Consider the following 72,089-nt stretch of genomic DNA (forward strand, 5'->3'; position numbering starts at 1 on the left):
CAACCACACCAACACCGTCACCACAACACCCATCCTCCGATGATCATTAGATAACAACAATTATGAAACATATGCAATCTCAATCAATTAACAGTACTGAGTAGGAGAAACCCTACCTTAGTAACAACAGCAATACGGAAACCTGACAATTAGAAAGGCTCCTCTACGAAGTCTTCTCCTATACAATAACCATATAGCACAATTACACATTGTACAATCCCCCTTTTCCCCAATTCCATATATACAGTAAACCCTAAAAATAACATAAATGACATGGGGAATAAGGACTTACCAACAGTAGAATGAACGATTGCACGCAAGGACTACGACGATTTCATACACAGTAGAAGATTAGGGAGTGATTAGGGAGTGATTAGAGTAACGTAAAATGATTAGGGTTGTAAATGACATTTAGAAACTGATTTTCAATATTAAATAACCCTAAACACTCCCGCATCAAACCGCTGAAATATTACTCGCCAGACCGGATACTCATTCGAGTAAAGTGTATACTCGGCCGAGTATCCTCTACTCGGTCAAGTATTCACCATACTCGGCCGAGTATTCCTCGGCAGAACCAAAACAGAACACACATTTAGCACTACTCGGCCGAGTAGGCTCTACTCGGTCGAGTACTTAGCTTATGAAAATCCATAGTATTACAGTCTTCCCCCCTTAAAAAGAACTTCGTCCCGAAGTTCACACTCCACCCTAAACAAGACACCACAAAACACAAAAAGACTTCCCAAACAAATATTTATCAACATCAAAGAACTACAGAAGACACCACAAGACTCACTATCCCGACTCAAAACTAAGATAAAACACACACGCGACCATCTCCTACCCCCCTAAAAAGACAATGGTTACGTCCCCGTAACCAAACATATCTGATCAAAAAGGTTAGGAAAACGTTTTCGCATAGCTTCCTCGGGTTTCCATGTGGCCTCTTCCACATTGTGATTAGACCAAAGTACCTTGAGTAAGACAGTCTCACCATTCCTTGTCTTACGAACTTTGCGGTCAAGAATCTCTTTCGGAGCCTCGGCATAGGATAAGGACTCATCAAGCTCGATATTCTCCACCTCAAGAATATGCGACGGGTCGCTCACATACTTCCGAAGCTGGGAAACATAAAAAACATTGTGGACTCTATCCAAAGCTGGTGGCAAAGATAATCTGTAGGCTACCTCGCCTATACGGTCCAAAATCTCATAAGGACCTATAAACTTCTGACTTATCTTACCTTTCTTTCCAAACCTCATTACCCCTCACATAGGTGACACTTTCAGAAGAACCTTGTCACCTACTGCGAACTCTATGTCTCCGCGGTGTAAATCGGCATAACTCTTCTGACGATCTTGAGCTGCTCTCATCTTTTGCCGAATTATCTGGACTTGCTCAACCATATCTTGTACCAGTTGTGGTCCTAAAACCACAACCTCAGAACTATCATCCCAAAAAACTGGACTTCGGCACTTCCGACCATACAAAACCTCAAAAGGTGTCATCCCGATACTCGTATGATAACTATTGTTGTATGAAAACTCAATCAGATCAAGTCTGTCCTCACAGCTGCCCCCAAACTCCATGACACATGCCCTCAATATGTCCTCTAAGGTCTTGATGGTTCGTTCTATCTGACCATCGATTGCCAGATGAAAAGTTGTACTCATCTTCAAGGTAGTACCCATTAACTCTTGCAGTTCTTGCCAAAACATGGATATGAACCTCGCATCACGATCAGAAACGATATCCTTGGGTATACCATGTAACTGTACCACATGTCTCCTGTAACCCAATGCTAGCTGCATCTTAGACCAGGTATCTTTCATAGGAATAAAGTGTGCTGACTTTGTTAACCGATCAACAATCACCCAGATCATGTTATTACCTTGTTGTGACCTAGGTAATCCCACAATGAAGTCCATTGAAATTGACTCCCACTTCCACTCAGGTACCTCCAAAGACTGAATCTTACCCTGCGGTCTCCTTTGTTCACCCGTGACCCTCTGACGGGTCAAACATCTAGCCACGAACTTAGCTACATCCCTCTTCATGTTTGGCCACCAGAAAGTCTTCTTAAGGTCTTTGTAAATCTTGTCACCACCCGGGTGAACCGAATAAGAAGTTCAATGAGCCTCCGATAAGATAACTCTCCTTAACTCTGCATCCTCAGGGACACATTATCTCCCATCAAAACGGACACTCCCATCTGCATGGATAGAAAACCTGGAAACTGTCCCACTCTCCACTCTTGACTTCCATTCCTGAATCTTAGGATTAAGCTCTTACTTACTCTTGATGTTCTCATATAAGTCTGGCTCGATCGTCAAATCCCCGATGGTATCCCCCTTCCTTATCATAAAGATCCTCATCCGAGGCATCTCATCCCTCAGCTTCAGCAAGGACATGGCCGTACATAGCGAATGAACGCTCTTCCTACTCAAAGCGTCTGCAACAACATTAGCCTTACCCACGTGATATATGATCTCCATATCATAATCTCCGATCAGCTCCATCCACCGTCTCTGTCGCATGTTAAGCTCCTTCTGAGTGTAGATATACTTTAGGCTCTTATGATCAGAAAACACCTTAAAGATTGCTCTGTAAAGGTAGTGCCTCCAAATCTTAAGAGCAAAAACAACTGCACCCAGCTCCAGATCATGAGTAGGGTAATTCTCCTCATATGGCTTTAGCTGCCTCGAAGCATAAGTTATGACCTTCCCTGCCTGCATCAAAACACAACCCAGACCATTCTTTGAAGCATCGGTAAATACCTCAAAGTTCTCACATCCCTCTAGCAAAGCTAGAATAGGAGTTGTGGTCAAACGTTCCTTTAAGGTTTGAAACGCCGTCTCACAACTCTCATCCCAAACAAATCTGGTCTCTTTCCTCATCAAGGCTGTCATAGGCTGCGCTATGGTTGAGAAGTCTTTCACAAACCTCCTGTAATAGCCAGCAAGGCCTAAAAAACTCTGAATCTCAGCAACATTCTTCGGTGATTCCCACTTGGTAACGGCCTCAATCTTGCTAGGATCCACAGACACCCCCTTCTTAGATATCATATGACCCAGAAAAGCCACCTCCTCCATCCAAAACTCGCACTTAGATAGCTTGGCATAGAGTTGATTCTCTCTTAGAGTCTGCAAAACCATCCTCAAGTGCTCCTCATGTTCTTCCTTAGTCTTGGAATAGACTAAGATGTTGTCGATGAAAACAACCACAAACCTGTCCAAGAACGGTGTAAAGATCCGGTTCATCAAATCCATGAAAGCTGCTGGTGCATTGGTCAACCCAAAAGGCATCACCACATACTCATAATGACCATATCGAGATCGGAACGCTGTCTTTCGAATATCCTCATCTGCTATCCTCAGTTGGTGATAGCCTGACCTCAGGTCAATATTGGAAAACACACCCGCTCCACATAACTGATCAAACAAGTCATCAATCCTAGGCAAAGGATACTTGTTCTTCACTGTGACACAGTTTAACTCTCGGTAATCGATGCATAGCCTCATACTTCCATATTTCTTCTTCACAAACAGAACTGGGGATCCCCACGGTGACACACTTGGCCGGACATAACCCTTGCTTAACAACTCATGTACCTGCTTCTTCAACTCAGCTAACTCTTTAGGTGCCATATGGTAAGGTGCTTTGGATATAGGACATGTTCCTGGTTTAAGCTCCACACTGAAATCAACATCCCTCTTTGGCAGCAAACTCGGTATCTCTTCAGGAAATACATCATCAAACTCTCCCACCACAGGTATCTCAGCAGCTGTCTGCGGCTCTACTCGTCGATCTCTCACGTGACAGAGAATCAAGGGGCACTTCTTCCTCAAACATGACTTTAAAGTCATCACAGCTATGAACTTACACTTAGGTTTCACCACAAACCCTCTATAGGACACCCTAACACCCTTATGACCCTTTAAGGACACTCTCTTTTATCGACAATCTATCTTGGCATCATACTTACCCAGCCAATCTATCCCGACAATCTTCTCAAACCCATCCATAGGAAACTCTAACAGGTCGATCTACCGGTAAATCTATCCCTCCAACTACTATAGACACTCCCTTATACAACTTGAGACACGACACCGACTCCCCAGAAGGTATAAACACGTCATCCTTTACAATCTCGTACTTCCCCAAACCCATAGACAAGGCATGACTCCTAGACACAAAAGAATGTGTTACCCCTGAATCAAACAAAACAAAGGACATTACATTATGAACAAGAAAGGTACCGGTGACTACATATGCATCATTCTGTGCTTCCTGCTTGTCCATCATGAAGAGCTTTCCACTGCTTTTCTGCCCTCCTCCCTGGACCGAAGCATTGGAGGTGCTCGGCTTGGCCGCCGAATCCTGGGTGGCGCTATTGTTCTGACGCTGATAAGATCCACCACCACTGCGGTTATAACTGCCCTGGTTACTCTGTCCACCTCTGTTGCCCCATGATCCATTTGGTCGATTACTAGCAAAGCTCTGAGTCGGCTCCTGAGAGAAATTCCCCTGATGAGCTTCTGAACCGATGTCGGGCCTGAAACTCGTGCATTCCCGCCTTTTGTGGCCTACACCACCATAGTTGAAGCATGTAAAGTTGGAGCTGTCACTCAAACTCCGACCACTAGCCTTTCCCCGACCACGAGATCCCCCAGAGAAACCAGCTCCACCAGAAAAAACCTTTGCATGGTTGAAATTGCCCTTCTTGTTGCCCGACTGATTGTTGCTTCCACTGTCAGCCTTTCTCTTTTCAGCAGCAGTCCTTTCATTGATCTCTCTTAAGAGATCTACCATTCTCTCAGCTTGGCCCGCTCTCAGGTACACTTCCTTAAGATCAGTAGCAACCCCAGCTGGCAGACGGCTCACGATCTTGGCAGATAAATCCCTCTCAAAACAGAGAGCCAAACCCTTTTGTCCCAACTGCATGTCCTCAACAAAGCGAGATAGCTCTAGGAACCGGTGATAGTACTCAGTGACTGTCATCTCCTCTGTCATGGTGAAGGAATCGAACTCAGACCTCATCTTCTGTCGGATATGCTCCGGCACAAACTGCTCTCTCATAGCGCTCTTCAACCCTGACCAAGGGATAACTCCCAGACCCTCGGCCTGGTAATAAGCTATAGCATCTTCCTTGACATTTTGCCACCACACAGCGGCTTCACCTCTCAGGTAGTATACTACCTGCTCAACGATCATATCATCGGGACACTTGACCACTTCCATGAGACTTTCCATCTCACGATGCCATTTCTCGAGCAGCTTTGGTTCCCCAACACCCTCATATGTGGGTGGGTTGAAGCGGGAAATGATGATGCTAAGCTGAGTAGCATCCACCGGCTTCTCATTCCCCTTTCCCACATTCTTAAGAGCCTCAAGGAGAGCCTCTTGTTGCTCAATCATATGAGCAACCTCGTCAAGGGACATCTCAGATGCTTGAATTTGTGCGGCAGTTCTTTTGGGCGGCATTTTGAGCTGATAAGAAACAAGGAAATGTGAGCACAAAAGCCTACGGCTCAAAATGTAACGATCGTCCGCCAAAGAAACACTCGGACGAGTACCAGACAATACTCGGTCGAGTAAGGACTACTCAGTCGAGTATCACTGATACTCGGTCGAGTAGTCGACTCCAGTAGCCGATCCTAAATTCACAAAAAGCGTACTCGGTCGAGTATAAACAACACTCGGCCGAGTAGACACTACTCGGTGGAGTACACCTATTTGTACTCGGTCGAGTAGTCACTCCAGTGACGATTGCCACTTGCCAACAATCAACACTCGGTCGAGTGCTTGGTTACTCGACCGAGTATCCCATACTAGGTCGAGTACCAGCCCTGCTCGGCCGAGTCATGCCAAAGACGGGTTAAAACAGTACAATGTCCCCTATCATGCTTTCTATCCAACAACCAAACATATAACGACAGGAATTCTAATGCCACTTAATAAACACATAATCATGTCAATCATACACATGCTAAAACCGATTCACCAAATTTCACATATTCATCCCTTCTACTACTTTTCCATTCTCCATATACTTTTACGAATTTCACATACATATTTTTGACCATCACTTATTCCAACCATTAACCTTCACATACATACACATATGTGACACAACTCTCAGCACACTTCCCCATGTGACCGGCTTGAGTTAGTGAGGGCCTAATTACGACTTCGGGACGTCTCCCAAGTCTTTGCGGTAGCTTCAAACAACTCTCCTCGGGTTTATTTTATTTAGACTCCCTACGTTCATTAGGTTCATTTGTTTAGGTGACGGAATCTTCAGCTCTGATACCACTTTGTAACACCCCCTTATACCAAGGTGCCTTACCAGGACCACCCTACCATGAAAGTGTGTTACCATCTCGGTTGCCCGAGGTTAGTATATATCAAAAGCGTCTGAACTGAGCACATTTATTAAAAGTATCGTAAAGTATAAACGTTTACATCAAACCAAATCCAAAACCAAACCAATAAAGTAAATCCAAAGTCTAACAACTACAAAATCATAACTAAGACTCGAGACTATGATGCTACTACTGGTGAAGACGACTCCCCCATGACCGCCCAAGCTCACCAAACGCAATACCTGTCAAGCCTGCTCACCATCCCTGAATGGATCACATCAGATACCACAAACAACAACAATAGGATCAGTACCATTCAATCAATACAAGACAAACAAACAATGCAACCGGCTAATTATCCTCCACAATAACCGACTACACACTGAAGTGTAGCCCTACCAGATTACCCATCGCAACAGGTAATCCACTCCGCCAGTGGGTGACCGCAGCCCATCCCCATCAAGTCCAGCTCATCAACGAGCGACTAATAATCCCTGTCCCTTAATGTGCACATCCCCTCCCGTGACGGGTTCCACGGAGGACGAACTAGGGTGTGAAGCCACTCCCGCAAGTGACTCTACCACAATCACACACACAGCATCACAGCTATCATAACACCACAACCGTCACAACACAACCACGCCAACACCGTCACCACAACACCCATCCTCCGATGATCATTAGATAACAACAATTATGAAACATATGCAATCTCAATCAATTAACAGTACTGAGTAGGAGAAACCCTACCTTAGTAACAACAGCAATACGGAAACCGGACAATTAGAAAGGCTCCTCTACGAAGTCTTCTCCTATACAGTAACCACATAGCACAATTACACATTGCACAATCCCTCTTTTCCCCAATTCCATATATTTGGTAAACCCTAAAAATAACATAAATGACATGGGGAATAAGGACTTACCAACAGTAGAATGAACGATTGAACGCAAGGACTACGACGATTGCACACACAGTGGAAGATTACGGAGTGATTGGAGTAACGAAAAATAATTAGGGTTATAAATGACGTTTAGAAATTGATTTTCAATATTTAATAACCCTAAACACTCCCGCATCAAACCGCTGAAATATTACTCGCCAGACCGGATACTCGGTCGAGTAAAGTGTATACTCGGCTGAGTATCCTCTACTCGGTCGAGTATTCACCATACTCGGCAGAGTATTCCTCGGCAGAACCAAAACAGAAAACACATTTAGCACTACTCGACCGAGTAAGCTCTACTCGGTCAAGTACTTAGCTTATGAAAATCCATAGTATTACAGGAAGACTGTAATACTACAGATTTCTTAGGCTAGTACTCGACCGAGTAGAGCCTACTCGGTCGAGTAGTGTAGATTGTATAGTCTGTTTGGCTACTGCCGAGGAATACTCGGCCGAGTATGATGAATACTCGACCGAGTAGAGGATACTCGGCCGAGTATGCTCTTTACTCGACCGAGTATCCGGTCTGGCGAGTAATATTTCAGCGGTTTGATTCGGGATTAATTAGGGATTATATATTCGTTAATCAGTTTCTAAAACGTCATTTGCAAACCTAATCAAACCTACGACACTCTAATCACTCCCAAATATCTCCTCTGTGTGTGTGTGGACATCGTACCTATGGTATTCAATCTTTCATTATTTCGCCGGTAATTCTTTATCCCTATGTTGTTGATGATTAATTCTAAGGTTTGTCTTTATTCATGATTGGGGGGAAATGGGTTTGTGCAATGTGTAATTGTGTTATATGATTATTGTTTAGGCGAGGACTTCGTAGAGGAGCCGTTCTAGTGCTTGATTTCCATCATTGCTGGTTATTGCTAAGGTAGGGTTTCCCTACTCAGTCTCTGTTAATTGAATTGAGATGTTATCGTATTGTGATTATTGTTATCTTTTGATCATCGGAGTGATGGTGTTGTGGTGGTGGTTGTGATGTTCTGGTGTTGTGATGGTGGAGTCACTTCCGGGAGTGGCTTCACACCCTAGTTCGCCCTCCGTGGAACCCGTCACGAGAGGGGATGTGCACATTAAGGGACATGGTTGTCGCTCATTAATGAGTGGGATTTAGGTGGGGATTGGCTGCGGTCCCCCACTGGCGGCGAGGATTACCTATTGCGATGGGTAATCTGGCAGGGCTATACACTTCGGTGTCTAGTCGGTTACTATGTGAGATCGGGAGACTGGGATTGGAGGATGATCAACTGGTTACCTTATGTATCTGTCTTATTTTGATTGAACAGTACTGACCCCGTTGTTGTTTTATGATATCTGTTGTGATCCATTCGGGGATAGTGAGCAGGTTGTGGCAGGTATTGCATTTGGTGAGCTTGGGCGGTCATGGGAGAGTCGTCACACCAGTCGTAGTATCACCGTCGCGAGTCTTAGCATATGATTTTGTAGTCGTTAACATTTGGATTAACTTTTATTGGATTTTGGATTATTGTAACCTTTTTCATTTACGATATTTTTAATAAATATGTTTGGGACAGTTGCTTTTGATATATACTAACATCGGGCAACCGAGATGGTAACAGCCTTTCATACTAAGGTAGTCCTGGTAAGGTACCTTGGTATGAGGGGGTGTTACATTAATGGACATGGGTTATTCGCTCGTTGTGATGAGCGGGGCTTAAGTGGGCAAGGCTGCGGTCCTCCACTAGCGGTGTGGGTTTCCCGTTGCGATGGGAACCCGGCAGGGTGATAGGCTCGTATTTCTACTACCTTAATTAGAGGTTTTAAGTACAATAAGGCGATATTTGGAGGCGGTTTTGTATGATTTATGTCACTACTACCCATTTCTAGTGTCAGGGTGTTAATGAAGCTTTGAGTGATGTTTTGAAGTAAAGGCATGTCTTGAAATCTAACATGATACAAAAAATCTACAAGAAAGAAGGAAGACTAGCCAAGACGTGAAGAAGTGAAAGGATTAAGCAATTGAAGATTTGAAGCTTCGTTTGCATAAGGATCGACTTCAAATGAGTATATCTTGAGTTCAAGATCTCATATCGATGCAAGGTCAAGTGAAGGTGAAATTTTATGTTCTTAGCTTTCCAACGACAGGTCACACGCCTCATTTGGCCAAGTAACGAAATAGATATAGCCTTTTGAAAAGGTGCAGTCCAGGGACAAAACCGCATGGTGTGGTTTTCTCAACCTCAAAATCCGCACCGTGCGGACTTTATGGAAATTGTGCATTTTGATTACGGGCTTGCACCTATCTTAAGGCCCATTAATTCCTCTTATGTTAAGACTATATATAGATGGATATTAAGTTTTCATCATCTTATGTTTTATTTTGTTAATCAAGTTGTAATTTGGAGATTATCAACTTTTAATTGGGTTTCTAGATCTACTATGGAGAACTAATCTCCCTTCTTAATCCAATCCAAAAGGTGTAGACTTTGGTTGTAAGACACTCTAATCTTTTCCTAATTATTATTATTACTAGATTTAATGCCCGTGCGATGCACGGGCCTATTTTTAGTATTCTTTCATGTTTAATGTAATAATTATAAGATGTTAAAATTTGTTATCTACAATTGTTGTTAAAAAACTATTTGGTATAGCTTTTTTAACTAAATAAACATGTTGCAATTCCTGCTTTTCTTTTATTTCATTAAAATATTACTCGTATATATTCAACAAATGTTGCAATTCCAGTTAACGGGAGGGAGTTGGTTATACACAAAAATATCACAAATTAAACAAAGATTATCGTCGATATGCAATCACTATTCCAATCCTTGAAATAAAGTAGTTCACAAATATTACTCTTTCATAGTACTCCGTATTTCGTAAAAACTTAGAAACTCTAATATCGCTTAAAAGTCCTTCATAAAATTTATCGTTTATCTTAGATTAGAATTTGTATAAGTGAATTAACTAATTGATGGATATATTCGGTTAATAAATCTTTAACCACTAAAAAAATATTTATATTATGAAGTACTCAAAATATTATATCCCGTGCTCCTTGTAAGAATTTGTGAAAATTGGGATGGAGCTTTGATCAAGTCTAAACTCCATAATTTAAAACATATGGAGTATAAAATAATTCTCAAGTTTTTACACTAAATATTTCTTATACTTTTAGGGCTTTCACGTCCAACTCTTAGCAGTCGTCTGTCTTATTAACTTATTACATAATGCCACAGTAATTGGATTATACATCTAATATAGTACATCAGATGATATACTTTTTGAGCATTAAGATAAAGTTTTTGAGTTTTAATTTAAAATTTTTTAGCTTTATTATAAAATTTTCGAGTTCATTTACTCAAACATTAATCTCAAAAAATTACATTATAACTCAAAAAAATTACATATAAGCTGAGAAAAAATGATTTTTGACGTCATAAAATTAAAATATAATTTATAAACTCTATAAAACTCAAAAAAAAAAAATAGACAAAAACTCATTGAGTGTAAGGTACTACATCTGGTGTACAATCCTTTTTCTCCATAATGTTATAATGAAATAGGTAAACATATGACCGAGAAGGAGGGCGCAATAGGTTGAAGTTAAGTACAACTCTCAATATTTATTATTGTTTAAGAATATCAAAACACCCCTATAACTTACTCCCTCCATACCACACCAATGGTAACATTGAGAATCTTGGCACTGTTCATGATCGTAGAGAATCTTTGATATTATTCTTAATCTATAAAACAAAATATAGTCATGTGAGATCTTGTTTGATTTATCGTCATGAATGCTATAAGAATATCAATTTTTTTATAATTTTTAATATTGTGTAACTAAAGATATTCACGTTGCAAAACGTGTCTCGACAAGTGTGAAAAAGTCAATGTTACCATTGGTGTGGTATGGAGGGAGTACATTATAATAGGTCATTGGATCAGATCATTATTTTATAACCCTTGCATCTTATTGATTCATCTAACTTAAAAGTGGTTGCTGACTATAAAATCGTAAGAATGTGTTATATAACATCATTATTTTTTTTAGATTTATATCCTCAAATTATATCATAGACCTCTTGAGAAATGAATGTTAACTTATACTCACTCCGTTCCAGTGATATGTTAGGGAGAAATAAAGGAAGTGTAAACATATCCCTGGATGAAGGGAGTACATATCAAGTACCCGTACCCAAGAACATATGATTCTATATATATTCCATTGTGCTTGTGTAGTTATAAGGTGGCTGGATTTTTTTAGACTTTCAAACGGTTTTTATATTCTCTAAATTTGTATAGTAGTAGGAGAAAGCTACTGCCGGTTGGTATGGAGTTATAGTACCACCACATACCAAGTAGTATGATAAGTGCTTGATAAACAAACTTGTGAATTATTGAGTATAATTTTATCTTAGTGATCAACGTGTTTGCTATTCATATTTTCTTGAGGGAAAATTTGCCCAAAATACTTGCAAGTGTGTCCGATTCGCCGTTTTCAATTCCGACTTTAAATCTTCTCAAAATAAGTTCAAGTAGTGTAAACTAAGAATTACGTGATGTAACCAACGTAATTATTTCACCATACAATGATACAATAATATGAAAGTGCTATTATACAGACGACATCGAAAACAACCTTGAGGTGGAATTCCTTTTGATATACGTACCTTTTAGTTCGAACCCTTTATTATTTCCTCCAGCGCAAAAAACGTTGCGTAAAATAAAATGCAAAAATAGGTGCGGTACATATCTTAAGCGTCAAATTCACTATTGGAGCAAAAAACTTACTTGACCTCGAATATAACTAAGTTTTTGTTTATTAAAGCGAAACCGATAATAAGTCTCTTATGCTTGAAAGTTCTATTTTCTTGAAATAGTTCAAGGCTAGAGTCATATAATTCTAATCTCACGTCTTGAACTCGTTCCATTAGATCATTGTCGTCAATAGTTGGATAGGTATTACTCTTATTAGTAAGATCTAATATATTTCGATCGATCTAAAATCAATGACCTATAATGTTCAAATGCAAGGAAAAATTTAAGAATAAAACTAAATTACGTTACACAAAATAATACTCATTAGTATGTAAACAAAATTAAGGCTAACAAAAGATTATAAAATACCATTGCTATCACTTACGTTAGTTTGTTGATACCCTGCACATGAAGGGATAAAATTTGGACTATAAAATAAAACAAATAGCAAAAACAAAAAAACGTTTTAAATTAATAAAACAGGATGAGTCTACTATCGTATACGGATCAAATACACAAAAGAATACCGCTAACTCGAAAAATAAATAACACAAACAAAAGAATAACTGAAAAAGGAAAACGATTGTGATTTAGCTATGACAATTAGACATGTCTTTATATAGGTTAAGGTTATTGAGTTGTTGTAGAATACAAAGTACTAACTAAGAATTGACAACGTTTAGAAGTAGTCTCCTAACTAAAATATGAAACTACTTTGGCATCATAACTCTTCACATATCCGTATAATTTTATCTTTAGCATTATCATCGTATTTATTTCATTATCATTATTAGTTAAAGAGTTTCATAAAGGTTCGATTCTTTGTAATCGCTCGAAAAAAACTTCATTTATTAATATAGATAGATAGATTGTTAATCCTTTGTGTTTATTGTTTCTATTATGAAAGTCTTGTTTAATTAAAGTAATTAAGTGTGATTTTCTTGTTGCTTAATTAGATCAAGTTCCTTAATTTACATGTTGTTGGGATTATTAAGTGTGATTTCCTTGTAATCTCATCTTTGCAACACCTTGTTATTATGCTAATGAATGTGATTTCTTCTTGGCTTAATCATCAAGTAAAGGATTAACTTATAATTAGGCATTAATTGTGCTCATTGTGTCTAATTACCCTTATTGAATCTCCCATGCTTTTATCTTCTTATTAATTTAGCCAATGTATGTGATTTCTACTTGGTAGGGTTGATAAGTTGGGTTAATTGATTAAGTGTGATTTCCTTGTCATTAACCACTATTAAGGAGATTTAGGAGAGTAATCATCACAATAAGGTGATAATATACAATTAAGGGATTGATTGTGTCTAGGATCGACCAAAGTGGTTCACTAATTGGATTGGGTTAAATCTCTTCCTATATTTGATAATTTAAATCAATTACTTGCTTGCTTGCCTTTTATTGTCTTTGATTTCATTTTGCTTGTCTTTTGAATCCAACCACCCCTCCTATTTACATATTGTTCTTGTTAATTGCACAATTACTTTAATTGCTCTTTCGATTACACGATTGCAAACCCCCTTCTCTTGGGTACTATCCCACTACTTACTTCTATACTTGTCTTAGTTAACTAGTGCTTAGTGTGGTTTACAAATTTTTAATTTGACCGCCTTTAATTGCGACGTTTTAGGCGTGTCACAGGGCTACACACTTCGGCGTGTAGTCGGTTATCGGTTGTTAATGGAGAGGGAGGTTGATGTTGAGATTGAATTGGTTGTATTGCTTGTATCATGAATTTCTTATCTTGGTTATACAGATGACTGACCTTATTTTATGTTTTTAAAACTGTGGTGATCCATTCGGGGATGGTGAGCAGTTGGTGTAGCACGTGTTGGTTGATATATTGCTTGCAGGACATGGATGGAATTGAGTCGTCATGTTGTCCAGCTAGTTGCCGCTGTCACTCACGCATAGTAGTTCCTTCGGTTGTTTAGAGTTGTAATCCTTGTTATGTTGGTATAATCCGTAAGAAACATTTAATGAACGTTCTGTTATTGTTTATTTGATATACTTACCTCGGGCAACCGAGATGATAACGCCCTTACTTACTGAGAAAAGGTCTTGTTAAAGCTCTTTGGCAAGTGGAGGTGTTACATAATATCTCAGTTCACCAAATAAACTTAATAGAGATCGTGGGGTAGATAATTAAATTGAAATGATGTTATATCATATCTCCAAAACCAAGCATCATGAAGTCTTTTGCATGTTTTTTTCATGGAACAACCCCAGCTAGCAAATTTCTAAAAAGAGTCTAACATATATCTAACTCGAACTTTTTAGTAACCAGTTGCAAACTAGGAAAGCTCAGACAACGGGCTACTGTATTTACCTTTTGAACCAGATGACACCTAAACGAGTTTGTGTTAGAATTACTCATTTTTTTAAGATAATTTCATGTCAACATGTGTCTGAGAAATGAAATCAATAAGATTTTATTTCCCATTTTTGTGTCCCATTTTATGTGTCACTTCACTTTTCTTTTGACACATCACTAACAACAGATATGCCAATGTGTCAAAATATGTATGAAGTGGAAATGTGGGATACAAAATGGGACACCAAATGGTATAGAGGATCCTCTCTGCAAATAAACACCCAGACACATAATTTTGTGTCTAGGTGAATTTACATATTATGTCCGATTCCCATATGTTTGTGTGGAAACAAGCACATTATCTTAAGGTACCCTGGAGGTCGTAACTATCCTCCTACACTTTGTGATGTACCCTTAATTGCAAGAGTTCAATCCACGGTTGTAGATGCATAACCTAATAAATAGCGCTAAATTACTTATATAATTTAGCACTCAAGGAATAATGATATAATTTTCTCAAACTTAAACACATGAATCTTCAAAGATACTTATATGTCAAGAAAAAACCGATAACACAACATCAACTAGAATCTTCATAAGTGTATTTGTAGATGCTAAATTACAAACTAAGGGATAAATGGCTGATTACCTCTATGATCGGATAGGCTCGCAGTGCTAAATCTAATGCTAATGCTAATCTAATCTAAGACTAAGAATCTAAGATCTAAAGATAGAGTAAATTGTAGTTGTTGTTGTTTGAGTTGTGTGTCTTTAATCGAGTAAATACCTTATTTATATAGGCATCTTCATCGGCTCCTTGTAAACTACTCCTTAGTGGGGAGTGGTTAAATAACCGCTTATGTTATCTGGAATCTGCATCCGAGCGCTTAAAGACTTCCCCTAATCAAGCGTTTTCTTTTTGGGCTTTCATTCTTCTTCTGGGTGGATTACTTTACATAGGCTCAAATACTTATTTCTTTAGTAATTAGCCCACACACCCTTAAAATAATAAATTTACTACCCTAACTAAATTGAGCACTAACACCATACCAATCTACCGAATTTGAATCAAAGATAGCTAGTACAAGTTTCTCCCTCGCATAATACAGACCATCTTGTTTATGACGGTCACAAGCTTGTGACCTCTCATAGTTTCCCTTCAACTTATCCTCCCACATGCTCTTCCACTAATTTCTTGTAAGAGGTCACAAATTTGTGACGGAATAGTGCCATCATAAATGAGAATTAGGTACGGCTTTTGAAGAACATTATATTCGTTGGATGTCACCGCCTCATGGATGGGTACTTTTAAATATGGACGGGGCATCGAAAGGCAACCCAGGCCTTGCGGGTTGTGGAGGGGTTTTTCAAGATGCAACAACTATGAAAGGTCACAAACTTGTGACGGAATAGTGCCATCATAAATGAGAATTAGGTACGGGTTTTGAAGAACATTATATTCGCTGGATGTCACCGCCCCACGGATGGGTACTTTTAAATATGGACAGGGCATCGAAAGGCAACCCAGGCCTTGCGGTTGTGGAGGGGTTTTTCAAGATGCAACGGGAAACTTTATGGATGCTTTCTTCTCTTCGTGTGGAAATTGTACCTCCATGAGAGCTGAAATGAGAGCTCTTGTGACGGGGCTTGAAAGGGCTAAGGAGCTGGGTCTGACTAAACTTTTAGTCCATATGGACAATATCATATGCGTGGACTTCATAAGAAAGGAGCAATTAATCAGCAATAATCTACGTCCGTTAATGTTGCGCTGCAAAGAGCTCATCAACTCGGAAGGATGGGTGGTCAAACTCGACCATGTCTTTTGAGAAGGAAATAGAGCAGCTAATTGGCTAGCTAATGTGGGGGTTAATTCAGCGACTTCCGTCACTTTCCTTGAGAATCCACCTGATGGACTCCGTTTCATCCTTATAGAAGATTTATTAGGGGTAGCATTTCCCCGTGTAGTTTCGAGTTAGTTTTTTTGTTTCGGGGCTTTGCGCCTCTTGCGCACCAAAAAAAATAAAAAAATAAAAAAAAATGAGAATTTGTGCGCATAATATAGCATGAGTAATTGACTATGACATTGCATTATCTTGCTGACAAGTAGGGCAAATGACTAGTACTAAAATCCCCACAACACGAATACATACATACACGAGTACACGACTACGGAGTGGTTGCTTTGTTTTAGGATATTTTGGTGGTTGGTCTTACATTGTCACCTTATTGTTTGTGCTATACTCGTATTAAATTTCATGGAACCACCCCTTCGCAACTGTTGTAGCTTTTCATTCTTGACCCGTCTCTTCCTCTTCCATTCTTCTAAGTCAACTATACCAAAGACCATCTTACATACCTTATCTTCCAACTTCTCCCAAGTCCCACCTAGTAATTCAACCCCATAAATTAATCAAGTCCGATGAATCAGCGTGATTTTTAAATATTACCATTATATTTAAATTATTCTCTTTTTAATTATATATGTACAGTATCACCTTTATCCTTCATACAACCCAATGAGTTGTATTTAAGAAACTAAAAAAGGAAATAAACACTTAATATATGCATTAATTGCTTTGATTCATGTGTAATTTATTCTCTAATTTCTAAATTAATACCAAATTTAGAAGGGTATTTGATGGGGCATATTCTGTGCCGCTGACCAAGTCAACATATTGAACGAGGTCAAGGATATCCACAGCAAGCCAATGACTTGGACATCCCAGCCGATGCAGCCTTTCGGCCTGCCGGCATAAAGATGGGTCTCGGCATGGCAACCTACCGGTAGGGGCACATACCCGCGTACTCATATCCAAGAACCCTCGGCATGGAGTCAACAGTGCTCACTAGGCCGCCATAGGTCCCTCACGAGGGTAGATCGACTCTTTCCACCTCTTTATGCCACTTGGCCCACTTGGCCACTACGTGACAAGAGGTGAAAGTCTATAAATACTCCTCAATCCTCATTGAGGAAGGGATCCAGAATCTAACCTAAGAACCACCTAAATTGGTATTATCTCTCTCATCTCTCTACAAATACACGTCATCAAGCTACATACTACTTAATCACAATAGGTTCACTGACTTGAGCGTCGGAGTGAGTACGCTTGGCACAAAGCCAAGCCCTCAGTTTGCTCATTGTCGCAGGAGAGGCCGAGGGGAGCAGTCAAGGCTAGAAGAGGCATTATTCGACAAAGCTAGCGTGGTAAACAAACCTGCTTCGGAATTCACACCCGGAACAATTGGCGCCGTCTGTGGGAATACAGATACTAGAAGCTAGTCATTCCCAAACAAAAAAAAAAAAAAAGAAACCCACCCAACAAGCTAAGAAGATGTCAAAAGAACAAGAGGTGTTCATAACCGAAGAGCCCCTCCACCCAGATGACACCGTCCACAATTCTGGAGTTGTGCAGCCCTCCACCAGCCGGATAATCCAACCGGAGTTCGGGATGCCAATAATGCCAGATACGTCGCTGCCTGCCGACCAAGTCACCGTCATGGGGCGTGTGGTTGATGCAAAGAAAGCCGGCGACTCCTGGACTCGATTGTCGGGCACGGCTCACACTGTCACACCGACAAGAGCGGCGGGACCCGTCCAGGAAGCTAGGGCCCAAAAGGTGACTCCGAGAAACCTGAACGAAGCACTAAGAGAGGCCGAAACTACCAAGACGCCGGGGGAGCCCAGAGTGTCAGTGGTAGAACTAAGCCCTTCCCGCACTCGCGGAAGGACGACGTCGCCGCGACGCCCACGAGGCATGCCCCAGAGGAGCGAGAGGAGTCCTACTCACCAGAGTCGGAGAAGGAGTCCGACTCACCAGAGTCGAAGAAGGAGTCCGACTCACCAGAGTCGGAGAAGAAGCCCTTCCCGCCACGGGGAGGGGGGCCGGACAAGGGATGCGAGGAGCCGATCGCCGCGTGTCATTAGACACGTGGTCAGACAGCCCCTCAGTGCCTACGTCCTAGAGACCCAGGTGCCGCCAAAGCTAAAGCTACCGTCTATATCATACAAAGGAGAGGGCGACCCAACCGATCATGCCGAGGCTTTCGAATCTCACATGTCGGTGTGGGAGCAACCCGACGAGGTCTGGTGCCGAGTTTTCCCAACGACCTTGGTTGGAATGGCGCAAAGCTGGTACAAGGGACTGCCCGATGGGTCGGTATACTCCTATTCCGACCTAAGAGACGCGTTTTTGGCCCGATACTCTACCAATAAAGGAGAGCCGTCGAGACATCGGATCTCCGACCATCAGCGAGAGGGAGGCGAGTCACTCGAAGCTATGTGAAGAGGTTCGATGCCGGGTTCGGCAGATTAGGGAGCCGAATAACGAACTAGCGGCCTTCGCGCGATGAAGGGCCTCCCCGCAGGGACTTGAAAAACGAGCTCATCAAGTGCGGTGGCACGAGCCTTGAGTCCGCCAGAAATTGGCCGACCAAGCCATTAAGGTCGAAGACTATCACAAAATATGGATAGGCCACGGCGAGGCCGGGCACTCAGAAAGAAAGAGTCACCGGGAGGATAAGCCGGATGAAGGGCGCCGTGACAATAATAGGTCGCGGACCGACAGCCCGCCGAGCGAGTAACCGGCGGACGCCGGGGAGTTCAGTCCGTACTACCATAAGAAGTACAAGGATCACACCCCCCTGGTTGTATCGGCCGCCGAGGTCTTCTCCCGAGCGAAACGAGGGGCGAAGTGGGAAAGGCCCCCAAACCTAGGGGCGGTGACGGTGACACGAGCCCGCATCGTGAGTACCACGGCCACACCGGTCACTTAACCAACGACTGCCGGCATTTGAAGAATGCCATTGAAGAGCTGATCCGAAAAGGGAGCCTCGGCAAGTATATTGCCGAAGGCCAAAAGACTAACACCGGTGGCTCAGATAAAAATCCGTCTTTCAACGGATAGGAACAATTCATGTTGTCATCGGGGGAAACGAGAACGGCGGATCCGCTCACGGGCACAAGCGGCACCTGAACGAGCTGTATCAGGCCGTCAATTTCGTGCCCACTACAGCGGCCCGCGCTTCCAGCATCTCGAACATAACTATTGGGAAGAAGGACTACGAAGGAGTCATCGCCCCACATAGCGACCCGCTCGTAGTCCACTTAGACATAGCTAACCACCTGGTCATGAGATGCCTGATTGACACGGGTGCTTACACGAACATCATGTTCGGGAGTGCTTCCGGGGCTCGGCACGAAAATTGCGGACCTTAGCCCATGCACCAACCCATTGTCGACTTCTCCGGCGGGCTTGGTCCCCCCCGGGGACTATCAAGTTACGGTGATGTTCGGCCGTCAGACGCGGCCAAGAATGTGATGTCCGAGTTCGTGGTCATCGACGGCTCATCCGCATACAACGTTCTCATCGGTCGTGTCACCCTGAGTGAGGTCGATCTTTGTAATGTCCATCCGGGCCCGACAACGATGTATGTCTCGGACCGCGGGGAGGTTCATAAACTCGTCTCAAAGAACGAAAAGACGAAGTGGTCAACGTCCAAATATCGGCCGGAGGATGCAACATGCAATCCTACAAAGTGGCAAAGAAAGAGGAAAAAGGGAAGAACCCGTCCTTAAGACAGGAGGACGAACCGATGAGCACCAACCACGTCGCCATGGTCGAAGGGGCGGAGACCGAACAGATAGAGATTGATCCGGGACGCACCGTGGATCGTCGGTGTCGGCCTGGAACCAAAATTCGGGCCGATCTCCTAGACTGCCGAGAAGGAACAAAGACGTCTTTGCGTACTCGGCCGCCGAGATGCCAGTGTAAGCCGAGAAGTAATCGTTCACAAGTGAACGTACTCCCGCCGCTCGCCCTGTGAAGCAGAGGGTGAGAAACTCCTCGGCCGAAAAGGAAGATGCCATCAAGGCCGAGGTTGACAAGTTGTTAGATGCAGGCTTTATCATCCCTTGTACATACCCCGAATGGCTAGCTAATGTTGTAATGGTTAAGAAGTCATCAGGGGGGTGGAGGATGTGTGTTGATTTTACGCAACTTAATAAAGCATGCCCGAAAGATTGCTACCCCTTGCCTCGGATAGATAGCCTAATAGACGCAACGGCAGGCTACACAATGCCGAGCCACGCTCGACGCCTTTTCGGGATACCATCGGTATTCATGGCGAGAGGAAGACATGCCTAAATGCGCATTCATCACCATACACGGCACCTACATGTACAAAATGATGCCGTTTGGTTTGAAAAATGCCGGCGCGACTTACACAAGACTTGTGGACAAAATATTCCAAAATCAAAAAGGGCGAAACATTGAGGCCTACGTCGACGATGCTATTGTCAAGAGCAAGTCCGACGGCGAGCACCTAGCCGATTTACACGAGACATTTTGTTCACTTAGGAAATACAAGATGAAGCTTAACCCAACAAAGTGCAACTTCGGTGTCCGGGCCGGCAAATTCCTCGGCGTGCTTGTTAGCGCCAGGGGAATTGATGCCAATCCAGAAAAAGTCCAAGCAATTCTCAAACTACCGGAGCCGAGGAACCGCAAAGAGGTTATGATACTGACCGGAAGGATGGCGGCCCTTGCCCGTTTTATCTCTCGGTCAGCCGACAAGAGCACCCCTTTCTTCAAAGTGTTGAAGGGGAATAAAGACTTCTGCTGGGGGGAGGAACAGAGCACGGCTTTCAAACAACTGAAGGCCCATCTGCAAGCTCTCCCGACCCTGTCCAGACCGACGCTGGGGGAAACGCTATATCTATATTTAGCAGTAACCTCGGCCACGGTCAGTGCCGTAATCGTCAGGGAAGAAAACAAACAGCAGCACCCAATATACTTTATCAGCCATACACTGTTGCCCGCCGAGAGAAACTACCCGCTGATTGAAAAAGCAGCCTTTGCCGTGGTTGTTGCCGCAAGGAAGTTGAAACCCTACTTCGACGCGCATCCCATGATGGTCTTAACCGACCAGCCGTTGGAAAAAGCATTGGAAAAATTCGAACGATCAGGGGGCTTATCAAATGGGCGGTGGAGCTATCCGGCTTCGGCATTCAATACAAACCGAGGCCTTCGATAAAGGGCGCGCCTGAGACTTCTTGGCCGAGTGCACGTATCAGGAGGAGTCGTGTCCCGGCATGTGGGAGGTATATACCGATGGATCCTCCACAACGAACGGCTCGGGAGCCGGCATCCTTATCATCAGCCCAAACGGGGACGAGTTCGAGTACGCTTTGAAGTTCACCTTCTCGACCTCAAACAACGAATCCGAATATGAGGCAGTGATAACCGGAGTTGAGTTAGCCGAGCGCACGAAAGGCGTAACACATCATTTTGAAAACAGACTCTCTCTTGGTGACTAACCAATACGAAGGAGAGTACGAAGCTCGGGACGATGGGATGGTAAGATACCTGGAAAAGGTAAAAGCCGAGACCTCAAAATTGAAGTCATTCAAAATGCGACACATCCCTGTGTCCGAGAACAACCGGCCGACGCTCTCAAAAGCCGCGTTCAACCATAAAGAATATCACCAACCGTCTTTGGTGGACATCAGAACGCTAAAAGCATTGACGAAACCATCGGCATGGTGCGCGACGTGGAAACCGAGACGACATGGATGACTCCGATAAAGAGGTATAAACCGACACATGAGCTGTCGAAGACCGCAATCTCTCACAAAAGATAAAGAGGATTGCAAAGAAGGTACTTGGTGTTTGAAGGAGAGTTATACAGAGGTCCGTGACAAGGCCACTCCTGAAGTGTGTCGGTCCTGCCGATGCAGAGCTAATCTTGTGAGTAAATACACGAAGGCATCGTGGTCATCACATGGGGGCAAGAACACTAGCCCACAAAGCTCTCCGAGCCGGCTACTTCGGGCCCACCATGCTTGAAGATTCCGAAACAAAACCGTAAAGAAAATGCAACAGTATCGGATGCACGCTCCGGTGATACACGCACCTTCCCGAGACCCGCAAACGGTGCTTAATCCCCTTCCCTTTGCACAGTGGGGAATGGATCTACTAGGGCCATTTCCAACGGCATCCGGAGGAAGAAAGTTCCTAATCGTCGCCGTCGACTACTTCACCAAATGGGTTGAGGCCGTGGCAGTGCCTGCGAAAACTGCGGCGGCCGTAAGAAAGGTGATCTGGGAAAATGTCATAACTCGCTTTGGGTTACCCCAAGTCATGGTGTTCGACCATGGCCGAGAATTTTGGAGTGACACAATAATGAGCTGGTTGGAAGAACTCGGCATCAAATTTGCATACTCCTCCGTCTGCCACCCCCAGAGCAACGGACAGGCGGAGGCAGCCAATAAAACGATCCTCAACGGCTTGAAGAAGACAGTTGAAGACCTCAAGGGAAGATGGGCCGATGAGCTACCCGGCGTACTATGGTCCCTCCGGACCACGGAGAAAGAAGCAACGGGGTACAGTCCTTTTCACCTAGTCTACGGGTCCGAAGCAGTCCTGCCGATTGAAGCAACGGTGCCAACATTCAGAACGGCCACTTTTAACCCAGATGAAAACGATGAAGGCCTAAGAACCTCCCTGGACCTGGTCGAAGAAAGCCGAGATACAGCACGCCTTAACTTAGCAGTATATCAGAGCCGAATGAAAAGGGCCTACAACCGAAGAGTCCACAAAAGGGACTTAAAAGTAGGAGATCTGGTCCTAAGGAAGTCAGCTGCCACCAACAAAGGAAACATCCATGGCAAGTTGACGGCCAACTGGGAGGGTCCCTACAAGGTAGTTGAAGAAATGAGGCCGGGCACATACCTACGACGGACATGGGAGATATACCTCTGATGAGCCATTGGAACACCGACAATCTCAGAAAATACTTTGTATAACAGCGGAGTTGCCCAAAACGAATTGTTGACACCCCAATGCATATTCATATCTAATGAGGAATCATCCAAGTTTTTCATCGAAGTGTTAATCCACCCCAATCAGAAGGCATACTAACATATGTACACAGCAGACAGAGCCAAAACCTCGATCATCCCGGCCTTTAACGGGAGTGACGGGGGGACGAGCCGTTATGCTAACATACGTTCAACAGCGGTCAAAACGTAAACTCCGTTGCCCGTAATCGGCCGGGAAGAGACGAGTGAAACGCGATCGCCCTCGGCAAATTAAGACCGAGCTTAAAGACGTTAAACACCGTTGAGATACGCATTCTAACCGCTCGGCCAAGCCGAAGGTAAAACGAAAAAGCGCTCAATTAATTAACGCAAGTGCTCTCGGCAAATTAAGACCGAGCTTAAAGACGTTAAACACAGTTGAGATACGCATTCTAACTGCCTCGGCCAAGCCGAAGGTAAAAACGAAAAAGCGCTCAATTAATTAACGCAAGTGCTCTCGGCAAATTAAGACCGAGTTTAAAGACGTTAAACACAGTTGAGATACGCATTCTAACTGCCTCGGCTAAAGCCAAAGGTAAAAACGAAAAGCGCTCAATTAATTAACGCAAGAAGACAAGTGAAGGAATAAATCAAATGCCTCGGCCCAGCCAGAGGCAAAGCAAGCAGAATTCTCATTAAGAAAAAGATAACAAGTTACAAGAAGGAAAAACACAGACGACGGCCGTCCCCTTTGGGATAAGCCAAGACTCTACCTACCAAGGTCTTACAAAATACAAAGAAAAGTAAAGCAAAAGGTTACGGACTGGTTCTTTGAAGCGCCAAAAGGATGGCAGGGAGAAAAGGCTTAATAGTTGGCCCCCGAATAGCTGAAGCTATCCGAGACGCCGGGTGAGCCTGGTGACGACCGCCCGTCTCCCTATGCCTGTTGCTGCTTGCCCTTACCGCCATCAGCAGCGTTACCCTCGGTGAGCAGCTTAGATGCAATCTGGGCAGCCTTAGCATCCTCAGCTTTCTTGGCAGCCTGGGCATCCTCAGCTGCCTTATCCGCCGCAGCTTTATTAGCAGCCTTCGCATCCTCGGCAGCCTTATCCGCCGCAGCGTTCTTAGCTGCCTTAGCATCCTCAGCTGCCTTCTCTGCAAGGGCCGCCTTTGCAGCGGTCGCCTCCTCCTCCTTCTTGGCCCTCGCATCCTCGGCGGCCTTATCCGCCGCAGCCTTCTCTTTAGCCTCGAGCCTATCGTCGAACAGCTCATCAAATTTTGTCCACAAAAAGGAGCCATCCGGATAGACCTCATCTATCACCTCCCTGAAAGCTTCTTCGGTCAGGTCCCTATACTGAGCACACATACGAGGAAGAATAGTGCTTTGAAGTGTCTCAATATCCTTCTCCCTTTGAGCAAGGATAGCACTAGTCTCCCTGTGCGACTCTGCTTGGAGCCGATACGCCCTTTTCGACTCCTCCCTTTGGGCGACAACAACGTCGTAGCCGCCCTTGTCAGACTGTCCCGTTCCTCCTTCAGCTTGGCGGCGGCAGAATCAGCAGCCTCTACTTTGGCCTTCTCGGCCGACAGCAGCTTCTCAACTACCTCGACCCGCGCTTGTGCAGCAAGGAGGTCAAGTTTAGCCTTCCCGGCCACCCCCTTTGCGGCAACAACGTCGAGCCTCAGCTGCTCTATCAACGGTCCCGTCTCGGCCAAAGCCTTTTCTTGCTCCCTAATACGAGCCGACTGTGTCGACCAAATCCCAACCTTCTTGCTCGCTTTGTACCCTCCGCTATGAGCGGTCGTTGGATATCGACGCGAGTACGGAGTCGACATTTTTCCCGCCGTCTCGCATAGGCCTCTTCTCAACTCGCCGCTCGGTGATTGGGGGAGATCGCGCCGGTTGATCTACAAAAAATTCAACCAAAGAGTCCACGTCAACGTTCATGGACATACCAGAGAGCCGGTCATCAGGTATATCTAATGAGCCGGCTAAATCTGAGCCGCAAGTTAGATCTGTACCGGAGGGCTTGCTCTTCTTGACCGGTTGACCCGTTTCCTCGGCGCTGGCATTAACATGAGCGACGGAGGCAGAAGCATCGGTGGCATGGGTAGATCTTTTCCTCTTAAGCCTAAGCGGAGATCCCTCAGCATCGGAATCCTCTCCATCGACAATGTTAACGACCTCCACCTCTGGTGGAGGCGGAACTGAGGTTGACACCGGCGCCGCCTTAGACTTGGCTTTTCGGACACGGCGAGGCAAGGCAGCAGCTACCTTGGCCTGGGCCGCCGTCTCATCCAAGCCCTTCAAGAGGTCAGTAGGCGACGGACGGCGGTCATTCACATCGACCTTCGGATTCTTCTCCGTAACGTTTCCGTCCTTGTCCAGCCCCATCTTCTCTAGGAGTTGCTCAGACAGAACGGGACCAAAGTGCTCTGTAAAAGAAACAAAGTAAAACTTAGACAAAGGGACATGTCAAGATACAAACAACGAAAAACATTAAAGCAGAAATGGGCCTCACACCGACCCCACTCACCCTGTGCTAGGGCCGGTATGAGGCCGACATAGCAAAGCGGCTCGTCCATCAAGATGATTTGCGTCGGGGGCAACCAAACCTTCGGCACCCCATCACCATCAACCTCGAAAAGCTTCAGTGCCTGCTTCTCGTCCTCATTAAGATAGACGCTCGCGGCTTCCATTTTATTCTTGCCCCTGGGGATCATCTTCTCACGCTCCCCTTTGCTCTCGCACCGCAAGTTGACGCGATGCTCAAAGGACCGAGGCAACAGATAATCATCTGGGACCTCGACATACACCCACCGTTCTTTCCAGCCCTTGCAGGAGGAGAGCTTAGGCACGGTGAGATAGCCGGCTCGGCGGACGCTATACCACCACCCGGCCGCCTTGAACATTCATTCGAAGGAAATGCATCCGGCGGAATAAATTTACCGTTGGGATCACCCCCTAAAGCGACACGCCCACACAAAGCCGACTATAGTCCTAACGGCAGCGGGTGAAGCCGCGCCACCGCAACGTTCATCGCTTTGTATTATGGTAGAGACGTAAATATTGAGTGGAAACCAGGAGACCATACTCCGGTGTCTCATATATACGCCGATGTGACCCGGGGGAGGGCAACAGACGGACTGATCCTCTCTAGGGATGACAATGTTGTACCCCTTACCAAAAAAGAAGTGCTCTTCGAAAAATTCAGAGCCAGAGCAGCGGGCGAGCCCATCGGTCCAAGCACGATTGGGGCCGATGGGCATGACATCGTAATGATGCAAGACTGCCGCCCTCTCCGCACTGAAGGATTCCTTTCCTCATCATCATCCACATCGTCATCATCCTCCCACCGCTCCGTAACTCGGGGTCAACTTCGGGGAAGGAGACCTAGGGCCCCTCGACCTTATCGGAATTGCGGCTACCGCCTCCTCCTCCTCAAAACGGGACGGGGAACCCCCGCGCACGGTCTTGGGACCGCGTCGGAGAAGACATGGTTCACAACAATTACTTAAACAAAACAAAAAGTTGAAAAGGTTTTTGGTTTACCTTGAAGAAAAGTGCTACGCCGACGTAAAAATTTCGAAGATCGGAAGAGAGGGAAAGACTTGGAATTTTGGAAAGAAGAAAATTTTTAGAATGAATGAAATTGTTAACCAATTTCACTTCAAAGATCTGGTATTTATAGGCAAAGGCCCATAAAGGAGGACCAATCAAAACGCAGCCCATGAAGCGTCAGCCAATCAACGAAGAGACACATGTCGTGCATGCGTACACGGAATGTCAATCAACGCAACGTTGAATGTCAATCAAAGCAACAAGAACAAGCGTCTTCAACACGCCCCTTCATATCCCTTTGCCTATTCACCTTCCTCAGCAAAACTCCTAAAGTATCTATTCTCCGCCGGCAACACGACTAACCAAGCTAGACAAAGACGTCGGGGCAATCAAAAATACACGCTAAGCACTCTCAACCTTGGGTCCGCCAACCAAGAACACCTTCTCTTCCACATTTTGATGTCCATTACACATCCATGTGGAGGGGGATACGGTACGGCTCGTACAGAGTAAGCCGAGGGAGAAAAAGGCCAGGCGTAAAATTTTCACTTGCACGAGAATATACACTCAAGATACATCGGAGCCCATACCACGGCAGATGACTACGCTGGGGCAAATTGATGGGGCATATTCTCAGTGCCGCCCGACCAAGTCAACATATTGAACGAGGTCAAGGATATCCACAGCAAGCCAATGACTTGGACATCCCAGCCGATGCAGCCTTTCGGCTGCCAAGCATGGGTCTCGGATGGCAACCTACCAGCCGGGGCACATACCCGCGTACTCATATCCAAGAACCCTCGGCATGGAGTCAACCAGGCTCGCCGGCCTGCCATAGGTCCCTCGGCCGAGGGTAGATCAGTCTTTCCACCTGCTATGCCACTTGGCCCACTTGGCCACTACGTGACAAGAGGTGAAAGTCTATAAATACTCCTCAATCCTCATTGAGGAAGGGATCCAGAATCTAACCTAAGAACCACCTAAATTGGTATTATCTCTCTCATCTCTCTACAAATACACGTCATCAAGCTACATACTACTTAATCACAATAGGTTCACTGACTTGAGCGTCGGAGTGAGTACGCTTGGCACAAAGCCAAGCCCTCAGTTTGCTCATTGTCGCAGGAGAGGCCGAGGAGAGCAGTCAAGGCTAGAAGAGGCATTATTCGACAAAGCTAGCGTGGTAAACAAACCTGCTTCGGAATTCACACCCGGAACAGTATTAAATGCTTAAATACAACCCACTGGGTGGTATATAGCATTTCCCTTTTAATTATATATGTATAGTATCACCTTTATCCTTCATACCGAGACTACATAAATAATTAAAAACATTGTATATACCAAATCAAGACTCAATTTCTAGAAAGGTAAACGGAGCATAACCCCCTTACATTTTACATTTTTATAATATTGATCATTTATAATAGACTTCATACGTTCCATATAATAGTTTACGTTTACTTTATACACATATATCAATGCTTAATCTTCAGAAAGATAAACCGAGCAGAAGTCACCTTAATTTTACTCATATTTTTTATAATACTAATCCTCTGTAAGCCTGTAATATTGTACTCCCTCCGTCACGTTCAGTTGTTGTCCTTTCGTTTTGGCACAAAGACCAAGGAAAGAGGCGAGTTCAATAACTAAATGACAAGTGGAACAAATTGAATGAGAATGATCAAATTACTCATCAAGTTCATTCTTAAAATAGAAAGGACAACAAATAACTGAGACACCCCAAAATGAAAAAGGACAACAAATGAACGGAACAGAAAGAGTAATATAATAAGATTCAATTTTACCCGTCTCCCTAATATATTTTTCGATCGAGAATTCAACCAAAACTCCGAAATTTTTTATTTCTTTATCTATACACCCTTTTGCACTCCATAAAAGAACCATAAAAATGATTCAAACCCTTTGAAACTCGTGTGTTGAAATAACCTTTTTTGTCAAAATATTTAACCCAACTAAAAAATTCAACTCTACATTCATTCAACTAGAAAGTCTCACTTCCAACATTTCCACGCGATTTCACTACGTATAGTAATTTTCTCTTCAACATAACCCTTTTAGGGTTCATCTAATTTGTAGTCTTGTGTTTGTTTTTCCATAAGTGTACTACAAGGAAATTGTCTGCCACGTTTTTTTTTTTCTAATACGGAGTCCTAATTTGGAATTTGCAGCAATTCCAAAATAACTGCTCAGACTATTTTTGTGTATATATAGGCAACAAAGTTGCTTGTTCATTTCAGACAAGCTTGGTTTAACTAAACAAAAGGTAATTTAGCAAGAGGGTTCACTTCAAGAAACGCATCAGTTACCGTCTGAAATAGTCATTTTGTTTGGAGTTTTGTTCAAAGCTTCAATTAAGGTATGTATTTGAGTAATATTTTTCACTTCAAGAAACTTGTTCATTTCAGACAAGTTTTTTTTAGATAAGATCATACTAAATTGTCTTTTACATACTGGTTGTAATAAAGGAGGAGGATTCGAACCTGTAACACGTTAAACCCTTCTTTGATAGGATCACATGAAAATATGGAATTCTTATTGAGTTAAAATGGTGGTGGTTCTTGAACCATCACCCTATCCATTTTAAATGCTCTTGAATAATGTGTGGTGGTTATTTTTTAGTTTAGTAATCAACATCATAATTCATAAATGTCATTGTTTAATAACTTTACCGGCTAAAATAGTTGAAGTCGATAAGATAGATAATAATTGATGTTATGTAATTCTTCTATTCCATTTGATGGGCTATCTTGGGTTGATCATCTTTCATGAATCATTGTTAGTCAAACATTAATATTTGACTTAATTTTATCATTTATTTACCTTATCTTGATTAAATATGCTAATTTCTTTTTTTTTTTTTTAATTATCAGGAGGAGCTAATTTGATAATCTCCATATGGGATTATCAATTTCATTACTGGTTTCAGCTTGGCATGAACTTTTGACTCAAAAACTCTTTTCAATGGTCAGTAATGGAAGTCCAACTCCAAGAACAAGAGAGTTATATTTGAGAAGAATAGGGAGCTTAAGGAGAACAGAATCAATTACTAAGAAAACCCATCAATCTCCAACAATTGGAGAGTCAAATGAAGTTCCAAAAATGGCGGTACAGAAATCGAGTAGTTTAAGAGATCAGAAGCCTGAAAACATAGTCCTTGAAAAGTCCCCTTCATTTAACACCCTAGTTCAAGAGTATGATCCTAAAGGGTTGTGTAGGTCAACTGTGAATGGTTTACTTCACAAACCATTGCCTGCAATTACTCTGCCTGAGCCCGCCATCATGTTCTCTCCTAGGCCGGTTTCTGAGCTTGATGCTGCTGCTGTTAAGCTTCAGAAAGTGTATAAGAGTTATAGGACTCGACGAAACCTTGCTGATTGTGCTGTTGTTGTTGAAGAACTATGGTTAGTTTCCATTACATTCGACATTCAATTCATGCCGTGTTTTATTAAGTCACTTTTTGATATGTTATAGTCTGCAAACCACGTACATCAATTTAGCCACCCTTTATTATTTCAGATTTTTTTATGTTCTGGTGCCAGTTACTGCTGCAGTGTAAATTGGAAGGATGAAATCTGATTCATTGTTGCATATGGATATTTTGGTGCAGGTGGAAGGCACTAGACTTTGCATCGCTTAAGAGGAGCTCGGTGTCTTTCTTTAACAATGACAAGCAAGAGACCGCGGTGGCCAAATGGGCAAGGGCAACAACAAGAGTTGCAAAGGTAAATTTAATTCCAGTGATGTTATTGATTATCAGTTACAGACTTACAGTCGCGAACTTAGAACCAGTCTTCGCGGTTGAGACTGTAAATGCAGCTGATACTATCTGAAAGAGCAGTATCCATCGCAATCTTTAGAATCGCTGAAAACGGTTGCAATTTAATGTTACAACTTACCATCACAAATTTAATACTGAGTACGATGATTCGAACTATGGAGTATCAAATTGTAGATATTTTCTAAATTGGTGTTGAAAATTCCAATATCCACATTACATGTTGTAGAAATGACAAAAAGTAGAAATTTCTGTACTTGGTTGTAGACTAGTCAAAAAGAACAAATGCTGAATTACATTTTGCTACCTACTCATATTTACACATGTTAGCTAGAATAGTCGGTAAAGTGACTTTAGGGGTGAAACTCGTAACCTGGCTCAAAACCCGTCAGCATCAAGATTATCCTACTTATATTCTTAATTCATTTATTGTAGGTGGGAAAAGGTTTGTCAAAGAATGAGAAAGCACAAAAGTTAGCCTTGAGACATTGGCTTGAAGCTGTAAGCTTTCCTACTTTTCTTCTATAAAATGTGTAGTTGGCCCCAAGATAGTGTCAACTTTCAAGTCATACATTTATTCGGTCATAATCAAAGTTCTTAAACTTTAAGCTCAATTATTGAATCTTTTTTGTACTAATTAAGTTGAGGTTGAGCTATTATATTAAGGCGGCTGAACAACCAATATACAACAGTTAAATCAACTATCTAATAATTTTAGTTTAATATATGCATCAATGTATTTAATTGTAACGCGTTTTCTTGTGGTTTTGACGGATACAGATTGACCCACGCCATAGATATGGTCACAACTTGCACATATATTATGATGTCTGGTTTAACAGCGAAAGCAGCCAGCCTTTCTTTTACTGGTATATTTATACTTCTTCTATTGACAGTTTATTAAAGAGCATATTGTTGGTGTCGAACATATTAAAGTACCCTTTGGTGCATAGATTTACGCTTTTCGGCCATTGTCCTTTTAACTGTTCGGTTTTCAGTGGTGTGAAGAATTTCTTTTCTTTTTCGGAATATAATGAAACAAAGCAAAAAGGGTGTTTAAATTGACAGTAGATGTGACATTCGATCGAATTTCTGTCATGGGTCATAAAAAAGTTCTCTGTGTTTCCAACACATGGGTACAGCCCAGTATTATAAGACCCTTCTTACTTTGCCTTAGCTGACAGCGTCTCATTAAGTTTTTATGTTAAGGAATATGAGGATAATCGCCTAAAATGTTTCTAGTGTCATTTCATGGTGCTGACCTTGAATTTTCGATTGATGAAGGTTGGATATAGGAGATGGTAAAGAGTTGAATCTCGAGAAATGCTCAAGGATCAAGTTACAAAAGCAATGCATCAAGTATCTTGGACCGGTAAACTTCAGACCCATAACTTTAATTTTCCTGTCCTGTTTAAAGTTTAGGGTTTGGGTTATTTTAAGATTTTTGTTTCAAATTAGTTTGGGTCATTTCCGGTGGGGCTAGTTTTGCTAGGTCTGTTACTTGTGTTACTCTGTCGCGTAGTACCTTACACTGTAAACTTCTGGTGAAATCTGATTACAGAAAGAAAGGGAAGTATATGAAGTGATAGTAGAAGACGGGAAGCTTGTATACAAACAAACAGGTGACTTACTCGAGACTGTAGACGACTGCAAATGGATATTCGTGCTCAGCGCATCAAGATCCTTATATGTGGGTCAGAAGAAGAAAGGACAGTTTCAACATTCCAGTTTTCTAGCAGGTGCTGCTACTACTGCTGCTGGTAGATTAGTTGCCCATGCAGGAGTTCTCGAGGTACATTGTTTTTCTATCCATTCCGTATTGATTTGTTCATGTAGTCCGGAAATTATTGTGTACTGAAATGTTGTGTGTTTTCAGGCTTTATGGCCATACAGTGGCCATTATCTTCCAACAGAAGAGAATTTCAAGGAGTTCATTAGCTTCCTCAAAGATAACAATGTCGACCTGAAAAATGTCAAGGTACTCAAATACTCCGTAATATACTGCTGGTAGATTAATGCCGGATTTGCCTTGATTTGTTTGGGATTAGACCAAATCCCTGATATCTTTTCGACTGTTCCCCCGTCAATGGACCTAGATCCGACCCATCCACCAGTGGACCATATCCACGACTTTTCTTTTAGCGAGCCAGAGCCTATGTAAATAATGCTAATGTTAAACTGAACTTTTGCAGAAATACGCATATAATGACGAGACTTCATTCAAAGTCCTTGAAGACGAAGATACTCCAGAGAAAACGGTTGATGAAGAGGCTATACCAACAGTGGAAGACTCTACAAGCGACATCCGCATCACAACAAACGACCAATCAGAAGAACCCGTCTTTAGCTTGGCCAGGCGACTATCCTGCAAATGGGTTACGGGCAATGGCCCAAGAATCGGTTGTGTCAGGGATTACCCATTGGACCTACAAACACGAGCCCTGGAACAAGTCAACCTGTCACCGCGTGTTAACCCTGGGTCATTCATTAATACCGGCCCAATTCCTTCTCCTCGGCCTAGCCCCAAGGTTCGCGTGTCCCCTAGGCTCGCGTACATGGGTTTACCTAGTCCAAGAACACAAATGGCTGCAGCTTAAGAGACTGAAATAGTGTAGAACTGTAAATGGTACTTCTTGTGCCCCAAATGTAGATGAAACAATCTTTTTTTTTATTTTTTTTCCTTGGGGAACTAACTAAATTCCTTCATTTCTTCATTTAGTTTATGTTGTAATTTTTTGTTCATAATAAGTTGTATGTTCCTCTTTGAAATAAGAAAAGGTGGCGACTGCATTTTGATTTTTTGTTCATATATATCAGATATGGAAGTCGATTGTTGCGACAAAAGCAACAAACTGTACGCAAACAATCATAAAAAAAAAATTAATTGATTCTAGTTATTGTAATAACATTTTTAAATGAATATGAAGCTCATTAGTCTCGCAAATCGCAATTTGTTAGAGTTAGATCAATGCCTGACTTTTCATTAGTGTAAACGTCAGTTAGATATGGATATCCATTGTTCAGAGTTCAGACTCACTGCATGACATTTTTTTTTTTTTTTTTTTCAGCTGTAAATAAAGATTTCACAGTTTAATGGCTGCTTAGCTAAGCTATGCGCGAGGCCATTTAAATGTCTCGGAAGAAAACTAAAGCATAAACAATGCTAAAAGCGCCCCGAATGTCCTCCAAAATCCCTTCAATCATATGGCTATCCGTGTCAACCTCTGCTATTTGATTGATAAGTTGCAAACAATCCGATGAGATGTCCAGATGATAAATCCGCTCCTCTCGTGTCCATTCCACGATATCACGGACGCCCAACGCTTCAGCCTGCAGCGGTGATTCTGCCCTGGTGCGCACCTGCCGTCGACCCAGTTCATGTCCCGTATCATCATACGCAACCCACCCGAAGGCCACATCAAAGGTCCTGACCCAACTAGCATCCACTTTTACCCGTATCACAGCACATCCAGCCGGTTTACCTAGAATGTGCACAGGATTGCCATTGCGAATAGCCATAAGCTCCCTTTGGGACGATCCCTCTTCCTCAGTCGCTTTGTCACTCCGAGTCCGTTTTGAAGCCAGATCTTTGCACAAGATTTGCGCTCTCTCCCCGACGACATTATAGAACATATTCGTGATCAAATGCGAGTGCACAACCTGATCCTGGAATTTTATTCTATTTCTCAAAGTCCACAGACCCCACAAGACAGCCACAAAATGTATCACCTGGCACATCCCCTCCTCTCGTTTGCTCAAATAATGCATCCAGTCATAAATCCAATCAGATATGGGAGTGCCTCTAGCACCCTCTACCCGTATGCCTAGGAACGAGCCTGCCCAGATTCTACTTGAAAAACCACAGTCCCTAAAGAGATGCTCGAAGGTTTCCATGACTCGTTGGTCCCCCTTACACATACCACAGAAGAAGTCCACTTCAATGTTTCGCTTGGAAAACTCTTGCCCAGTCGGTATCACATTGGTAATAATTTTCCATATAAGAATTTTCCACATCTGTGGCACTGGTAATTTCCATAACATTTTTCGACAAAACAGCCGACCTCGATCATTTAGTCTACCGTTATCCTTTATAGTACCAGCAGTAATCATATGCTCTTCGAGGATGAGACCATACCCACTCTTTACCATGTAGATGCCCGACGTTGTGCGTGGCCAGTAGACCCTATCACCCATTCGCATTTCACACCTCGGTATAGCAAGAATCCGTGCCGCCCATTCCTCCGTGAACATGCCCTCTATGAAGTCTTTATTCCAGCTACCATCAGGCTGGAGAAGATTCCTAACCTGTAAGTTAGCAAGATGACCATTACTTTGATTTAGCCATTCATTCCTAGGCTCCGGTCGCTCTCCCCTCACCCATCTCGCTGTCCAGACATTTACCCTCGAATCAAGACCAGGCTTCCAACCAATATTTTCCATAACAATTGAGAGCCCATGCAAAATACTACGTATGCCCCACGAACACCCAGTACCCCTGATAGGTGTCATACCCTGTAGTACTACTTGAGTCCCAAAAAGCTTTTGTCTGAAGATCCTGCAAAAAAGAGATGACTCTCCAGAAACAATTCTCCATCCAAGTTTGGCTAGTAAAGCTTGGTTAAGGCATTTTACATTACGTATGCCTAACCCACCCGCACTCTTCGGCAAGCTTAGGAAGTTTTTGCTGCACCAGTGGATATTATTCCCCATCTTACATCCCGTCCACCAAAATTGTGCCAAAATAGAATTAATCTTTTTTGCCACACTTACCGGAACTTTGAAGACCGATAGAAAGTAATTTGAGAGATTGGATAGAACCGATGAAATCAGAGTAAGACGTCCTGCTGGTGAGAGAAAAATCCCATTCCACGAAGAAATGCGTCTGGTGACATGATCAATAAGTGCATTGAAGATGCCCTGTTTTGATTCTTTAAATTCCGCCGGGATACCCAGATATTTCCCAATACCATTGTTCTTCCTGATATTGAAGGCTTTCATAATTCTTTGTGCTTTAACCAGGGTAGTACTCGGGCTGAAGAGTATCCCTGATTTATCCACATTTAACCTTTGACCAGACGCTTCACAATAATCCTTGATGAGTTACACCAAGCGGGTCACCGTATCCCCTTTATCCTTGAAGAAGAAAACCGAATCATCCGCAAAGAAAAGATGTGTAATTGGCCAAACCCCCCTAACTAGTTGAATTCCATGAATCAACCGAAGTTCATGAGCGTGATCAATGTTTCGGGATAGCACTTACATACACAAAATGAAAAGGTAAGGAGATAAGGGGTCACCTTGCCGTAGACCACATTTAGGTTTGAATTGTGGTAAAGGGATGCCATTTACCAGAATTTCATAACTTACCATCGTCACGCAGCTCATCATGAGCGTGATCAAATGCTGGGGGAATCCGTACCTTACCAACACTGCTTCCAACAAATCCCATCTGACTCTGTCATACGCCTTGCTCATATCCGCCTTAAAAGCACCCAAAGCCTGTCTCCCATACCCATGGGACGAGATTTTATTGATGGCCTCATGAGCCACAAGGATATTGTCACTGATGCTCCTTCCCGGGAGAAAAGCATTCTGTGTCTCACTTACTAACGAGCCCATCACCTTTGTCAGTCTATTTGCTACACATTTTGTCACAATCCTAATCACCACGTTACAAAGACTAATAGGACGATAGTCCGTAACCCCCTCCGGATTTTCTTTCTTTGGAATAAGCGCAATAAAAGTCCTATTTAACTCTCGTAGCACCCTCCCAGAATTTAGGATAGAGAGAATAGCCTTTGTAAAATCACCTTTGACCATTGACCAGCACCTTTGGAAAAAAACCGCAGGTATACCATCAGGTCCCGGAGCTTTGAGAGCACCCATTTGGAAAACCGCCGCGCGGATCTCTTTAGCGGAGAAAGGCCTACTTAGCCAGTCCAGCTCATCTTGTGGGAAGGAGTGATCAAGATATTTGAGTGTAGGCTCAAACAGGGAACGGTCTCTCCATTCCACGCTGTCATCCAAGGATAAATAAAGATCCGTAAAAGCTTTCTGGAATTCTCCTCGAACCCGCCCCTCCTCATAGTGCCAATTTCCATCCGAGCCTTTAACCCCGTAAATATAATTCCTCCCCGCTCGGCCTTTAACCCAATTGAAGAAGTATTTTGTGCAAGTATCCCCATCAATCATCCACTTTACCTTTGCTCGCTGTTTCCAAAAAGCCGCCGCCGCCCTTGCAAACTCCGTTACTTCCTCATTAACTTTTGTGTACTCCTCATCCCAATTCCCTGCAATGGCCAATGTCATGCCATGTTCTAATCGTTGATCAAAATCATCCCATTTTTGTCTCCATTCGGCTCGTTTATCTAAGGTCCATCGCTTAACACTCGTCCGGATTCTAGATAGTTTCTGTGGGGTAATATCCGTATACTACCCTATAAAATTAGGACTATAACGCAAATTTTACATATGATTATGGTCATAAAACTAAAAACATAATGAAACGACAAAGATCAAGGAATAACCTTCGGTCCTAGTGCAATAAGGCAATGAGAGATCAAAGTAGACCTCCTCCTAAATGATGCACCCAAGATTGTCCGAGAAATGCCCTTGTGCTAGATCGAATCCTCTAATTGCCTTGCAATATTGAGAGGATTAATTTTGTGAGTTTTTCCTTAGATGAGAGATCTAGGTTTTGAGAGAAAAAGTGTCTCACAAAACCCTAGTTTAATTTTGCAAATGACAATTAGGTTAAACAAGAGGAGAAGCTCTCCTTTTGTCTATGAAGGGCTCGGCCAAACCGAGTGAGAGGAGAGCTCGTGGGCTTTTTAATTTCCTCTTCACTTAAACTCGAGGTACGACCCGAAATGCGCTAATGTATATGACACGGTTTAATTATAAATCGTCATCGGTTATCGGTTATTAAAGCATCAACTAATAAGACGGGTTAGTTGAATTATTAATACATGTCCGACAAAGACAATATCGTATAATTATATTCAATATACATTTAATTAAATATAAAACGTTTATATTCAATTTTACGAATTAACCGCTTAATTCGTCTTAGCCATTATTATTTAATCCGTATTAAATAGAATATCTCAACATCACATTTTGACTTATTATTAGTCAAATAACTCGTAACTAATCGGTTAGTTAATTTTGGCATCTACATGATTGTATTTTCATACCGTCACATCTCTCAAACGTATCTTATAGGTGTGACTTTTAGGGACCAGTTGATCACCGCCATCTGTATGACAATAACGTCAAACTTATCTAGCAAGCCAACCGTTATTGATAAACGTGGACCAACTGATAATAATACCAAAGTATGCCCTTTGATCCTTTTAGAGATTTATAAGTCCTTGCACTAACTGTTAAGGACACCAACCCCAACAAGCTCCCACTTGTCCGTACAAGTGTATGTGCAATGACGTTATCCGCACTAACTGGAGGACACAAGCTCCAACAAACTCCCACTTGTCCGTACAAGTGTATGTGCGATAACCGATTCTCATATTCATTTAAAATTTCTCCCACTCAATGTAAAACAATTTGCAGATCTGGATCCACAAAGGTCGTATTTTACAATCGATCTGTATCTAGAGTGGTTTCCCCGACTAGAGAGTAACTTAACTGATAAAACGAATCCGTATCCGAGCATGGCCATGCATTTCGATTCTGACTCCTCGAGTGGCCCCGAGAAATATCGAGTACGATAAAGGCTGAATATTTCCTTCAACTCGACTCCTTCCGATCTAAGCACAGCATGAAATGACCCAGAAACAATCTACTTGGCCCCCTGTTACGGATGACCGTGAGAAAGAAACCAAAGTCACCCAAAATCTGCCTTAGTCTCAAGAGACAGTCGATAGTCAAAAGAATCGACTCTTAGGATCACCATGGAAGTCCTATCCACGACCGGGCACCGAATGTTATAAAACATTTAGGACTCCACGTCGATGTCACAATTGTGTCCTACGAAATATCCGTATAAATCGCCTCTGTGATTGGTCAGTCAACCGGTTGACTTATGGCTCGTTGAACCCACCATCAACCAACGTCACAAAATAATTGCCAGAGTTATCAGCTCATGTGGGCAATTAAGGACTGAAAAATATAATGTTCGTTCAGTTCACTTTGTGGTGTTCAAAATTTGTCGTACAAATCCACATGAAAAACAAAATATATATATAATATCAAAACGATGATGTTGTATAGAGTACAAAAGCGAATGAATCTAATCCATAAAAGAGTACTACAACTTAGGAACACGTTTAATTCCCATGGAATTAATGTGCCCTTCATGCTTATCTTGTCGTAATGCTTTAGTGAGAGGGTCTGCTATGTTATCATCTGTAGCAATCTTTTCTATCACTACTTCCTTTTGCTCCACGTAATCCCGGATTAGATAAGCTTTCCGTTGTACATGTCTAGACTTGTTGCTAGACTTTGGCTCCTTAGCTTGGAAGATGGCACCACTATTGTCGCAATAGATGGTGATCGGGTCATTCGAACTAGGCACTACAGATAGCCCATGTAAGAATTGACGCATCCATATCGCTTCCTTTGTAGCTTCAGACGCGGCATAGTACTCGGACTCAGTCGTAGAATCTGCTGTAACAGTTTGTTTGAACTCTTCGTGTGCTGCGGCGCCATTAAGAGTAAAAACGAATCAGGTGAGATTTCGAGTCATCTCGATCCGTTTGGAAGCTAGCATCTGCGTAACCGGTTGCGCATAGCTTTTGATCGCCTCCATAAGTCAATGCCCAATCTTTAGTCCTCCGCAGGTACTTAAGAATGTTCTTGACAGCCAGCCAATGTGATTCACTTGGATGCTGTTGGAATCGACTTGTCATACTCAATGCATATGCCACGTCGGGACGTGTGCATATCATGGCATACATGATAGATCCTATTGCCGAAGCATAAGGAATCCGTGTCATGCGCTCTTTCTCTTCCGGTGTCTCGGTGCCGAGACTTGCTCAAATGCACCCCTGGAGCCATAGGAAGGAACCCCTTCTTGGAGTTAGTCATCTTTGAATCTCTCTAGGACTTTGTCTATGTAAGACTCTGATCGAGAGATAACATCCGTCGTGATCTATCTCGATAGATACGGATGCCCAGAATTCTTTGTGCCTCTCCCAGATCTTTCATCTGGAAATGGTTTTTCAACCATACTTTCACCGAAGTTAGGAGAGGTATGTCATTCCCAATCAGGAGTATGTCGTCAACATATAATATTAGGAAGACAATCTTGCTCCCACTCGACTTGATATATAGACATGGTTCCTCGACCGATCGAGTAAATCCATTTTCTTTTATCACTTGGTCGAAGCGATGATTCCAACTCCTTGATGCTTGCTTAAGTCCATAAATGGAACGCTTAAGCTTGCATACTTTCTTAGGATGTACTGGATCGATGAAACCTTCGGGTTGTACCATGTACAACTCTTCCTCCAAAAAGCCGTTTAAGAAGGCGGTTTTCACGTCCATTTGCCAAATTTCATAGTCATGAAAAGCGGCAATCGCTAAGATAATCCGAATGGAACGCAGCATGACTACGGGTGCAAAAAATCTCATCGTAGTGCAAACCTGGCACTTGGGTGAAACCTTTAGCAACTAGTCGTGCTTTGTAGATATCTTGTTGACCTTCCACAGAATGCTTTATCTTGTAAAGCCATTTGCATTGAAGGGGACGAACCTTAGCAGGTAAGTCAACAAGATCTCAGACGTTGTTCTCATACATGGAGTCCATCTCGGATTGCATGGCCTCAAGCCATAGCTTTGAGTCAGAACTGGTCATGGCACCTTTATAGGTTGCGGGTTCACTACTCGTCAAGAGTAGAATGTCATCTATGTCATGTTCCTCGACCAGACCAATGTATCTGTCCGGAGGAATAGAGACTCTTCCCGACCTCCTAGGTTCCTCAGGAATGTTAACCGCAGCCGGGATTGAAGGAATGGGTTCCTCCAACAGTTGCTCGGTACTTGGTTCTGGAATCTCCGACAGTTCGAAGGTTCTATCACTCTTTGCATTCTCGAGAAATTCCTTCTCTAAGAATGTCGCACTAGCCGCAACAAAAACACGTTGTTCGGTTGGCGAATAAAAGTAATGACCAAGCGTTCCTTTAGGATAACCTATAAAGTATGTCTTGACCGATCGCGGGCCGAGCTTATCCTCGTGTCTCCACTTGACATAAGCCTCGCAGCCCCAAACCCGTATAAAGGACAAGTTAGGGACCGTTCCCTTCCATAGTTCATATGGAGTCTTGTCAATGACTTTAGACGGACTTCGGTTAAGTATTAGAGCACTGACAAGTAAGAGCATAACCCCATAATGAGTCAGGCAACACGGTGTGACTCATCATGGATCGAACCATATCAAGTAAAGTTTGATTTCTCCGTTTGGACACACCATTCAATTGAGGTGTTCCAGGTGGAGTTAACTGTAGGGCAATCCCACAGTCCTTTAGGTGTTGATCAAACTCGTGAGAAAGATACTCGCCACCACGATCTGAACGTAGTGTTTTAATCTTTCTACCTAATAGGTTGTACCCTATTGGTATTCCTTGAATTTCTCAAAGGATTCACTTTTGTGCTTCATTAAGTAGACATAGCCATATCTACTTAAATCGTCCGTGAAAGTGATGAAATACCTATAGCCTTCTCGTGCGGTGATTGACATAGGACCACATACATCCGTGTGTATGAGTCCTAATAGGTCAGCAACGCGCATTCCAACACCTTTGAAGGAAATCCGAGTCATCTTACCGATGAGACATGATTCACACGTGCCAAATGATTGAAAATCAAAGGCCGAGATAGCTCCATTTTTAATGAGCTGTTTTACGCGTTTCTCATTAATGTGTCCCATACGGCAGTGCCATAGATACGTTTGATCTTTGTCACCAACCTTTAACTTTTTATTCATTACGTGTAATATTTCGGTCGTCTGATCTAAAACATAAATTCCATTCATGGAGACTGCCTTGCCATAAATCATATCGTGTAATGAGAAAATGCAAGTATTATTCTCTATTACAAATGAAAAACCAAGTTTGTCAAGTGCAGAAACAGAAATAATGTTTTTGGAAAGACTGGGTACATAATAGCAGTCATATAATGACAACTCAAATCCGCTAGGAAGCTGGATCACATATGTCCCCTTTGAGATGGCAGCCACTCTTGCTCCATTCCCAACACGCAGGTCCACCTCACCCTTTACGAGGGGTTCGATGTTTCGGAGCCCCTGCACATGATTACACAGATGAGAACCACAACCAGTATCAAGTACCCAAGTTCCGTAACTTGCGTGGTTAATCTCAATCATATGAATAAAAGTAGAAGAAGAAGAAGACATACCAACAGGTTTAACACGACCTACCTTTAAGTCCTCATGATAAACAGGACATGTACGCCTCCAATGCCCAGTCTTGTGGCAATGATGGCACTCCATGTTTTCATTCTTGCTCTTTGTCGTGCCTGATGAGGTGCTCGACTCACCAGGCCCACTCTTACCTGAACCCGACTTCTTGAACTTCGGTTTACCTACTGCTAGGTTTGCCTGAGCTTTGCCCTTACCTTTCCCCTTGTTTGACACAACGAGAACATCCTGTTTCAAGCTCCCACTGAACTTCATGTCCTTCTCTCGGTGCATGTACGAGAAGGAGTGCGATTCATGTGGGGTTTTCTTCAAATCATTCATATAGTAATTCGCTCTAAATTGCGAAAAACCATCGTGGAGTGAATGAAGCATGCGGTCGATAACAATGTTCTCGCTGATGTTACAATCAAAGGTCTCCAGCTTCTCGACATTCTCAATCATGCTGAGAATGTGTGGGCTAACCGGTTGGCCCTTCTGGAGTCTCGCATCAAAGAAGCGAGTGGTATGCTCATAGGTCACGATTCTCGGTGCTTTCGAGAATTCCTTAGTGAGCGTGGTGAAAATTTTGTTTGCACCATGGGCTATGAAGCGTTTCTGCAAATTGGATTCCATTGCAAAAATGAGCACGTTTTTAATCGCACCCGCTTCCATACGTAAATCATTAAACTTGGTGATTTTGACTCTAGCCGTGGGACCTGGGTTTGCCGGGAGGGGCTCTAATAGATATTTGAGCTTCCCATCAGCAGCGACAGCATTCCGTAATGCCGCCTCCCAGTCTCCGAAGTTGGATCCATCATTCTTGATCGAGTAGATCGATTCATCGATTCATGAAGATCCGAAGCCGGGACTCACGGTCCAATGTGGCACTTGGCATTGGGTTATCGTAGAACCGACCATTTGTTATTAGCGAGTTTAAAAGTTCGTGATCTACACCGAAAAAGAAAGAAAACAAAACGAAATAAGCAACTCATCGAGGTGATTTAAGTCTATTTAAAAATCATTTTAACGTGTAGACTCAATGCACTTGCATTATTGATCTCCCTCAAGAATGATACAAGTGATCCCAAGACTCAATTTCTGTAAATTGATAAGCCAACTGTTTAGCTAATTCTTCCGGAAGAACTCTTGGTCGATAGATTTCCGTAAATCCTATCTATAGTCCACCATAGTCACAGGATCGTACGAGTGACCATAGTGTTGAGATAAAATAGGTCAATCGGTTCCAACTTACCCGACGTAGAAGGGGTCATATTATGCCTACCGACGAAGAAGGGACTCATTGGAGTTTGACCTATAAAGACCGTTCTCAATTTTTGTTTATACGAGGAAGATCCCATCAACTAAATTATAATTCATATTAAGTGAACGAATAACTAGCGTCTGCGTGAATGAATTAATTTGGGTGATGGCTTAAAATTCGTGTGACATGAGAATGTCAATGAAAACTAACTCGTGACCTCTATATGTGTCAGTTTTCATGCAATAATTAGGTGGTTTGGTTTTTAGGCGGAATATGATGCATATTATCGTTACGAAAAATAAATAAATGAATGCAATACGTAAAAAATAAATTCCTAGTGTGGCCTATCCTAGTAAAATAAAACATAAAACAACTTTGGAATCCACCGTTGGACCCGAGAAGCTTGTCTTGATGTTCCATCTTGATCCATGTAGCGGGAGTGAGCATCCGGTCTCCATCTTTGGTCTTCTCAAAAATTACAATTTAAAATTTAAAAATATAAACCTATTTACATTCTAAATAAAAACTGTAATTAAAAGAAATAAAAATGGAGATACGAGATCTCAAAATACAACCAAGACCGTGTTCCATCATTACGGTAACACGTTCTACTAAGGCCACACTAAGTTACAACCGTTTGCAAAAATAAATAAATACGTAATTAAAAGCATTCAAAATAAATAAGAACGATAAATAAAAATGCATCAACTAAAATATAAATTTATTCGTGACATAATTCCGTAATTATGTTAAATTTTTATCCAAACCACCAAAGATAATTAAAATTACATGACACAACCGCTTTAGTCAAGTTAATTTTAATCCGAGATAATCCGTTACAATAAATCGTTTTAAAGTAACTTTATTTTATGTGGGTGAACCGTTTCACTATCAAGCGAGAGCATAAAAACCGTTTTATGCAACAAGAAGGGCCGAAAAAAAAAAACAGGAAATTTTTTTTTTTTTTTTTTCTGTACTGCTGTACGTGAACAGTACCAGTACCCAAAAATTTTTTTTTTTTTTTTTTAAAATCGGCAGAAATGCCGAGAGCCTCTTAAGGCCAAAAAAAAAATTATCGGCTTAAAACGAGATCAAACAAGTGATCAAACAACAAAACGATTTGTAAAAACTCAATTGCAATTTAATCTAATCCTGATTAAAACAAAATTACAATTGACATGATCTTCACATAATGTTGTAATTATCGTTTAAAACAACAATTCGCAAAGAACAAATCGGAAACAAAACAAAACAAAAGATCGTCTGAACTAGCAGTAACCATGAGGCACGCTAATCAAGGCAAAAAAATAATTGAAAACAGGCCGTAAAAAACAGAAAAGCCACACGGTTTTCAAAAAAAATGCCGTGACAAAAAAAATTTGGTGCCGCACGAAATGTTATGCAATCATTTTGATAGATCTTTAACACATTGCGATGAATATCGATTACAAAACAATATGCAAAGATCAAAATGAAAACAAGACGAACAACAACCAATACCGTGTAAACATGACACGGTTCCCAAGGCACAAAACAAAAAAACGCAGCAATATAAAAAAAAAATGCCGAGAACAAAAAAAAAAAATGTGCCGAGGTGATTTTTAACCAAAAATTTGTCGATTCAAAAGTCGTTTGATGAAAATCATATATAAAAATATACGTGGCCTCGCTCTGATACCACTTGTGGGGTAATATCCGTATACTACCCTATAAAATTAGGACTATAACGCAAATTTTACATATGATTATGGTCATAAAACTAAAAACATAATGAAACGACAAAGATCAAGGAATAACCTTCGGTCCTAGTGCAATAAGGCAATGAGAGATCAAAGTAGACCTCCTCCTAAATGATGCACCCAAGATAGTCCGAGAAATGCCCTTGTGCTAGATCGAATCCTCTAATTGCCTTGCAATATTGAGAGGATTAATTTTGTGAGTTTTTCCTTAGATGAGAGATCTAGGTTTTGAGAGAAAAAGTGTCTCACAAAACCCTAGTTTAATTTTGCAAATGACAATTAGGTTAAACAAGAGGAGAAGCTCTCCTTTTGTCTATGAAGGGCTCGGCCAAACCGAGTGAGAGGAGAGCTCGTGGGCTTTTTAATTTCCTCTTCACTTAAACTCGAGGTACGACCCGAAATGCGCTAATGTATATGACACGGTTTAATTATAAATCGTCATCGGTTATCGGTTATTAAAGCATCAACTAATAAGACGGGTTAGTTGAATTATTAATACATGTCCGACAAAGACAATATCGTATAATTATATTCAATATACATTTAATTAAATATAAAACGTTTATATTCAATTTTACGAATTAACCGCTTAATTCGTCTTAGCCATTATTATTTAATCCGTATTAAATAGAATATCTCAACATCACATTTTGACTTGTTATTAGTCAAATAACTCAGACTAACTGGTTAGTTAATTTTGGCATCTACATGACTGTATTTTCATACCGTCACATCTCTCAAACGTATCTTATAGGTGTGACTTTTAGGGACCAGTTGATCACCGCCATCTGTATGACAATAACGTCAAACTTATCTAGCAAGCCAACCGTTATTGATAAACGTGGACCAACTGATAATAATACCAAAGTATGCCCTTTGATCCTTTTAGAGATTTATAAGTCCTTGCACTAACTGTTAAGGACACCAACCCCAACAGTTTCCTATTTACTTGATACGCCGGAGATCCCTTATCGCTTCTTTTCCAGTCAACCCGAATTTTTTCCACACATTCTTCATGATCCAAAACCCACGCATCAAGTTTATAGGGTCTATTCCCAGACATGGTTGCAAGATTCAAGTCCACTTCTATGGGTGCATGGTCCGAGATTTGGATAGGGTAATGTTTAATTCCCGTATTTGGGAAGACCGTGAACCAATCCTTCGATCCAAATGCTTTATCGATTCTTTTATAAACCCTCTGTTCCCCCTTGCGATTATTACACCACGTAAAACATGGTCCCTTAAAGGGGATATCCAAGAGTTCATTGCGAATTTTCCATAGACTAAATTCATCCGCCCCTCCTATGGGCCTCTGACTCAAACTTAGTTTGTCACATCGGTACTCAACCTGATTAAAGTCCCCCACCATAAGGAATGGAGCCTTGCATGATCCAATCCATTCCTTAACCTCATGTAACACGGATGCACGCAAGTTTACACTTGGGGCACCATAAAAAAGCACAAGATACCATACTAATCCATTATATTTTTGAACCATAAGGATAATGAAATGATTACAAGCCTTAACCATCGACATTCGGGATTCCTTCCGCCATCCCACCCAAAGTCCACCCGATGCCCCCACTGCATGACATTCGAGTATTAGAGAAACTTCAAACCTTGGTGAATAAGCTTTCTTATAGGCCCCTTTTTCAATGTCTTTAAACTGACCCAATACTTGATTTTTTTTTTTGACAAATAGAAAAAGGGTGATTATAGTACCTCAAAAGTTACAGAACAAGCTAATCGACTAAGTTGCACTAGAAGCCCGACTTGTGAAACTAGTGCTATGAAGCCAAATTTAAAGATTACATAAACATTAAAATTACAACAAAGCAAACTGGAGTAACGAGGGCACGATGATGAAGAATAGGTTGAACACGAGCAACATCGTCCACATCAACAGCTTTACTAACAATTCCCAGAGGCCAACGAGATGGACCAGATGCACTTACGCCACAAAAGCGTAGAAAGAAAAGAGGAAGACCGAGCCGAACAAGCTTGTCTTCACCAGAGAAGAATCTCCTACACCGTGGTGATCGACCCCAACAGTCCAAAGACCAACAACCCAGAAAACCAAATAAACTGAAAAGAAGGATTATAGAGGTCACCCCAACCAATCTCTCAGCCAAGAACCTCGAAAGTGCCCTAAAACTACAATAAAGACTCCTATAGAAGTAGATTATTAGAACATAAAAACAAGACAGGAAATTAACTGGTGATGACATCGATAAAAATAAACCACTACCTCCAAATCAACCAACCACACCGAAGACCCAACTCAAGCCAACTCAAACACACACAATCCAAATTAAAATCAAAACACCCAACTTCACCAATCCAAAGAAATAAATGAATCAGCAAAAGATTCCCCAAAACACCAACGAAGCAACCGAAGCTCCAAGGACCCAAAGACTCGAACCGCAACTGACTCAAAATCACGAATGACACACATGCATGCAACAAAAGCAAAGGTTGATGAACCAACAACAAAAACACTAGGCGGATCAAAGACATTCCAAAGACACTTGTTTCCCCAAACGACACCTCATAGGACCACCGCCTTACATGCAACCAGACCAAACAAAAACACGACATTCCTTAACCCCAGTACTTAATTGAGCCTTTGAACTAAACTGAACTTAATAAACTAAGCTAAAGTAAAATAAAAGCTTATAATTCGTTTTCTCATAGCAATCAACTTTTCAATATTCTCACTCCTTGCATGCCGCAACTATAACAAAAAAAAACATATTCAAAAAGAAAGTTGATTTCTCCTTTTTGCCCATATTAAGCCACATTGGAAGAACAATGAAAAAGTCTAAAACTTTGAATCCTCCATAAAGTAACCATAAAAATAGACAATTATATTAATAATCACTTCCGAATAAGAACTTATTCATGCTTTAGCTACATTAATATTTATTTCCAAATAAGATTCTTTGTGCTCTTTCTTAAAAAACTCATTAACTATCTTATTGATTACCATCCATCCATTACAGAGTCATAATCTTTTTTTATTAGGGGCGGAAATTTTCAAAGGAAGTGAACAATTATTTGAGTATGGTATATGAGAAAAAAATCAAAATTAGAAATTTTCCTTTATTAAAAGGTCAGCGCCAGCGTCCCTACTAACTCTACCTTAAATTCACCATAATTTCACCTAATTAGTCCATATAAGATGATTATAAACTTAATATACAAATTTTAAAAAATGCTTGAGCCATTTCTTATCTAAAATATTCAACTTTTAAATATATCCGATCCAAACTCGCATTAAATCATCATATCTCAAAAGTCCAAAACACTTGCAAGTTTCAAGAGCCCGCAAATTCTTGCATATGTGATCATTTTATGGTTACATTGTAACACCCCCATATTCAGAGGAGCCTTAACTAGGCCTTCCTTAGCATATAAGGCCATTACCATCTCGGTTGCCCGAGGACAGTAATAATCAAACGTCGATAAAAGAACTATTATGTTATATTACAAGTGATTTAAAACCAACTGATGATACAAGCGATACAACTCAAGGACTACTCGCTATAACTATCAAATCTCGTGAGGACTCATCCCTGCCCGGACTCCAGCTATCCACGATATCAACACCTGCTAAGACAGAATACTCACCATAAGGGATCACGACAGACACATAAACAACAAGACAACCACACAAGGTCAGTACTGATATAAGACACAACAAAGCCAACAACATCTAACAATACATTCCAACACAATCAGTCACACGCACAAACACACCCACTCCAACCAATCTCCATCACCGACTGTCCACCTTTGGACTACGCCATGGGGGACCGCAGCCGTACCCACCAAATCCCCGCTCATCATACCGAGCGATAACCCTGTCCCATTAATGTGCACATCCCCTTCCGTGGCGGGTTCCACGAAGGGCGAAACTAAGGCGTGAAGCCACTCCCGCAACTGACTCCACTCAGCCGAGAACGCATCTCGAGAACCAGAGATAAACATCAGCAATCACAACACAACATCAACAACCGTCTGAATCAATCAACAACGACACAACAATCGACACACAAGACCATCTACAGAAACTGAGTAGGCGAACCTACCTTTAAGCAACTGCAACCAATCCACGCCAACATACGACATATCCAGCAATCAAGCAAAGCCTATAACCACAACACAATCATCTATTACTATCAAGCAAACCCTAATTGTAAAGACAAGGATACGGATGATGATGACAACATACCTACAAGGAGAAACCCAGCAAAAGGCCGCTACCCGACTCAAGTTATGCTCTCCTAAGGCACAAGGACCTTCAAAAGGCTTCCATGGAGGTTTTGTGGTGAAGGGAAGGGAAAGGGGCGACCAAAGGATAGAAGGAATGAGGCGTAAATGATTTGTGGATTTAACAAAACGCGATTAAAAACCCTCGCTGAAAACCCGATACTCGATCGAGTACCCCACATACTCGATCGAGTGACCCCATACTCGATCGAGTGACTACGCTACTCGATCGAGTAGCGTCTACTCTATCGAGTACCACTCATAACTCGTAACCCAAGATAGCCTTGACACGCACTTCGAAGAACTATTCCCGCTCCCAAGGTCAGTCAATGCTGGTCAAAGGGTCCCTAAAAGGGCGGGTATTACAGTCTTCCCCCCTTAAAAAGAACTTCGTCCCCGATGTTCAACTCACCTAACTCAACGCACAAGACACGGAAAGACACGACATCACTATTCTTCCGACACAAATCACCTACTTCCCTGCATCATTATCTAACGCTTTATTCATATCGACTCTTACAACTATCATATATAAAGCATCAACCTCGCAATACGAACCGGCACAAACAACGATCACCCATCATATATGAGATTACCCCCCCTACTGGTAACAACTATCCACCCGAAACATATCTCATATCGACTTCATGCTGCACAACTATACCACTATGTTACTCAACAACGCGATTCTATTACTACACATGGCACCACATCTATCACTTCATGACTGACCTTTAAAACATACTATCATATTCACTTCAACGCATAAATTACTCAACAAACCAAGGTAACCAATTACAACTTCATACAAGCAAAGTGACCAAGGTACTAGAAAATTTTGTAATTAAACAACAAAGTATTATAAACGAACAACAACATACATTTCAAAATCAGCCTTTTTATTTTGCGACATTACTCTTTCCCTCTAAAAAGGAACTTCGTCCCCGAAGTTCACTACCAATATTACCACACATATTACCTATTACTTGCATCGTAACATAAATTAGAACCATATTATTTATTATGGACATTACTCACTAAGCATATACTCGTTAAATTAGAAATCATACACAAACCACCGGAATAACTAGCCGTCGTCGATAAAGCATGTTAATATCGTATGCACAATTGTATGAAAAGATGTACTCCGATGAATAGATAGTAATATGGCGGATGTAATATTTAAAACAACAAGAAACCATCACCACTTCACTACTTGTGACAAATATGCATATAAAACCCAAGCGCAACGTCTAACATATGAAATTAACGGTTCAAAGGTGTTACTAAGCATCACTAACCATGCTAAACATCACACATGTAATTATATAACAATTGGACAATTTTAATTTTGGAAAAGTTCAGAATAAAGTGCTACTCGATCGAGTATGTAGTGGTACTCGATCGAGTGCCCTGCTACTCGATCGAGTGTCTTGGCTACTCGATCGAGTAGCCCAGAGATCGAATGCATCAGTACATACCGTAGCTACTCGACCGAGTATGGGGTACTCTGTCGAGTACCTACATGTCAAATGCCTTTGGAAAACCTGTCATAAACCCATGTATATACATAACCGTCACATAACTTATGTCGGGATGACCTCCCGACCCCCAAAATCAATCCTGCAACAATGTTAACTAGCAAATCCGGCCTTATGGCCAACGATACAAGTCCATGATCAAAGTTTCGACGAAAACAACTACCAATATCTAACAACATTACCAACATCTAATACCAACGACCATAAACAAAGATAGAAACTAGGAGCATCACTCCTGCTGCTGCTGCTGCTGCTCAACCATCACCTCATCACCACCACCATCACCTCCCGAATTAAGTCCCCGCTCCCGATGGCCCAATACCTGCATCAACTCCCGCTCCATCCCCCGGACCTACGTGCCATGGGGTCAAACCACCATAGGGAAAGGACTGAGGCGTCCCCCAAGCTGACTGATCTACTCCGTAAGAGTGGAAAACCCCACTATAGTCCCCAACACCACTCCACCAAACCGGATGCGGTCCCTCGGTCCCAATTCCCTGGGAGTACGCCATCTCATGCATGTTTCGGAGTGTCAAGGTAGATGACACTCTCTCTGCTAGGTAGCTCGATCACATCTCCGGGGTGTCGAGGTAAGGGTAGCACGGGAAAGGGTGCTGCTGTGGTGGTGCTACCGGCCGTGGTCTGGTCTCAGCCGTCATCTCTCTCACTCTACGGGGTCCTCTCCCCAACATGGGCCTCTCCTCCCTGACCGCCGCGTTCTCCTCCTTCTTTGGCTCGGGCATCACCTCTAGAATCGCGTCATCGATGAGTGACACGTCTGTCGCGTACCTGTCAAAAATAACCAACTGGCTCTAACTAATATAGCTAGGGAAGTCGGGTCGAATCCACAGAGAGGTAGGAAATTGTCAGCTAAATCTAAGTTCGTCAAGGTAACCAAATTGGGGGGGGGGGGGGGGGGGTTAAATGTGATATTCTAAACTAATAAGAATAGGGAACAGAAAATAAGAGAAAGGAATTAAGTAGACAAAGAGAAACAGCTAAGACAAACGGTTCACCATAATCATTCAGTCAAGTAATCTAGGTCTCAGGTCAATGCAAATACGGTCTAAGGAGCAGTGAATATCTCCTTTCGGTCTCAATTCGCCCTAAAGCGTAAATAGCTTAGCTTTCGCCCTCACTACAATACCCTATTGTTCGCTACTAGTCTCGCCTTTTCCAACCTTTCGGTCCAGGTCAAGGATCACTGAGATATAAATGCCTAATCGCGTCGACTCAATTAGACGGATCTGAGATAATTGCGACATTTAAACAACAAAGACTATACCAAAGATTAACCCAATAAATCAATTACTATCCCTTCATAATTATGGATCCCCTATAGTCTTAGCAGAAGGAAATTAGCCACTCATCGTCATCGATGTATCAATAACAACAAATAGGTAATAAAGAGAATTAAACATGGTAAATAAACTTAGCAAGAATTGAATTAAAGCAAGAATGATAACAATAAAAAAGAGAAGGAAGTTAAAGCAATAAAAAGGATTAAAAGATTAAAGGAGAATAATAATACCAATCCAATCTGAATCCGAGTAGCGGAAATGTAAAGGAAGAACAAAATTCAACGAACAGTAACCAAGTATAGAGTGAAAGTGAACAGATCGAAGAGAAGCCGAGTAACGTAGTCCCTATACTCTATCTTATACGAAAAATCCATCCTAAACCTAATCTATGGACTAATTACAAAAGCCCATAAATTAATTAGGCGGAAAATAACTAAAGCAGGACAAACCACTCGATCGAGTAGAAATAAACTACTCGATCGAGCCAAACTAACACCAAGCCACTCGATCGAATAGAAATAAACTACTCGATCGAGCACTTCTTGCTTTGTCTCCTCTTGTGTATACTCGAAAGTGGTCGATCGAGCATCCTTAGGTATATAGAGCATTCGACCGAGCATAAAATCTACTCGATCGAGTTGTTTAAGCACGTTAGACCTTGAAACACTTCCCGAATCCAGCTCACGCGTCTTCCAAGTGTTAGATTTCCAAACTCCGGCTCCTCATTCTTCATAAATGCATGCAAATGGGACGGATTAAGGCTCGGTTTAGCTCCTCTTTGGTCAATTCCTACAAATTACATAAAACGAACCAAAGTAGGATATTCGGGGGTATTTATAGCTAGATGCTACATAAAAAGTACAGAAATGCGTGTAAAAATGAGGTAAAAACCTTATATAAAAGACACGCATCAAATCTCTCCAAACTAAACCTTTGCTTATCCCCAAGCAAATATGAATGCAACTAAGAATAAACAATGGAACGAGACCAACGCATCAGCTACAAATCACCCACTAAAACCTATTTAATGCAACAGCTGACAGAGTGGCAAAAGAGAAGTGCAAACGAGTTAAATCAATGTTTCAAACTTACTGAACCGTCGACCTTGCAAGACTCAAAAGATATCGGACTCTCACGGGTCGCTCGTCACTCAAAATTAAGCACAGGGTGAGTATATATGTGAAGGATAGAAAGAAGTAAGACACTCACCTAACTCGACCTATAAGAGCATGCATGCAGTTAACATGAATAAAGTCTCTACAACCGTACATATGCATTCCAACCATACTAGTGACCAAGACACATGCCGAGGACTTACATTTGGGTAAGTGAGGTAATGGGTAAGAAGGGGCTAAGATGAATTTGGATATGTGGAGTTAATAGCCAAGCTAGCAACAACGGATCCAAACATAAACTGCATCCCAACTTCGTACTCAATATAACAAGATGAAACGGTGCAAAAACCGTGCACTAAACTCACAAAACACCAAGAACTCGTCAACTCCCCGTAAGATATAAGTAAGGCATGGGAGTAAACATCATTATACAATTCTCATTTTTCTTCACACAAGATTTTTTTCTTTCTTTTTCTTCTTTTCTTATTTCGTTTTTTTTTCATCATTTTTTTTTTCAACAATTCTCTTCTTACATTCCCTTCAATTCTTTCACCATCTTCTGAAATCAGATAAAATAACCATACTGCAATAAAGCATTCCAACAACTACTCGTCACTAGCTCGGCTAGGGTAGGAAGTATTATAGAAAGTAGTTAATAGGACGAAAAGGCAATTTGGCTATGTGAGGCTCATGGGTAGAATGAAATAAAGGGAACTGCCTCTCCTAACATGTGTCACCATCCACAGACCGAATGCATACAGGTATTAAGAAGACTAGACTCATGCTTACGCAAATTGATATTACATGCCTTAAAGAGAGTACTACTCACATCCTAAATGAAACCGGTCATGAATGTCACCAGTTTATAAAGCTCTAACCTCAGAATGTAATGTAGCTTGCCGACATAATGAATCAAGTCTATTCGTTCAGATAAGAAGGAAACAAAAACTCGTAGATTATGCACATAATCACGCCACTAAATGTCAAGAATATGCAAGGCTCAAGTAAGGGTTCAAAGCAGCGTCAATGTTCAAACGTTCCGACTCAAATTAAACGTGAAATTTTTTTGAATTTTATGACTTTTTTGAATTAATTAAAACAACAATGCATGTGAAAATAATTAAACGTGCAAGCGAAAATGCAAGAAAACATGCAGACAGACATAGATATGGATGCATACCTCCCCAAACCAAACCGTACAATGCCCTCATTGTACCAAAAATAGGGAAAGAAATGCAACTGAAAAGAAAAGGAGAAGTGGAGTCGGAAAACTTACAAAACGTCATATAGAGGGACCTCCCCAAACCGACCATGAACATGGGAGGTCAAAGAAAGTCAAGCAATAGCTATAGACGTAAAACAAATTACCATTTGGAAGAAAAAGCGCTCGATCAAGCAACTTGTAACACTCGATCGAGTAAACCGGCAAATGGAAGGACTCGATCGAGTAGAAAACGATCGATCGAGTAGATGCATCTTTCGCTTTGGTCGATCGAGCAAAATACCACTCGATCGATCGACAATTACCTCAAAAAGCGCTCGATCGAGTAGAAAAACTACTCGATCGAGTGAAGTCGCAAAACACGCATTTGAAGCAAAGACAAAGATAAAGAGTTCGTAAAAACACTTCTAAAGTTCAACATAAAGCTAAAGAAAAATAAATAGTTCAACAAAAGTACAATAAAAAGTCCGGCCGCCTCCCGTGAGAGCGCTGGTTTAAGAGGTCCCGCACGACCTTTCTGGCATCAAATAACTGGCGCGTCAAGCGTGTCGAAATACAAGACTTCAACACGATTGTCTGTTTCATTCGCCTCGTGGTAATGCTTTACATATTGGCCATTCACCTTGAACCTATGACCTTCGGAATCTTCGAGCTCCACGGATCCAAATTTGGTAACAGCCGTCGCCGTATAAGGACCACTCCACCTGGACTTCAGCTTGCCAGGGAATAATCTCAATCGGGCATTGAAAGCCAGCACCTTTTGCCCAACATGAAACTCACGAGGTAGAATCCTCTTGTCATGCCATATCTTCGTCTTTTCTTTGTAAATGCGCGAGCTATCATAGGCATTAAGCCTAAACTCTTCCAACTCATCTAGCTACAAAAGACGATTCTGACCACACAACTTAGGATCATAGTTAAGCTCACGAATTGCCCACCAAGCCTTACATTCCAATTCAACAGGTAAGTGACACGATTTTCCATAAACTAGCCTATAAGGTGTTGCACCAATTGGTGTCTTAAAGGCGATTCAGAGGCCCATAATGTGTCATCTAGCTTAAGACTCAGTCCTTCCGTGATTTAGAAACTACCTTAGACAAGATCTCTTTCAACTCGCGATTAGAGACCTCAACTTGACCACTAGTTTGGGGATGATACCCCAAACCACGCCGGTGTTGGACACCAACTTTGACGAGAATAGAAGTGAGTTTCTTTTCTTTAAAATGCATTCCCCATCACTAATGACGACCCTAGGGACACCAAATCGGGGGAATATGATCTTTTTAAACATCTTTATCACGGTCTTAGCATCACAATGGGGTGAGGCAATTGCCTCAACCCATTTTGACACATAGTCTGACCACTAAGATATACCCGTTACCTTTCTTGGATGGGAACGGTCCTTGGAAATCAATGCCCCAGACATCGAAAACCTCAACCTCTAAGATGCCGTTTTGTGGCATCTTATGTCTCTTTGAAATGTTCCCTGATCGTTGGCAAGCATCACAAGCTGAAACAAAAGACTTAGCGTCAGCAAACAAAGAAGGCCAGTAAAAACAAGACTGAAGTACCTTAGCCACGGTGCACGATGGACCGTGGTGACCACCATATGAAGAGGAGTGACAGCCCTCCAAGAGTACTTTGGTCTCCCACTGCGGAATACACCATCTGTAGAGATCGTCTGCACATTCCTTAAACAAGTAAGGATCATCCGGAATACCTTTTTAGCGTTGTACGTAAAACGCTTCCTCTGGCGATGAGAAAGGTCGGGCGTGACTTGCCACATCGACAACGGTTAGCTATATCCGCATACCAAGGTTCTTGGTTAACAATAGACGATATAACAGCAATTAAAGTATCGTCAAGAAAAGAATCATCAATAGGTAGAGAATCTTCCCCTTCTTGTCGCATCAGTCGCGACAAGTGGTCAGCTACGACGTTCTCAGCTCCTTTCTTGTCCTTAATCTGCAAATCAAACTCCTGAAGGAGGAGTATCCATATTAATAGCCGTGGTTTAGCCTCCTTCTTAGCAAGGAGATGCCTCAAAGCTGCATGGTCAGTAAAAACAGAACCGACCCAACTAAATAAGTACGAAACTTCTCTAAGGCATAAACTACACTAGCGGCTCTTTCTCGTGGTAGTGTACTTCACTTGAGCCTCATCCAGAGTTCGGCTCGCATAGTAGATAGCATTCAAAGCTTTGTCTTTCCTTTGGCCTAGCACCGCTCCTAGTGCATAGTCACTCGCATCACACATAATCTCAAACGGCAAGTCCCAGTCGGGAGGCTGTATGATCGGCGCAGAGACTAAAGCATGCTTTAAACTGTTAAAAGCGAGAAAGACAATCATCGATAAACACAAAAGGGGCATCCTTAAGTAGCAGTTTTGTGTAAGTGGTTTAGCAATTTTTGAGAAGTCCTTGATAAACCGGCGATAAAAGCCAGCGTGACCAAGGAAACTCCTCACCCCCTTAACATTAACAGGAGGTGGTAATTCTTTGAATCACTTCCACCTTTGCTTTATCAACCTCTATTCCCCTATCAGAAACTAAGTGCCCTAAAACAACTTCCTCGTTGACCATAAAGTGGCACTTCTCCCAGTTCAGCACAAGGTTAACCTCAATACAGCGCTGCAACACTTTCTCAATGTTAGACAGACAGTTAGAAAAATCACTTCCATATACACTGAAATCGTCCATAAAAACTTCCATAATAGACTCAATATACTCTGAAAATATCTCCATCATACACGTTTGAAAGGTGGCAGGGGCATTACACAAACCAAAAGGCATCCTGTGATAAGCAAAAACGCCCTGAGGACAAGTAAATCTAGTCTTAGCTTGATCGTCTGGGTGGATAGGGATCTGAAAGAACCCTGAATACCCGTCTAAATAGCAGAAAAATTAATGAGAAGCTAACCTTTCTACCATTTGATCAATAAAAGGAAGAGAAAAGTGATTCTTCTTGGTGGCGGCATTGAGCTGTCTGTAATCTATGCACATCCGCCACCCAGTCATTACTCGAGTAGGTATTAATTCATTCTTAACAACAGTTGTCCCTCCTTTCTTCGGGACCACCTGTACTGGACTCACCCATTTAGAATTACCAACAGAATAAATAATACCTGCATCCAGCAGCTTCATTACCTCAGCCATCACAACATCCTGCATCTTCTAGTTCAGCCGACGCTGACCCTGCCTGCAGGGTTTGTGATCTTCCTCCAGCTCTATCCTGTGCATACAAACATCGGGACTAATCCCCTTGATATCGTCCAGTGAGTAACCCATTGCTTTCCTGTTTTTCTTAAGTACAGCTAACAAAGAAGTCAACTGATTGTTATCAAGCTTAGCACTAACAATGACTGGAAATTGCTCAGTATCATCTAAGAAAACATATTTAAGATGAGAAGGGAGAGGCTTACGTTCCGGTACCTTTACCTCAATGAAGCAAAGAGTGCTAATCATTTGTTCCACTTGTTCTCCCTCATGATCATCTAAATCATCAACAAGCAAATCCAACGCAGCGTCATCGTCGTCTGGGTTATATGCACACTCATCAAAAAGCATAAGAGCTTCTAGTGGGTCCTTCATAAAAGAACCCGACCAGAAGTCATAGATAGACTCGTCAATAATGTCAACCGAATAGCAAGTATCCTCTATCATTGGCCGAGCCAAAGTGCTAGACAGACTGAAGGTGATCGCGTCATCCCCTACTGCAAGAGTCAAACGCCCTTGTTTGACATCAATAACGGCCCCAGCTGTACAAAGGAATGGTCTTCCTAAGATAATTTAGGTCTAAAACAATGAAATCAACTGGGATAAAGAGCTTGCCTATTTTCACAGGCACGTCCTCTAAGACACCTAAGGACTTCCTAACAGATCTATCAGCCATCTGTAGGGTAATGTTAGTCACTTTAAAATGACTCATGTTCAGTTTCTTGCAGACAGGAAGAGGCATGACGCTAACACTGGCTCCTAAGTCACAAAGAGCCTGATCAATGACCAAGTTGCCTATAATACAGGTAATAGAAAAGCTGCCCGGGTCTTTCATTTTTGGAGGAGCCTTATTCAAAAGTAAATTACTAGACTCTTCCATAAATGAAATCGTCTCAAATTCACTTAAATTTCTCTTACGCGTCATAATATCTTTCATAAACTTAGCGTAAGTAGGTACCTGAGTAACAAGTTCGGAGAAAGGGACAGTTACCTGGAGATTCTTCACGACATCCACAAACTTACCGTATTGTCGCTCTATCTTTGCGTCCTTCAGACGACCTGGGAAGGGCACTCTGGTAGCAATGAGTGGACCCGCAACTTTCTCCTTACCTTTATCAATGCGTGACACCTCCACAGCAGGGGAAGGTGACACGGTAGCGGGATTGGATAGTAAAATAGGATCTCCGCCACTTCTGGTACTCGATCGAGCAGAATTACCACTCGATCGAGTGGTTTCACATTGCAATATACTCGATCGACCATCTTTATCACTCGATCGAGTGATTTCTCCAGCAGATTCAGTCGATCGAGTAAGAATATCACTCGATCGACCATCTTCAATTTCTGCACTACTCGACCGACCAGTATTTTCACTCGATCGAGTGATGGGATGAATTGATTCACTCGATCGAGTAGATAAATCACTCGATCGAGTGTCTTGATTACACGCAGAAAGTATTTCTTGCAAAAACTCGTCTATATCATCCTCCGAGGCATCTTCAGCTATCAAAGCCTCGTCCTCTGGTACTTTTGGCCCTTCATAAGTAAGGCCAACTTGGAAATTTGTTGCACTAACTGGATTGCACGTCGGTAGAAGCTCGGCTTCTTCTTTCGCGAGTGTTAACTGCGCGACTTGTTCTCTCAATTCCGATATAACCGTTTCTTTCCTATTGCACTTTTCTTCAAACTGTTGTGATATGCTCATCACAAGGGATTTTAATTCGGCAATTTCTTCATTTGCAGAAGGAGGAACCGGTTGCGGCGTTGGCGTGGAAGGGGTAGAGACATTCTTTATTTCTTCATACAACTGAGAGAAAGGAACTCCCTTCTTGTATTTCTGGTAAGCAAGGACGCGCTCTACACTTTCCATGCATCCAATAGGGTCATGCCCTTCCGTGCCACATCTACCACATGGCTCTATATGCTCAGTAATCGTAGGCATCCTGGCAAATAGACTTTCAAAGCAACGACTAACCTGCAAAACTAAACAAAACTAAACAAAACTTTGCAGAAATGAGATCAGCCTCAAGGAATAAATTCCTTGAGACGAGAGACAAACTTAATTAAAGCAACAAAATTGCGCCACCTCCCCAAGAACGGCGCCAAAATTTGACACGTCGTCGCGTGCACTGTCAAAAATAACCAACTGGCTCTAACTAATATAGCTAGGGAAGTCGGGTCGAATCCACAAAGAGGTAGGAAATTGTCAGCTAAATCTAAGTTCGTCAAGGTAACCAAATTGGAGGGGGGGGGGGGTTTAAATGTGATATTCTAAACTAATAAGAATAGGGAAGATAAAATAAGAGAAAGGAATTAAGCAGACAAAGAGAAACAGCTAAGACAAATGGTTCACCATAATCATTCAGTCAAGTAATCTAGGTCTCAGGTCAATGCAAATACGGTCTAAGGAGCAGTGAATATCTCCTTTCGGTCTCAATTCGCCCTAAAGCGTAAATAGCTTAGCTTTCGCCCTCACTACAATACCCTATTGTTCGCTACTAGTCTCGCCTTTTCCAACCTTTCGGTCCAGGTCAAGGATCACTGAGATATAAATGCCTAATCGCGTCGACTCAATTAGACAGATACAGATAATTGCAACATTTAAACAACAAAGACTATACCAGCATTAACCCAATAAATCAATTACTATCCCTTCATAATTATGGATCCCCTATAGTCTTAGCAGAAGGAAATTAGCCACTCATCGTCATCGATGTATCAATAACAACAAATAGGTAATAAAGAGAATTAAACATGGTAAATAAACTTAACAAGAATTGAATTAAAGCAAGAATGATAACAATAAAAGAGAGAAGGAAGTTAAAGCAATAAAAAGGATTAAAAGATTAAAGGAGAATAATAATACCAATCCAATCTGAATCCGAGTAGCGGAAATGTAAAGGAAGAACAAAATTCAACGAACAGTAACCAAGTATAGAGTGAAAGTGAACAGATCGAAGAGAAGCCGAGTAACGTAGTCCCTATACTCTATTTTATACGAAAAATCCATCCTAAACCTAATCTATGGACTAATTGTAACACCCAGGATATTTAAGAACATTGTTGACCGTTAATGTTGACCAAACAGACCTTAGGGATGAATGGGTGAGGTATCAGACTTGTATCATGAGGTTTATAGGATTACTTGCTCGACCTAGCTGAGGCTACTCGGCCGAGTATCACCCATACTCGACCGAGTAGAGCCTACTCGGCCGAGTACTCTTGTACTCGACCGAGTATGGCTGCTGTCGACACGTTATTATAAACGCAAGTTCGCGAGATTCATTTCATTTTCTCATTTCTTTGACAGTTCCTCCTTCTCTAACCCTAGCCTATCTCTCTCCCCTATCACCCCATATCTTCACACTTTAATGAAATTAGCCTAAACCTCCACCATGGGAATGTCGGGATTCGCCGAGAAAGGATGACGGAAGTGGTGGTCGTCTATGTCACCTTCGATGCGTAATGTTAGGTAAGTTTCTGCCTTGTGTTCTTTTGAGTGATTCTTTGAGTATAGTTGATAACACCATTTTAACCCCCATATTTTGATGTCCCGGACCCATTTTTGTCATAATAAATGAAGCATTATAAACTCATTTAGTTAGTATTAGCTTTACCCGATTACTTTCCCTTCACTCTTCGCGTAGGACATGTTTTGAGCATTTTTCCCGTACTTATGAACCCTTTTTGTAGGTACCGTGCTCCAAGATATAAGAAGAACGAAGTTGGAAGGTGATTCGCTTGAAGAATGGAAGTAACTAGGAGGAATTACGGCCGAGAGGCAAAACTTTGCCTGGACCGGGCATAATTATACCCGCCAGGTAAAACTTTGCCCGGACCGGGCATAATTATACCCGCCAGGTAAAACTTTGCCCGGACCGGGCATAATTATACCCGGCCGGGTAAAACTTTGCCCGGACCGGGCATAATTATGCCCCTCGGCTGCAGATTTCGTTTCTCTCTTGTATTCTCACCTAACTCTTTGTACTTGATATAAATACTTAATTTCCCAGAAAATTAGGGATCCAATCCTAGTTTGGGGAAGAAATTTGTAAGGTTAAGAGAGGAAAACTCAAATCCTTTGTAACTTGGCAATCATTCTTCATCAATCAAAGATTATTATTATTGTTCTTACCTTGTTCTTCCTTATTGTTCATCCTTTCAATAGTTGGTATTGTTTCTTTCCTTTTTCTCTTTTCTCCCTTGTTCTTCAATTGTTTTCCATTGTTGTTTGTTGTTGTTAGATTTCTTTTTGTTGGAAGTTGTTGAAACTTGTTGTTTGTTGATAGTTTAGTCAAAGTCTCTCTCTCTTGTTTGTTGTTCATGTTAAATTTGCATCTTTCTTGTTTAATTGTTGTTGTTTCCACCATTGTTGCTCTTTTCATTGTTTATCTTTTCATTATTTCTCTTTCCTTTGTTCATCCTTGGATAGTTGTCCTCAAAGACTTAATCTTTGAGTTGATTGAGTAAAAGATTGTGACTTTTAGTTTAATCAACCTTGTTATTAGATTAAATCACTTTTCCTCATAATTATTGTTGGATTGTTGCATGTTTAGTAGTAAGATTTATCTTCCCACCATGTTTATGACCAAAGTTTCCATCTTTATTGTTTATTTTGCAATTAGGACCATGATTAGTGAGTAGTCTTCCACTAGGGCTCGGTTTGACCCAACATGAGTAATTTCATTAATTGAATTTCATAAAGGCTAATTATTTGGGGAAATTGGTGAGGGTAGTTTAGAGGAATGACTTGGGTTATGGGTTGACTCTTGGGTAGTGTTGACTTACGACCCTTGACCACCAACGAGAGTTGGTTAGGTTGTGATTTGGATACCCGAGATTTGACCCTATTGTTGACCTCGGTTGAGACCGAAAGGGAGAACCGGGGTAGGACACCTCTAAATTAGCGTTTGAAATCGACCCTCGAGAGAGGGAGTGGGATGACCCGGGAATTGATGGGGCTTAATGACCTTAGCAAATATCGGACTACCTCGGGAAAATGCATGTTTTTGGGGTAGTGGGGGTATTGAGTTAGGGATTCCGACCTTCGAACCCGAGAGGGGGGTTGGTGGGTAGTGCTAGTGTCCTATTTCGAACCCGAGAGGGGGGTCTTAGGCGAATTAGAGCCGTCACCTCCTCACCTAACTACCCTTGTGATTAGCCTAGAGGTTTAACTATGTGGAATTGCGAATTGTTTGGGAAGAACCGAGTCTTAGGCCGTTTAATCATTTGAATTACAACCTATCATTCGTCCTTGTTTATTTTCCTTGCTTTTGTTAAGTTTGCATTTCATTTTGTTTTAGGTAGCATTAGTATAAAAACCATCATCTCTTATTTTCGACTTAGCTAAACGATCGGATTAGAACAATTAGTAATCTTTTCAACTCCTTGTGGGATCGACCCTTAATAGTGTACAACGATAAAATCGTGCACTTGCGAGGTATAGCTTGATACCATCAAGTTTTTGGCGCCGTTGCCGGGGAGTTCGGCTAGATATTAATTGTTTTCATTCTTGTTTAGACTAAGTCCTTTGTTACTAATCCCTCTCTTGAGTGTGTAGGACTTTTTGCATGAGAAGGAGAACTCGAAGAGGTCATCCAATACGTCCGATTGACCACGAGATCGAAGCAACTGCAAGAAGACTAAATTCACTTCGTAGAAGAGGGCTTATTGAATCACCAATTCCTCAAGAAAATATAGTGATTGAGGACCTACGAGGAGAACCCCGCGTCTTTGAAACTTTCGAAAATCCTTTTGCAACACCGGAAACGGAAGTAACAATGGCCGCGGTTCCTATGAGAGATAACTTGGCTCCGAAAAAGGTGGTGAATCCGAGTATTGTCAAGCCACCTATTCAAGCTAACAATTTTGATGTGAAAGCCACCTTGCTACAACTTGTCCAAGGGAACCAATTCGGAGGGGGAGCCACCGAAAACCCCAACGAGCATCTTAACGAGTTCTTGGATAGTTGTGACATGTTCAAGGCCAATGGAGTCACGGAAGATGCCGTACGCCTTAGGCTTTTCCCTTACTCTTTGAGGGGAAGTGCCAAGGAGTGGCTTAAAAGTTGTGAACCCGACTCTCTTCGGACTTGGGATGATGTCTCTAAGGCTTTTCTCAACAAGTATTTCCCACCCCAACGAACCGCAAGAATCAAGAGTGAGCTCCAAGGGTTCACCCAACAAGAAGATGAGACCCTTTATGAAGCATGGGAGAGGTACAAGGGCCTCCAAAGGCTATGTCCTCACCACGGTATTGGAGATGATGAGCTCATCAACAATTTCTATGAAGGGTTAAACAATGATATGAAGATGAACCTTGATTCCGGCTCGGGGAAGGGAGCTTTGGATAAGATAGATCACAAGACGGCAAAAGAACTTATTGAAGAAATGGCTTCTCGTACCTTTCATTGGAACAATGATAGGCACAAGAGGAAAGGGAAGTCAACGGTCGAATCGGCCAACAATGTGGAAGTGAAAGAGATGATAGAAGAGCTTAAGCAACAAGTTGCTTTGATGAGCTCAAGCAAAACACCTAGCAATTCTTCTATGAGGAACCAAGTCTATAGTTGTGAGCTTTGTGGAGACCAAGGACACCCACCCAATGAGTGTCCTTTGGTGGTTGGAGATGGAAGTTGTATGGAGCAAGTGAACGGGATATGGGAGTCTAGTCCGGCCAAGCAAGCATTTAACAACAACCAATATCACCCCGGAATGAGAGCCCACCCAAACTTCTCCTATGGCTCTCAAAATGTCCAAAACCCAACCTTCCAACAAAAGTCACAACAACCAAACTTCCAAACTCAAAAACAAAACACTACATTCAACCAAGGTCCACCGGGTTTCCAAGGAAGAACCTTCCAACCTAGACAACAATTTCAATCACTTAACCCACCAACCACCCAACCATTCCAACAAACCACCCAACCTTTCCAACAAAATTTCCAACCATTCCAACAACCCACCCAACCAAAGTCGAACTTGGAACTCATGATGGAACAAATGATGAATCATCAAACACAATTCATCAACCATACCACCCAAAAACAAGAAGAAGCAACCACATCCATCAACCAACTTAGGACCCAAATGCAAGCTTCTCAACGAATGACGGACAACCAAATCTCCCAATTGGCTACTCAAATGAGCCAACTACAAGCCTCCCAAGGGAAATTCCCGGGTAAAACCGAGGAAAATCCGAAAACCATGAATGCTATCCACTTGAGGAGCGGTAGAGATTTGGAGGACCGGGAATTTGTCAAGAAAAGGAAGAGTAGTAGACCGGGTAATGTCATTGAACCTCAAGTTGTGGTTGAACCTCCTAAGGTGATTGAAGAAAAGGAGGGAAAAGATGAGCTTGTGGAAATTGTGGTGGAAACTCCAAGAGTGATTGATGAACCAACAAAGGTGGTTGAAGAGCCTCAACAACAAGTGGTAAGAACTTATGTACCACCGGTTCCCTTTCCACAAAGGTTGGCAAGAGCCAAACTTGAACAAAAGTATGGGAAGTTCATGGATATGATGAAGGGTATCAACATTACTATGCCTTTCATTGATGCCGTAAAGGAGATTCCAAGCTATGGAAAGTTCTTGAAGGAGCTCATCTCAAACAAAAACTCCTTGAGCCCGACAACTACGGTGAACTTATCCAAGGAGTGTAGTGCAATTCTCATGAATGAGGCTCCTCAAAAGCTTGAAGACCCGGGGAGCTTTTCCATACCTTGTAAGATTGGGACCGTGCACATTGAGAGGGCTTTGTGTGATTTGGGGGCAAGCATTAGTCTTATGCCCCTCAAAATTTTCAAGAAATTGAAAGGTTATGAGCTTTCACCAACAAGGGTTTCTCTCCAACTTGCGGATAGGTCGGTAAGATACCCGATTGGTCTTGTGGAGGATGTCCCGCTCAAGGTGGGGAAACTTGCATTTCCATGTGACTTCTATGTCATGGACATCCCCGAGGACACTAATATTCCCATTATATTGGGGCGCCCTTGCCTTGCTACGGGGGGTGCCATGATTGATGTTAAGAGTGGAAAAATCTCACTCCAAGTGGGTAATGAGAAGATTGAGTTTGAACTCAACAATTCCATGAGGTCTTCTTCTATGGGCAACTCTTGTTGTAGGGTGGATGTGGTGGAAGATAACTTGAATGAACTTAATTTAGAGCCTTCATTTTTGGATCCTTTAGAAGCTTGCCCAACAAATGAGAAGGGAAATGGAGGTGATCTTGAGTTGAGAGTTGATGTGAAAGGAGAATTGGGTGAAGATGAAAAAGGAAAAGAAGAGTTGAAGCTTGAGGGTGGAGGGGATCACCGCAATGTGATCCCTCCCAAATTTGATTCTAGCACTAATACCCCTCCAAAAATGAAGCCAATGGTTGAGAAGAAGAAACCAAAAAAATGGAGAAAGGAGGTGAAAAGAAAAGGGGAATGTGAGTCAAGCCTTGAAAATGAAGAAGTTCTTGTCCATGACAAGAAGAAGCTTGAAGAAGAACTTGACCGGAAATGGTCGGAAGTGCACCACGCCATAAGCGGTGTATATGAAGTGTTGTCAAAGCTTGGAAGCGCTTGCTCCATGAGAAAATTTGAAGTTGTTAAAGGGATAGCGGGATTCCAAGAGGGGGATCCCGGTTGATTGAAGACTCTTTGATGAAGAGGTTTGGTGGAGTTACTTAACAACCACCACAATGTATATATTCTCCTTCTCTTTAATTAAGTTTTTATCGCATTTTTGCATTTAGTGACATGACCCAAATAGGAGTTAATCTAAATTAGCTCTCTATGCATTCATGTAGTATAGTTTGCATTGTCCTTTCAATTATTGCATATAGTATAGAGCATGCATTGCATTCTTATTTTTTTAAAATCACAAAAAAAAATTGAAAAAATGACAAAAACCACCAAAAACTTGTTACTTTATTTCACTAAATTGCCCTCCCATGTCAATAAATAAGTGTGGGGAGGGAGTTCTTATATCAAAAACCACAAAAATATGTCTTTTTAATTTTTCGAAAACAAAAAAATACCAAAAATATGTTATTTTCATTTCAAAAATCAAAAATACAAAAATATGTTCCTTTCTTTTTCCTATTCACTCCCTATGCTTTTGTCCATTGAGGACAATGTACATTTCAAGTGTGGGGAGGGAAATATCCACTTTGTGAATATTGTTTATATTTGTTCATATCATTATATACTTGTAAATTTGATAAAATTTCAAGAAAATGCCTAAAAATTGAAAAATTTCTGAAAAATTCAAAAAATTTGCATTGTATATATATGTTTTGTCTAACCTTTGGCATGGCGCATTGACCACTTGAGGCAAAAAGGAGCTAGAAGACCGCTTGGTATAATCCTTCCTATCTCTTACTCCTTTTACTATTCTTTCTTCTTGGTATCTTGGATATTTTGAAGGAGAACGGGAATTTTTGTTGCCTTGGGTGTCTCCCTGGGAGACCGTTTGGATTTGTTGGTGTTGATGTGCTGCTAGGATTAGCCAACTTGTTGCACGTTTCATTTCATGTTTGTTTAATTTTCCGCATGCATTCGTTCACATGTACATATTTGTTGCATTTCTTTCTTTGTGCATTGAGTTTGTAAATAAATTTTTAAGGAAGAACATGGTCAAGGGAAGGGAACCAAGTACCCCCATGATGAGCTTATGTGCCCAATTGTGCCTTTCCCCTCCTCGTGACTCGCACCCGTGGCCTCTTAGTTAGCCGAGGAAGGAGGGCTTGACCAATGAGTTTGGACCGATCTTGTGAGACCTAGGGCCGTAGACTAGACCTTTGGCTCGACTTAGCCACTCAAAGGGTAAGGGTAGAGCCTCTTAGGGTGGGTACATTCATACCCCGCCCTCATCTAGGTTTGAGAGTAGGCCTCCTCGCGAGGCGTGTCACATCACTACGCATAAGTGTGTCGCATCGTCCTTAGACCATGAAATTGCATTACATTTTTGTGCACATGATATGAAGCAAAATTCAGTTTTTATGAACCTCACATAGCCAAATAGCCATGTTTTCTCCCCTACATCGTTTCCCTTTTTGATTCACCCCCTTTGAGCTTAGCCTTTTCATTTGGCAAACCCACTTAAAATAGCTACATTCCCATAACCACCCTTCCTTAATCAAGAATTGGTCGGTTTTTGTAGTTGTGTTGTAGGAGGTGATTTGGGCCGTGATGGTGGATGGCTTGCACGTCCACTTGGATCGGATTTCGATGTGAATTTGGTTTGTATATAAAATAAGAGGTTGTAAATTGTAATGAAAAAGCAAAATAGAAAAGTGAAAATGTCGTGAAAAAAAAAAAAAAAAATCAAAAAAATAGTAAGTCATGTTGTATATATGTTATAAAGAAAAAGGCAAGCAACACCCCTCCTCATCAATAAATGGGGTAGAAAAAGCCGTTGCTAAATAAAAAGGGGCAAATTGATGTTTTTCCAAAGATGAGTCGGGTTTACACATTTTTTGCATGGCTTGGGAACCGAGTCGTTGTTACGGTGTAGACGTTACCATTTGTTGAAATAAAAGGAGTTTTATCAAATTTTTCCTACTTGAGTTGGGTTTATGCAATTTTTGCATAGTTTTGGTCATCATTGCTATGTTAGGGCATAGACGTGTCTCATGTGTTGCAATAAGAGATGGGATGTGATGTGTCGACGATTCTTGAATTGAGCTCCACATGTCCAAACGGTGCTTGCACCAATCCCGTTTCGACCTTCTCCTTAGCCCCGTTGTAACCCTTGCTTCATGTTTTGTGCATTTTACCATTGTTTGCATTTCATTGGACATAGGACGGTTTTACACATTAGATTGCGGGCACGTTTTCGCTTGTTGAGTTAGTTGAGTGATTTTGGTTACATTTTTTGTCACAAAAATCACCTTGTTCTTTCATTGAGTGACGAGTGAAAACCGTGAGGATGTCGTTGCCTTGGTCCCCTTAGTCATGGGTCTTTCGGTTGAATCTTGTGTCGGTTTTGTAATTCTCGGCGGACTTGCCCTTTCTTCCCTTTCCCCGCTCTTGAATTAGTTTCTTGAGCATTGGTCACACAAGGGTTGCTTTTGTCACATTTAGGGGGATGGCACCTCAATTGGCACTTCTGAGACGGTACTCCCGACCAAGACCGTGTTTTGTTGTTCGAAAAATCCGGCCACTTAGATGAGGAAAGTGGATCATTTTGATTAGATGCATTCTATTTGTTGATTACGTGCTTTCATGATGAATGTGTCGAAAGTTTTGTAGCAAGACCCAACTTGCCTTGCAATAGGGCACTCTCCCCTCATGAGTGTCAAATTGTGAGTTGAAGGGGCGTTGAGTGCGCTAATACTCGATCGGCTATTAATTTAGAATAATTGAGTGATGCTTATATTGTGCACACGCTCTTGATAGATATTATTGTAGTCTCTTGTGCTTTGGTTTTGGACTTACTCGGGGACGAGTAAGGGTCAAGTGTGGGGAGATTTGATAACACCATTTTAACCCCCATATTTTGATGTCCCGGACCCATTTTTGTCATAATAAATGAAGCATTATAAACTCATTTAGTTAGTATTAGCTTTACCCGATTACTTTCCCTTCACTCTTCGCGTAGGACATGTTTTGAGCATTTTTCCCGTACTTATGAACCCTTTTTGTAGGTACCGTGCTCCAAGATATAAGAAGAACGAAGTTGGAAGGTGATTCGCTTGAAGAATGGAAGTAACTAGGAGGAATTACGGCCGAGAGGCAAAACTTTGCCTGGACCGGGCATAATTATACCCGCCAGGTAAAACTTTGCCCGGACCGGGCATAATTATACCCGCCAGGTAAAACTTTGCCCGGACCGGGCATAATTATACCCGGCCGGGTAAAACTTTGCCCGGACCGGGCATAATTATGCCCCTCGGCTGCAGATTTCGTTTCTCTCTTGTATTCTCACCTAACTCTTTGTACTTGATATAAATACTTAATTTCCCAGAAAATTAGGGATCCAATCCTAGTTTGGGGAAGAAATTTGTAAGGTTAAGAGAGGAAAACTCAAATCCTTTGTAACTTGGCAATCATTCTTCATCAATCAAAGATTATTATTATTGTTCTTACCTTGTTCTTCCTTATTGTTCATCCTTTCAATAGTTGGTATTGTTTCTTTCCTTTTTCTCTTTTCTCCCTTGTTCTTCAATTGTTTTCCATTGTTGTTTGTTGTTGTTAGATTTCTTTTTGTTGGAAGTTGTTGAAACTTGTTGTTTGTTGATAGTTTAGTCAAAGTCTCTCTCTCTTGTTTGTTGTTCATGTTAAATTTGCATCTTTCTTGTTTAATTGTTGTTGTTTCCACCATTGTTGCTCTTTTCATTGTTTATCTTTTCATTATTTCTCTTTCCTTTGTTCATCCTTGGATAGTTGTCCTCAAAGACTTAATCTTTGAGTTGATTGAGTAAAAGATTGTGACTTTTAGTTTAATCAACCTTGTTATTAGATTAAATCACTTTTCCTCATAATTATTGTTGGATTGTTGCATGTTTAGTAGTAAGATTTATCTTCCCACCATGTTTATGACCAAAGTTTCCATCTTTATTGTTTATTTTGCAATTAGGACCATGATTAGTGAGTAGTCTTCCACTAGGGCTCGGTTTGACCCAACATGAGTAATTTCATTAATTGAATTTCATAAAGGCTAATTATTTGGGGAAATTGGTGAGGGTAGTTTAGAGGAATGACTTGGGTTATGGGTTGACTCTTGGGTAGTGTTGACTTACGACCCTTGACCACCAACGAGAGTTGGTTAGGTTGTGATTTGGATACCCGAGATTTGACCCTATTGTTGACCTCGGTTGAGACCGAAAGGGAGAACCGGGGTAGGACACCTCTAAATTAGCGTTTGAAATCGACCCTCGAGAGAGGGAGTGGGATGACCCGGGAATTGATGGGGCTTAATGACCTTAGCAAATATCGGACTACCTCGGGAAAATGCATGTTTTTGGGGTAGTGGGGGTATTGAGTTAGGGATTCCGACCTTCGAACCCGAGAGGGGGGTTGGTGGGTAGTGCTAGTGTCCTATTTCGAACCCGAGAGGGGGGTCTTAGGCGAATTAGAGCCGTCACCTCCTCACCTAACTACCCTTGTGATTAGCCTAGAGGTTTAACTATGTGGAATTGCGAATTGTTTGGGAAGAACCGAGTCTTAGGCCGTTTAATCATTTGAATTACAACCTATCATTCGTCCTTGTTTATTTTCCTTGCTTTTGTTAAGTTTGCATTTCATTTTGTTTTAGGTAGCATTAGTATAAAAACCATCATCTCTTATTTTCGACTTAGCTAAACGATCGGATTAGAACAATTAGTAATCTTTTCAACTCCTTGTGGGATCGACCCTTAATAGTGTACAACGATAAAATCGTGCACTTGCGAGGTATAGCTTGATACCATCAATAGTTGCGTAATAGGAGATGGTTATCATTGTTAGGATGCTTTTTGGAGTCGTGTGTGGCTGTAAATGGAAGTCTTGCATGCTTTGCGATGAGGTAGGGTTTCCCTACTCAGTTCACTGTTAATTGATTTAAGATTGTGATTGTATTGTGTATGATTGTTATCTGCTGATCATTGGAGTATTGGTGAAGTGATGATGGTGGAGTTGTTGTGGTGTTGTGACAGCTGTACGGCTGTGCGTGTTGTGATGGTGGTGGAGTCACTTGCGGGAGTGACTTCACACCCTAGTTCGCCCTCCGTGGAACCCGCCACGGGAGGGGATGTGCACATTAAGGGACAGGGATTATTAGTCGCTCGTGGTGAGCTGGACTAGGTGGGATGGGCTGCGGTCACCCACTGGCGGCGAGGATTATCTGTTGCGATGGGTAATCTGGCAGGGCTACACCCTTCGGGGTGTAGTCGGTTCTGTACGAGGTCATGAGACTGGGATAGAGGATGATCAGCTATTTATTTTGCTTTTCTGTCTTACATTTGATTAGTCAGTACTGACCCCGTTGTTGTTGTTTTGTGAAACCTGCGGTGATCCATTCGGGGATGGTGTGCAGTTGGCTTAGCAGGTATTGTTGATGATGGCGGCTAGGATTGGAGGGATCGAGTCATTACGCTACCAGTCTAGAGAGGCAGTGTCATGAGTGTTATGGTTGTACCTTTATTATAAAGACATTGTATTGAGTCGTTTTGTATAAGATATATTAATACTTATAATAGTTCTTTTATTGTCTAATTTGATCTACCTCCTCAGGAAACCGAGATGGTGACACTGTCATACACTGGAATGGTCCTTGGTAAGGCATTCTGGCGTACGGGGGTGTTACACTAATTACAAAAGCCCATAAATTATTTAGGCGGAAAATAACTAAAGCAGGACAAACCACTCGATCGAGTAGAAATAAACTACTCGATCGAGCCAAACTAACACCAAGCCACTCGATCGAGTAGAAATAAACTACTCGATCGAGCCAAACTAACACCGAGCCACTCGATCGAGTAGAAATAAACTACTCGATCGAGCACTTCTTGCTTTGTCTCCTCTTGTGTATACTCGAAAGTGGT

At 42.0% G+C, this 72,089-nt stretch overlaps 2 protein-coding genes and 1 non-coding gene across 4 annotated transcripts; 1 reads left to right on the plus strand and 2 right to left on the minus strand.

Moving 5' to 3' along the window:
- Positions 1 to 28,892: 28,892 nt before the first annotated feature.
- LOC141640452 (IQ domain-containing protein IQM1-like) lies at positions 28,893 to 33,341 on the plus strand. 2 transcript variants are annotated; one of them, XM_074449258.1, is made up of 9 exons: positions 28,893 to 29,120; positions 29,635 to 30,165; positions 30,372 to 30,486; positions 30,975 to 31,040; positions 31,320 to 31,408; positions 31,824 to 31,911; positions 32,101 to 32,331; positions 32,416 to 32,517; positions 32,732 to 33,341. In XM_074449258.1, the coding sequence occupies exons 2-9, from the start codon at positions 29,660 to 29,662 to the stop codon at positions 33,134 to 33,136; spliced, it is 1,602 nt and encodes a 533-aa protein (XP_074305359.1). In that variant the 5' UTR covers positions 28,893 to 29,120; positions 29,635 to 29,659; the 3' UTR covers positions 33,137 to 33,341. The 2 variants fall into 2 exon arrangements, with proteins under 2 accessions (XP_074305359.1, XP_074305358.1); XM_074449257.1 differs by lacking the exon at positions 28,893 to 29,120 and adding an exon at positions 29,451 to 29,539 and having other exon boundaries at positions 32,732 to 33,227.
- A 324-nt stretch (positions 33,342 to 33,665) lies between these two features.
- LOC141640380 (uncharacterized) lies at positions 33,666 to 36,848 on the minus strand. Its single transcript, XM_074449185.1, has 2 exons — positions 35,959 to 36,848; positions 33,666 to 35,604 (listed from the first exon to the last, which is right to left on the minus strand). The coding sequence occupies exons 1-2, from the start codon at positions 36,846 to 36,848 to the stop codon at positions 33,666 to 33,668; spliced, it is 2,829 nt and encodes a 942-aa protein (XP_074305286.1).
- Positions 36,849 to 63,727: 26,879 nt separating this feature from the next.
- On the minus strand, positions 63,728 to 63,834 carry LOC141640461 (small nucleolar RNA R71). The gene has a single exon (XR_012542993.1). It is a non-coding gene; the product is annotated as a small nucleolar RNA R71 (small nucleolar RNA).
- Between the last annotated feature and the right edge of the window lie 8,255 nt (positions 63,835 to 72,089).

This window comes from Silene latifolia, unplaced genomic scaffold (genome assembly GCF_048544455.1).
Source record: "Silene latifolia isolate original U9 population unplaced genomic scaffold, ASM4854445v1 scaffold_79, whole genome shotgun sequence".
NCBI lineage: Eukaryota > Viridiplantae > Streptophyta > Magnoliopsida > Caryophyllales > Caryophyllaceae > Silene > Silene latifolia.

Excerpts from the sequence above, each read along its gene's own strand:
- LOC141640380 (XM_074449185.1), bottom strand. The coding sequence starts at position 36,848 with ATGACATTGGCCATTGCAGGGAATTGGGATGAGGAGTACACAAAAGTT. Across the intron at positions 35,605-35,958 it reads TTGGAAGCAGTGTTGGTAAG|GTTAAATGTGGATAAATCAG; the intron begins GTACGGATTCCC and ends GTCTGGTCAAAG.
- LOC141640452 (XM_074449258.1), top strand. The coding sequence starts at position 29,660 with ATGGGATTATCAATTTCATTACTGGTTTCAGCTTGGCATGAACTTTTG. Across the intron at positions 30,166-30,371 it reads GTTGTTGTTGAAGAACTATG|GTGGAAGGCACTAGACTTTG; the intron begins GTTAGTTTCCAT and ends ATTTTGGTGCAG. Across the intron at positions 31,912-32,100 it reads GCATCAAGTATCTTGGACCG|AAAGAAAGGGAAGTATATGA; the intron begins GTAAACTTCAGA and ends ATCTGATTACAG.